Source organism: Molossus molossus, unplaced genomic scaffold, assembly GCF_014108415.1.
Source record: "Molossus molossus isolate mMolMol1 unplaced genomic scaffold, mMolMol1.p scaffold_m16_p_10, whole genome shotgun sequence".
Taxonomy (NCBI): Eukaryota; Metazoa; Chordata; class Mammalia; order Chiroptera; family Molossidae; genus Molossus; species Molossus molossus.
In genome coordinates, this window is record NW_023425345.1 from 76,372,307 (window position 1) to 76,433,254 (window position 60,948).

General features: G+C 48.7%; 2 protein-coding genes across 3 annotated transcripts; one reads left to right on the plus strand and one right to left on the minus strand.

Moving 5' to 3' along the window:
• Positions 1–18,808: 18,808 nt before the first annotated feature.
• Positions 18,809–28,799, plus strand: PPP1R1A (protein phosphatase 1 regulatory inhibitor subunit 1A). Its single transcript, XM_036252560.1, has 7 exons — positions 18,809–19,052; positions 22,666–22,726; positions 23,845–23,882; positions 24,204–24,267; positions 26,716–26,871; positions 27,772–27,878; positions 28,668–28,799. The coding sequence occupies exons 1-7, from the start codon at positions 18,969–18,971 to the stop codon at positions 28,671–28,673; spliced, it is 516 nt and encodes a 171-aa protein (XP_036108453.1). The 5' UTR covers positions 18,809–18,968; the 3' UTR covers positions 28,674–28,799.
• Positions 28,800–29,744: 945 nt separating this feature from the next.
• Positions 29,745–56,778, minus strand: PDE1B (phosphodiesterase 1B). 2 transcript variants are annotated; one of them, XM_036251186.1, is made up of 16 exons: positions 56,698–56,778; positions 56,488–56,612; positions 40,003–40,116; positions 38,905–39,087; positions 38,692–38,758; positions 38,257–38,373; positions 35,938–36,078; positions 35,463–35,563; positions 35,232–35,357; positions 35,006–35,107; positions 33,746–33,866; positions 33,344–33,425; positions 32,889–32,997; positions 32,275–32,405; positions 31,659–31,778; positions 29,747–31,128 (listed from the first exon to the last, which is right to left on the minus strand). In XM_036251186.1, exons 2-15 carry the CDS (start codon positions 56,595–56,597, stop codon positions 31,675–31,677), a joined length of 1,608 nt encoding a protein of 535 aa, XP_036107079.1. In that variant the 5' UTR covers positions 56,598–56,612; positions 56,698–56,778; the 3' UTR covers positions 29,747–31,128; positions 31,659–31,674. The 2 variants fall into 2 exon arrangements, with proteins under 2 accessions (XP_036107080.1, XP_036107079.1); XM_036251187.1 differs by lacking the exons at positions 56,488–56,612; positions 56,698–56,778 and adding an exon at positions 44,654–44,835 and having other exon boundaries at positions 29,745–31,128.
• Positions 56,779–60,948: the final 4,170 nt, after the last annotated feature.

Here is a 60,948-nt window from a genome sequence, read left to right on the forward strand (position 1 = left end):
TGGGGGGCATTCAACCTAGACCCTGTTTTAAATGAATGGGGAAATATATCTTCCTACTTACTCCCACCACCGCCACACATGGTCCATTTCTGAGAACACAGCCCAGGAAACAAAGGGAGACCTTCAGGAGCAGGCCTCCTCTGAGCGGTGATTGTAACAAACACTGAGTAAACAGGGCACTTCACACTCGCGTACACTGCCACCATTCTATGGGTTGAATTGTGTCTTCCCAAAAAGATCTGTTGAAGTCCTTATCCTGATAACAAAGAATGTGACCTTACTGAGAAACTGGGTTATTGCAGATATAATTAGTTCAGGCCATGCTAGAGTAGGGTGAGCCCCTAACCCAATATGACTACATTCCTTATAACAAGAGAAAAATTTAGCCCTGCCTGGTGCGGCTCAGTTGGGTGGCTGTTGTCCTGTGCACTGAAAGGCCCCACAAATAGGATGCCAGTTCGACTCCCCATCAGGGCACGTACCTGCGTTGTGGGTCCCATTCTTGGTCAGGGCATGTACAGAAGGCAACCAATTAATGTTATCTTTCTCTCTCTCTCTCCCCCCCCCCCCCCGCCCAAGCAATTAATGTTATCTTTCTCTCCCCCCCCCCCCCCGCCCAAGCATATCCTCGAGTGAGGATTAAAAAATAAAAATAAAAAAATATGTGCTCAGAAGATCAACAGTGACTGGCCTACTGGCAACGCAATCTGGAAGTGTGTTCAGAGCTGGAAACAGATAAAATAACTTCTTTGTTCCTTTGCTTCCTCCTGGTATAAAAAGTTGCCAACTGCCCACTTTCCTTAATTTACCCACCTTCTCCTCCAATACAAGTATACTCACTAACCTACTTGGAGAGTTCTTTTATGGGTCTTTCCCAAGCTATAGCTTGAAGCAAGGCAAAAATTCTTGTCACATGATGGGTGCAGATGGGTTGGAAGATTATGGAGTTGAGGAAGAAATTGTAGAGGAAGTTTCCTGAGATTAGATTAAGAAATTTTCAATTTTCATCCTTCTAACCCGCCAAAAAATGATTCATTCCAGACCAATACAATGTTATGAGACTAGTTACCCGGTAGAGATCAAAACAGAATATCCACCTAACCAGTGGCTGGTCAGATGTGCTATAAACCCAAAGGCAGGGCCTTCTACTCCTGCCCTGTTCCCCACTCCCACCATGCCTGATTCACAGACTCAACAAAAACAGGGCTGGAGAAGCCACAGTCAGGCTATTGCCTATAAGATTATCTACTCCTCCCCCAGAGTAGAGTAAGCAAGGAATGAAAAGGTAAGCTGAAAAGTATTCCCTTCAACCTCTTGTGGGGAAGGAACATGTAAGAGGAAGAGCCCCCAACACAGAGAAGTCTTCTCTTTGGTCAACCCTTTGGATTTAAAGAGCTGTCTTCTGGTCTGTGATGAACCACAGGTGCAGCTGGAGGGATGACTGAGAGGAGACCAGCAATGCATTAGAGATGTCTCCAACTGTCCAGATATTTGGTCATTTGTGAACTACAAAAGTGGCCATATCATATGGTCCATTGATTTTTATAGCTCCTACTATGTGGCAGGAGCAAATAAAAAAATATATTTCCAAATAGGAAATGTGGAAATAAGTTTCCAAATGCATTACACATATTTACTCATTTAATCCTTACAAAAGACAAAATAATTGTAATCCCTATTTTCAGGTATAGAAAATGACATAATAGGTCCTCACCACTATTCTTCATATATTCTCCTGGGATTTGTGGGGGGGGGGGGGTGCAATTTACTGCTGCTGCCCCCTCCAGGCCTCTGAACTGGGTACAAATAGGATGCAAATTAACCTCAAGGTTATACTGTGTCCTAAATGCTGTTACCTCTCTCTAATCAGCTCAGCTCAGCTCACGCAGGATACAAAATAAGAACCACCTGGCAGCATAAACTATCAGATAATTCAACACTAGCTACCAAAAAAAATCCCTAAATTTGAACATAAACCCCCTCCTAATTTCAAAAGTAACAAAGAGCAATATTTAAATATACTTTTTTTTTAATTAAAATGCAAGCAAGTAAAAATCCAAAATTCTTTCCTTCCCTGGAGATGTAAATTACAGCATAAGCACTGTGGTCAATAATACTGTAATAACTATGAATAGTATGAGATGGGCACCAGGCTTATTTGAATGATCACTTTGTAAGTTATATGAATGTCTAATCGCTATGTTATACACCTAAAACTAATACAATGTTGTATGTCAACTGTAATTGAAAAAATAAATTTTTTAATTCTTCCCTTCCCAATTTGTTATTCAACTCATTCTTAGCCAGGAGGTTTCACTCCCCAAAAAATCTAGGTATGTTCATTTGCCTGTACATACCTCTTCCTAAAGAATATCCATTCCCATAAGGTCAGTTTTCTATTTCCCTCAACTGGCTGCCAGGGCTCTACTGGGCCTCCCCACCTGAAAAAACAAAAACCAAACAAAACACAGTGACCCCCTTGGGATGTGCTGAGAGATCATTCTTTCTGTTGATCCAGCTGTTTGGTAGAATAAGGTCTGGACGGGAAGGGAAAGGGAAGGTACACACTCTATATACATAACTTCAGCTTCCCAAGTGTGGGTAGGGGTTAGGTACCTGCGTCTCCATCCTCTCCCTGGCCTGGGGGAGCACATCTCTAGACCTCTGAGGTGGGACAGTAGAGGAATTGTGGTGAGTCCTCAAAGCTCCTGAGGATGAAGAGGGTGGAGATCCAGTAAAACGTGGGGTGTGTTCCCTGGGGACAGGGGAAATGCCTGGAGGTAAGGGACTGGCTGTATCCTGTTCTTTCCCTTCTAAAAGGTGAGCAGTTCCACCAGCCCCTCCAAAGTCAACTTAACCCATACCTAAGTCCCTCATGGGTCCCTCTTTATCAAAGTCGGGGTAACCGGGACACACAGAATACTGTGGCCCCAGCTTCATACAAGCAAAACTTACAAACACAAACATATTCTCAACTGTGTGCCCAGAACCTGGTGCATGGTTTTTTGTAAGGGTCTGGGGACAGCGGGGCGGGGATGAAGGGGGCTACGAAATCTTGATAAGGATTTAAGGGGCAAGAGAAGGGCGTTGTGGAGGACCCGCACTCAGCCACAGCCACCCCCGGTGCGCCTGGTCCACGGAGGTTCTCAGAGATGAGCCCGTCTCCCCTGCGCTCCTTGTGAGCGGCCCTCGGGTCGGCAGCTAGGCAGCTCCGGGCAGTGCAGGGACTGAAATTTGGCTTGCTTAGCCAGGACAGACCGCCGCTGGAACGGAAGACAATGTCAAGGCCTCTCGATGTCAGTCTCCTGACACGCGGGGAGCTTGAGCTCAGCCAGACTCCAATTACTAACGCCAGAAACATGGCAAAAACTTAGCGTTATCTGAGAGAACAGAGAAAACCTTAACTGTCATTCTCCGGATCATTTTCTCAATCCGCTGAGATCTTGCTACCCTCAAGATTTGGGCTCATACAAGCTGATAAAATTTTTCTCTAGGGGTGGGCGTTCTTTTGGCGACATCTCCCACGGAGGGGTTAACTTGGGCATTATGTTTCCCATTAGATGTGGGGGACAGGATACATGCCTGTTGTCTCTTCTCCCAAAGTGAGGCACTGAAGACATTTCTGTCATCTTGTGATATTTAGACATTTAAGGTACTACTCCCAATAGTCCCGATTTAACTCAGATGTGACTAGATCTATTTCTTTCCTGCACGAATTCCCATTCGTGTGTGTTTCGTCTTCTCAGTAACTACATGGACGACAGATTCCCAACATGTCCCCTCAGGGCATAGACAATACCTCCTCTCAACCGCCAAATAATTGTTCGTTTTAAACTTACCTAAGAATACTTGCAGTGTTCACCACTAAACCTGGTCTTCCCTCCTGTTGAGCAAGCCCCTGTCTACACTAGTTTCCTGGCTCTGCACTCCCTCTAGCGGCCTCGCTCTGCTTTGCAGCATTATTAAATCTCTCTGGACCCCACTCATCCTGATCCAGAAATGAATAAATATTCTGCTTTTTTCTAGTTCCTTCCTTAAAAGCATTTAGTTTTAGAAACACTTCCCTTCTCTCTTAATATATCTCAAGCGTGGTCTCTAAAAACTTAACGTTTCTCCCAAGAAAATTGTCTCTTTTTCCCCAGCTCAATCAACAGAACTTCCTTTTTTTCTTTACCTCTCTTGCTAACATTTCTCTCTACAAAATTAAGACTTGTATGGACCCTGTGTCTCCTTGATTCCCTGTATATGTCTGATTTCTAGAGACACAGTGGGTGTTCCGGGTACAAGACAGATTCAAGTCTCTTTTATCCTTCAAGTTTGTAATCATGCCACTGAGTGCTTCTCCACATTGGCATTTCCTCCATATAAGGGGTTATGGTCCTTTGGACCAGTTGGAAATGCATCACACCTCTGTGGTTAATCCCACAGTGGGCATCTGAAATCCACAACCCCTGTCAGGGCTTAATAAATGTACCCGAGCCAGCTTGAGACTGTGTGGAAGGAAATAATTCTCAAAGACTGAGATCAGGCCATAAATAACTTCCTTCCGTCATTCCTTCTGTGGCCCTAAATGCAGTTTAAAACAAAGTAGACAGTTGGATCTGGGACAGCCAACCTAGCATCGCTTACGATAAATGAGCACAAATAATCTGAATCCCAATTTTAATATTCTTAAGTTTTATACCCTCGTGGAATTGAGGTAATTCATTCCAGCTTCAACTACACCTTCTTACAAGTCTTTGCCTGTTAAAATCCATGGTACTGGAGTCCCCCCAGGCCAGTCCTTGATTTTACCACCAAGGCTCCAGGGAGGCCCACCAGCATGCCATCCCTTTGTCCCTCTGAATCCAGCCAGTGGAGAACACACTCGGAGCAGAGGGCAAGAGGAAACCAAAGTATTCATTTTATTAATGGCCAGAGAAGTGCCAGACAACCCACAGCACTCTGACCTCTCTGGCAAGCTGAGCAGGAGAATGCAATCGAGGCACAAGTCCAGAAGGAGCCTCCTTTGCTTCCTCCCTGCAGGAGCCACTAAACAGAGGGAAACGGCAGACATTCCCCGGGGAGTGGGGGCAGGAAGCCCTGTCCAAGTGTGTGCACTTGTATCAGGAGAGGGCAGCAGAAAAAGAGACAGTGCTAGTCTGTTAAATGCATTAACTCTACTCCTGGTGAAACGTGTCCAGTAAATCTCTCTCGGCTGCCACAGCATCTCACCTTGCAGGAGAGAGCAGTCACTGGGAATAGGAAATCCTTTCATCTTGTATTAGTTTTCTAATTACAATTTCTAATTACAAAGTACCTCAAATGCACTAACTTAAAACAACACGAATATTTTATCTTATAATCCTGGAGGTCAGAAGTCCAAAATGGGTCTCACTAGGCTAAAATCAGCAGAGCCACAATCCTTTCTGGAGGCTCCATGGGAGGGACCATTTCGGTGCCCTCTCCAGCTTCTAGAAGCCACCCACATTCCTGGCCTCATATCCCCATCCTCCCATTTTCAAAGCCAGCAATATCCATCCAAATTCTTCTTCCTTCAATCTGGTTCTCTCTTCTGAAGCCCTCCTTTGGGATTACATTGGATCCACCTGGATAATCTAGGATAATTTCCCCATTTTAAAGCCAGCGGATTAGCAACTTTAATTCCATCTGCAACCTATTTCCCCTTTGCCAGGTAATCCAACATATTCACAGGTTCTGGAGATTAGGACATGGGCAACTTTAGGGGCCATTCTTCTGCTACCACACATCCCCTGCTCCCATGGGATCAGCCACCACTCACACCCCCTTAGTCCTTGGTACCACAGGAATGGGTTGCCAGAGGCCCCAAACTAGCCAGTAGGTTCTGAGGTCTACACCCTGTCTTGATTGCTCTTAGAGGAAGGTGAGCAACCAAGTCCCTCTTGTGTCTCCTGTTCTGTTTTCCTCAGTCATCGCCAGGGCCAAGCCAAAGCCTCCAGGACTCTGTTAGGCAGACTCATCTTCATGCAGCTCTGTCCACCCCTACCGCAGCCCAGACCTCTGCCCAGCCTCGTTCTCTCAAGCCCATTATTGTGCCTTCTAGAATTCCTGGTCTCTGTCTTGTCTTCTGTTGATTGCCAATTCTTAAATGACATTTTTAAATTTCCTAAGAATGCCACAGCCTCTACAAGGCTCTCAAGGGGAAGCTGCTTTCTCGCTTACCACCAATTACCTCAGAGCCAGAGACTGGAAAAGGAATCTTCCTTGTCCCCTATTCCTGCTTCTGCACCACTGCTCCTCCTTCCAACTTCCTAAGCTCCCCTCCTTTGAAGCTCGGAACAGCGTCTGTCCCTCCTTCCAGCCCCCCTCCCTCCTTCACTCATGACCTCAGCTGTTGGTCTTTCTCTCCCCACTTGCTCCTGTCATCACTCTTGATGATGTTCAACACCCACACAGGTGACCTTTCCCACACTCTGGCTTCTTGGTCCTTGATCTTTGTTCCTTAGTCTGTGTTATACACTTTGCTACAGTAACCTCCAAAATCTCCAGTTCAAGAATCTCATCCTCTGTCTACAACCTCCTCACCTTCCATCTCCTTTACCCTAGAAGTCCAGTTGACCTTATCTAGACCTCCAATCTACTGACTGACATTTTTTCCATATAGCTAATGATGACATTTCCCAGGCTTCCTTGCAGATAGATGTGGCCATGTGACTAGGTTGTGGCCAGTAGGACGTGAACAAATGGGATAAGGGCAAATTATGGGTGGTGTTCTTGACAGAAAAGGAGTATGTTCTCCCCCTCTCCTTTCTCTGCTTCCCACTGACTGGAATGAGATGAAGAGGTGGGAGCTGGAGCAGCCATCATAGGTCCCTAAATGGAACCATATATTGAAAAACAAAGTTACAAGATAAAAAGAGCCTCCGTCTTGAATATTGTGTGGCCACCATATCACCCCTGTTTAACCTCTGTTTATGTCATTATCACTTTATGACATAAAGGTCATGTATTATGACCTTATTACTGCACCAGAACTAGTGTCTTAATATACTTATCTGTCTCATCTTCTTATCTCATTAAATATAACTTCCACAAACTCAATTATTTAAGCCAAAAACCTAGGAGTAAATCTTGATTTCTGTCTTTCCTTCAATCCCCACATCAACAGAGCCCTAGACTCTAGCTCCAAATTATATCTTGACTTCATTTCCCTCCCCCATCTCCACTGCCACCAGCCTCGTTCCACCACCATACTTTATCACTTAGACTTCTGCAATGGTTTTCTGACTAATCTCTCTGCCTCCACTCTGATTCTTTCCAATTTATCCTCCATTCAACATTTAGACAAGTGATATTTTAAAAGTATATATTAAATTATGTTGGTCAGTCTGCTGCTGTTTAAAACCATTAGGTGTTTTCAAATTGCACTTTAAATAAAAGCCAAACTCTTTACTAGGGTTTATAGGCCCTGCGTGGTCTGGCTCCTACCTAGTCCCCCCTCCAACCTCATCTCATTCCACTCTCCTGCTCGATACATCATGGTCATGCTGGCATCCTGCATGGTGCTGGGACACACAGCACATTCCCCAGCTCGGGGCTCTCATCCTTGCTATTCTTCCTGCTTAGAACCCTGTTCTTCGTGCTCTTTGCATAGCTGACTCCTCTCATCCTTCGGACCTCAGCTCAAATGTCTCTTCTCAGAGCATCCTGGCCACCCCACCTGCCCTTCCACCAGTTACTTCTGTCACCTCACCTGTTTGTTCCCTCAGTGCACTTACCATGCTTTGGAATTACCTTATTTATACTCTTGTTTAATTGTTTATCTACTTTCTGCCTCACAAAAATGTAAGCTCCATGAAACCTGGCAACAACTGGTTGGTCATTATTCACCATTTTCTCTCTAATACCTTGAACAGTAATTATTAGGCAAACAGTTGGAGTTCAATGAATGAATCTGAATTGAGTTCATGAGTGAATTGAATGAATGAATGAAAATGAATGAATGAATGAATGAAATTAGCTAATCCTTTTTTTGGAAGGAGCAAATAAGGGGCAGAGAGAAACTGGAGGGGTTCACACGGACACTCACGCTCTGGTGAAGAAGGTAGCAGAGTCTTCTCCTCCAATAGAAAGGGGCCCAGAGAAGGGATGGCAGATAAGATCTCTTGCTCCCTCAAAGTGGTTGGGAAGAAAAGATTCTGGGAAGGACTGAGAAGTCTGCTCAAAGTTCCAGTTCTCCTTTCTCCAGCCTCTACAGAATCAAAGCGGAGGTGAGGAGAAGACCACATTCCCAGAGAACATGGTGCAGTATCAGAGGCCCCGACACTGCAGTGAGGAAGCCTGGAAGGGCTTCTCAATCCATGTACAGGTAGGAGGACCCCAGAATGGGGACTTTCTTTTATTGGGCATGAAGGAAGTGTCTTAAAGAAGAATATTCCTCACCAGTCCCAAAATTCTGACGTGGAATATGGAGTTATATCACATGGAGGAAGGAGGAGAGACAAGACAAACTCCACAGAGCTTTCTGCATGCCCGCCCTCACCTAAGGAGACTGGATAGCTAGGCCTCTGGCGATCTGGCCCTAGACCAGGAAAGACACTGATTCTTTCCACTGCCAGCTCCATCTTCCCTGTCCCAGGGGTCCTTCTTCTCCAAGGGGTATCACAGTACCTTCCATTTATAGACTCTAATGCACAGTTTCAGAACAATTCAAAAAACGGAATTAGAAATGGCCCTTAAAGGTCCAGCTTTGGGTTCAATGTAAGGACCCCCAGACAGCTTCTTGGGTACTTCCAGTGACAGAGGTCTTACACACCGTGCAGCCTCTTCCAAGTTGGATGGCTCTGATTGTAAGAGCATCCTTCCCCCCAGACAGCCTGAATCTGTTTCCCTTACACTTGCATCACGTGTTCTGCTGGAGCAGAACAGATAAGTTGGTGGTTTCCACGTGACAACCTTTGAAACACCTGGAGGCAATTATTATTCTAGTAATAAATGGTAGCATTTCATGAATACTTACCAGTCACTGTGCTAAGGATTTTATGTATATTGTCTCATTTAGTATTTGTAACATCCCTAGCATGTAGGAATTATTATTCCCATTCTGTAGATTAGGAAATAAGCACGAGAAGTAAAGCAATCAGCCCAGGCTCACTCGGGTATTGGAAGAATCAGAATTTGTTCCGAGACCAGTCTGACTCCAAGCCCTTCCCTGGCCTGTTATGCCAAGATCACCCCACTCTAACTGAGTCTTGTTTAATCCTGGCTAAACTACATCAAAACCTTCTAGCATTTCTTCCCTGAGAAACTCAAGGCTCCTACCTCTCCACTTTCTCTGAGAACTTCTAGATTCAATAAAATCTTTGCAGTCATCTAGCCTCAGACCCTCTTCCTGGAGACTGGGGAATTCAAAAGGAAGCTCTGCTTCTTCTAATAGCAGAAAATAGAGTCTTCCCAAAGTTCCCTGCTAGGCCCAGTCTCCCCTGACAACCCACCACTTTCTGCTTCCCTCCACCTTCCTTGTCGTCTGTCAACTCTCTTGTCCCCCAGGATTTGTCAATCTACCTCCCCCTTATTCTCACATCTCTTCTTCCCCAAAATCCTACTCATCCTTTTTTTTTGGTGGTATGTGCCCCTAGCAGGAACCGAACCCAGGACTCTCTGGTCCGCAGGCCGACGTTCGACCGCTGAGCCAAACTGGCCAGGGCCTACTCATCCTTTTTTTTAAAGATTAATACACTTTATTTTTTTTTCCTTTATTAATTTTGGAGAGAGAGGAAGTAGGAGAGAGATAGAAACATTGATGAGCGAGAACATCAATTGGCCACCTCCTGCATGCCCCCCATTGGGGATCGGGCCCACAAACTGGACATGTGTCCTAGCTGGGAATCGAACCAGCGACCTCTTGGTGCATAGGTCGACGCTCAACCACTGAGCCACACTGGCTGGACCCTACTCATCCTTTAAAAAACTAACTCCAAGTCTCCATTCCCCATGCAGCCTTCGCCAGCTCCTGCTTCTTCCTAAGTGCTCCCATAGCCTATATTTTTCTATTTTTTTTAGTTCTATTAAGATATAATTGGCATATAACATTGTGTAAGTTTAAGATGTGCAATACAATGATTAGATATATGTATATATTATAAAATAATTGCCACAGTTAATTTAGCACATACATCACCTCACCTAGTTACAAATTTGTGTGTGTGATGAGAATGTTTAAGATCAACTCTCTTAGAAACTTGCAAATGTACAATATAATGCTATTGACTATAGTCATCATGCTGCACGTTACATCCCCAGGACTTATTTAACTTATAACTGCAAGTCTGTACCTTTTCAACACCTTCACTCATTTTCCCCACCACCTGCACCTGGTAACCACCAGCATTCTCTGTTTCTAGTACAAAGGGTTCAGTACACAGCCCGCATTTCTGCCTCCACAACAGCTAATGCCATTTTGCATTCATTGTGTCTGTTCACAGGCCTCCCTCCCTGGCTGGGCTTGTCCAGGGCAGAAAGCGTAGCTTTAAATTCCAGGCCCATTACAATGTAGGTGTTTAGTAAATGGCTGTTACTGTCGAAGGCAGACTGACATTTTTAATACTGCAACTGGAAGAACGGTGGCTAGACTGCAGAAAGTCAGAAAGCAGGGCCAACTTTGGGAAGCCAGGAGATATATCAGGAGAGCTGAGGCCCTCCTAATCGCCTAGCACCTGGTCATCATCTGGTCTCTGGGAGTTGAGTGAAATAATCATCTAGTTCCAGTGAGTACAAGGAAGGGAACAGAGTTTAAAGCAGAATCTGCCGCCCTCTGGTGGCCATCCCACCTCAGAGCCGATTGTTTCGGCCTCTTCCCTGAGATAGAAAAGTCAACCACACAGATTTAGAACCTGATGCCCCTCTCTCCTGGCACAATCTTAATTGTCCCAGATGCTTATATAGCAGAATACTAAAATTAGAATTTCAACTAAGCTCCACGGTGCAATGGATAAAATTTCAAAGTAAAGTGCCAAACCATGCTATGAAGAATTTCAAAGAAAAATTTTAAGAACTAGTTTCTGACTCCCTCAGCCAGATTGAGAATATAAAACAGTGTCATTGTATGGAGAGAAGGGAAGATTTTGTGAGGAGGAAATGTATAGATAAAGCTGTACTGTGAGCCTCATCCCCTCTTTCTCAAGGATGGGAGAACGGGACTAACCCCTTATAGCAAACCTACTGGATGCTTGCATAGGTTACCCCAAGAGCTGACTATGTGGCCCTTAGAGATAGGGGAAGAGTGTTCTGATGCCTGGGTGCCACCCATTCGTTTAGAAGGAGGGAGAAGGACCAAGGAAGGGCCACGTGGACAGGCTGGCAGAGTCGGTGCTCTGGAGTGCTCTGGACTGGCAAAGTTTGCCTGGCAACAGAAGAACTGGCTATGTGTCCTGAGAGAAACAAGTGTGTCCCTGTGCATCTATCTTGGGTGTTGTCCAGTAGGACCACCTCAAAGGACAAAGGGAGCCCAGCAGCTGAGGAAGGAGGCTCAAGTTTCTGGGTAAAAGAAACGCAGGTGAATGGGGTTGACAGCAAAGCTCTAAGGGGCCAGAAAAGTGCCCATGAGAGAATAGACATCAGAGGATATCAGAGAGGAAGGGATGAGGCCATTACCAGCTGATGGAGGAGGAAGCTGTGCCAACTGACACAAACACTTGCCTATAGCTTCCTGTCTGCTCTGCACCACCAAACCTCCTCACCAACACACTTCACTCAGAAACAGCATCTAATGAGAGTGGGTGAAGGGCAGAACTGGGGGGAGGGGAAGGGAGAACGTGACAGACAGACTAGAAGCCAGCCACTCACCCTTTTCCAGGGCTCCAACTGCAGCAAAAACCCGCAGGCTGCAGAGGGTGACATTAAATAGGTTAAGGTTTTGATTCATACATTGGCCTGGTCGTTCTGATTTCTGAACTGAGCCCGTCTCTCACCTGAGCATGGGCAGAATATTTAAAGGCTTTCCTGGGTTTTCACCCAGAAGCAAGGGAAAAAGTTACCCGCCCACTGGCCCAATAAAGTATAAAGGATTGTCTCATGACACCAAACTCACCGTGTAATCCAAATGCAACTTTATTTTTTCATTATATGGAAAGTTGTGGTTGTCATATAATATATAATATACAGCCCTGGCCGGTTTGGCTCAGCGGTTAGAGCGTCGGCCTGCGGTCCAGAGAGACCTGGGTTCAGTTCCCGCTAAGGGCATGTACCTCAGTTGCAGTTTGTCCCCGGCCCTGGCTGGTTGTGAGGGTGGCAGCCACTCGATGTGTCCCTTTCACGTCGATGTTTCTCTCTGTCTTCCTCTCTCTCCCTCCCACTCTATCTAAACAAAAAAATGGAAAAATGTCCTCGGGTGAGGATAAAAAATATATATATATATGTATATATAATACAACATATAGCATATACAATAATATGTATAGTATATAACATAATGCAGGTTATACTTTTCTCTCTGACCGGACTAAATTACAAGGACCCAGGATTTTCCCTTCCAACTTCCCTTGGCCTTCTTTCCCTCCAGTCTAGAACACCCCTGTCCCATTCCTCCATCTCTTTACCATCAGTAACCTCTTTTTATAGACCTCCTGAGACCTGGTCCAACCCCACCCAGGAGTCCTGAGCAGTTCCTCCACTTCTTGAGGAAGAAGAGAGACACATGCTTTGCTGTCAGCCCCATTCACCTATGTCTCTTTGTCCCAGAAACTTGAGCCAGCTTCAGCATGGCTTCGGACGGTCCTCGCCGCCCCAGCCCTCTCAGGTTCTCTCACCATCTGCAGTGGGTTCAGTAGTGTCTCCAAAAAATTCATGTCCACCCAGAACCTCAAAATGTGACCTTAGTTGGAAAAAAAGGTTTTTGTCAATGTAATTAATTAAGGATCTTGAACTGAAATCATCTGGATTTAGGGTGTGTCCCAAATCCAATGACTGATGTCCTTGTAAGAAGAAAGGACACAGAGAGACACAGGGAAGCAGACCAGGTGAAGACAGAGGCAGAGATTGGAGTTATGCTGCCATAAAACCAAAGAAAACCTGGGGCCACCAGGGGCTGAGAGGCAAGGACGATTTCGTCCCTAGAGCCTTCAGAGGGAGCATGGCCCTGCTGACACCCTAATTTCAGGCTGCTAGCCTCCAGAACCGTGAGAGAATAAATTCCTGTTGTTTTAAGCCACCCAATTCATGACACTTGGTTACAGCAGCCCTAGGAAACTAACACACCATGTCAGCCCAGTCTTTCCAGCCCTAGCAACAATCAATGGCTGACCCCTGGCAAGAGGAATGCCGAGGCTTGGGCTGGGGCCCAGTGCCCTCTGCCAAGCCCAGGAGGACTAGGGGAGGAGGGTGAGCTGTAACTTTCAAATGACCGCCTCTCCACCCACACTCCCCTACTGAGCAGCCTTGGGAGAAAACCCAGCATCTGCTCCCCACAGCCTACCATCAACAACACCTCCAGAGCCCAGGGGCCCTTCCCTCCCACTCCTGGAAACCTACCCTTATCCTGTCCTATGGCTGGGGAATTTTCCATCCCACCCCCAAGTCAAAGTCATTAGATTTAATCATTAACAGGGCGGGTGTTAATTAGCAGGGCAGGGTGATCATCCATGCTGATGAGGACACAGCTGGACACTAAGAACAGCTGCTCAGAACAAGAATGGGGAGGAGCAGACTCTAGCTGAAGAGGCAGGAGTGTCTGCCCCCGACTCTGAAAGCTTTGAAATCCCTATTCTTTCAGCCCTGATTTTTCCAGAGTCAAAAGAAATATTTGCTAAGATGAATTCCTCCCTATTTATGTCCATTTCTCAAGTGTTTAATGCATACTAGGTACTGAGCTAGGGTCTTTATGGACACTACCTCACCTCACCCTTCACTATAATAATAGACCTGCCTATTATTCACAGGTGAGGAAACTGAGGCTCAGGTAGGTTAAGTGACTTGCCCAAGGTCACAGAGCTACTAAATGGCAGAGCTGGGATTTGAACCCAGGCAGACTGTTTCAGAGTATTTAATCACCATGCTGGAAGGAGCTGGGGTGGGGAGGCGGAGCGCACCCTTTCTCAGTGTGCCTCATTTTTGTACTTCCACTTTTTAAATAATTTATAATTACTTAGTCATCATTTATAAATACTTAGTCATCCTATTCCACCCTGACCCCTGCGGGGCTGTAAGGTGCTCGTGGACAGAGACCGCACCTGTGTTGTGCTCCACTGTCTCCTCAGTGCTTCATCACAATGCCTGACACATGTGGCAACCCAGTAAGTCCCGGCTGGAAGAATAAAGTCAGCCTCTTAGAGAATTGGAGGTGGAAGGGGCTAGCTAGAGTTAGCTAGGGATTGGGCCTTCTAGACTAGTGATGGTCATAGGGCTAAACACGCATCTCACGAGATCATCCGGTTCACGCCCTTGCTTCAGTTCAGCCATCGCCCTGCCACAGCCTCTGAATCTGGTGGGAAAGGGTTCGCATGGGTCTGGTCCGTGGGAGAGATGCTTTCTCTCTTTTGGCCTCAGTTTCCCCTCTTGAGATGGTTGTTTTGGCTGATATTTTTTTAATCCTCACCCAAGGATATTTTTCTATTTATCTTCAGATAAAGTCGGAGGAAGGGAGAGAGGGAGAAAGGGAGACAGAGAGAAACATTGACGTGAAAGGGACACATCGACTGGTTACCTCCCCAGACCAGGGCCAGGGACAAACTGCAACCAAGGTACGTGCCCTTGGCCGGAATCGAACCCGAGACTCATTGGTTCGCAGGCCGACACTCTACCGCTGAGCCAAACTGGCCAGGGCGGATTGGCTGGCTTTTAAGTATCTTCCACCTAGACCAGTTTGTGGTTCAAGAAGAGGCAAAGCACTTTGGAAACAAACATCTTCTCTGTTTGAATCACCAGCTCTGGGCCCATTCTGAAAGGGCCAGCTGCAGTGGGTGCACACCCAAGCCTGGCAGGATGGCCACGAGGGGCTTTTTCACAGGCTAACCAGGACTTACAGAGTCAGCAGAGGCAGGGACTTCCAAGCCAGCCCCTGAGGGGCCACACATCCACTCTAGAGCTGCTGCTGGGGCTCACAAGAATCTCTGGACAGTTCTCTTGCACAGAGGCCTTCTAGATGGGCTTCGGAGCCCCAGGGGACACAGAGCCTCACCACAGGGCACCCACATCTCTGTTCCAGATCAAGTTCCACCCCCCATCTGGCCTCCTTCCTTCTTCACATGGCATGGCCCTAAAGATTCTCACAAAGCCACCACAAAGGACAAAGGTTTGCTGCCCGGGGAGGATTCTTAGAGCATATGCCACAAGCTCTGAGACAATTTCAAAAGAGTTTCCAGAAATGTTGACAAAACTGCAGCAAATTGGTATGAGCATATGGTTTCCCAGGGAGACCACTTGGATGGGCACTGCTCCCTTGGGTGTATAAAACCAGACTCGCCGCCCCTTCCCGCGGCTCAGAGCTGTGTGTGGAAAAGTGCACGTGCACCTTGTATTCAGTGCAGTGGTGGACCCCATCTCCGCGGGCCAGGCAGGCAGAATTGCAAAGGTAGAGGTAAGGGCCCTGCCTCCTTGGGTTCTCACCCTGATTCTGAGACTTCCTGCCTATGTGACTGGGGCACCCCAATTCAGAATGACAAAATATTAGAACAGGAAGAAACCGTGCAGTCATCTGGTCCCCACTTTTGACAGATGAGGAAACTAGAGCAGTGTGTGCGCCTTGGGGATGGAAGGGAGTGACTGCCCCAGAGTGGCCCCGATAGTAGACAGGACAGTCGGGAGCAGAGGGAGACGTTAAACTCTGACCTCCCAAATCCCAATCCAGGCGGCCCGTCTAGCACCCCCTCTCTATAGGACTCTGCCCTTGTAAAGCAAAATAAAGATTATAACCTGCCCTCCTTCTTGGTGGGTTGTGAGGATTGGTGATAATGCATGAGAAGCTTCTGGGGGTGAGGAGGATAGATAAATAAAAGCAGAAAGTGCTGAGAGCAACAAAGAGCAGCCTATTAACCCAGAGCCCAGCTCTGAGAGTAAGGGCAGGCCGGAGCTAAGTGACTGCATCACTAAGTCACATCCTTGTAACTTTAAATATTTCATGGACCCAGAAGTGTACCACGAGGAACAGCTACTGCTCCTCCGGCAGGGGCTGTGACTGTGGCGGGGACATCATGCTTGCACGCATGAGCACAGACACAAGTAAGCTGGGGGAAGGGGCTGGGACAGGCAGGCTCCAACTCTTAGTCATTCTAGGAAGGGCTCCAAGAGCAGGCATGAGGTGCTCTGCAACTCCCCAGCCCTGTGGGTGAGCAAACCCACACCTTTTTCCACCCACAGGCCCAACAGGCACTCAGTCACTCACTCATCTCTGGGCCTAAAAAGACAAAACAACATACTCACACCTTCACAGACAGACCCACGTCAGCTCACGTGGAGACCCCAGCACCGAAGGCTGCAAGCCAGTCACGCACCACCTCGGCTACCCACAAACGCTTTGCCACCCACCACAGCCTCCTCCAGAAGTCAGTACCAGGAGCTGTCTCTCCTCAGTCTCCCTGCTCTCTCCTCCTCTGCTTCCACCCCAGCACCAGCTGCTCCAGGACCCATCTTTCCACGCAGCCCCCCACCAGCCACCTCTCCAAAGCCTGAGCTCTCTGGGCCCCTCTCCTGACCAACAGCTTTCGGGGCAGAGAGTCTGGGACTCCAGGCCTTGAGAAAGCAACATGAAGAGTGGTGTGAGACTTTGAGAGGAATTTCCATGACCAGACAGAATTTGAGAGGAAGAAGGGACCATGAAAGAGGCCTAGGCAAACTGGATGACTAGGGTGGGGATGAAAGGTCTTACGAAAGCCTGGAGAGTCTCCTAACTCTGCTCTCCTTCTAGGAGATAACAAGACAAGAGAAACAACAACTATCCACTCATTGAGGGCTCCATGTGCCAGATCCCTTACTCCATATGACACTCAACCCTATCAGGTAGGGACTCTTCTGCCCACTGTACAAATGAGAAAATCAAGGCTCAGTAAGGAGAGTCTGAGTCCCCAAAGATAGGGGTGTGGGATTCTGGCTTCAAGTTCCAGGGTCCTGATGAAAGGGGGTAGGGGATAGACAAAGTCATCTCTTTAAAGCATATCCGGACCCCACTCTGTGTACGGGTGCTCAGGAGGTGAGTGGAGAAGAAGTCAGAGCAAGCACCTGGGCCTTATTGGGCCCCTGTACTCCCCACTCCATCTTTCTCTTGGCTTCTTGCCCTCACACCCCTCCCTCTGCTGTCACTCCTAAGTAGCCGTTGACCTGAAGAGGGGCTAAGGACACCAATCAGCCATTTCCTAAGCTGGCCCTGCTACATCAGAGAGAGCGAGGGAACCCTGCAAATTCAGGCTGGGTGTGGGGGTCCTGGAACCCAAATGACAGCAAAATGGGCCACTTTATAGCAAATGGAGGTCTGGCTGGCCCACTAGGTCCCCATAACCCCAGCATTGCCCTGAGAAAACTGAGCTGGGCCTGGCATGTGTAAAGTGATATGGCTGGTGGGGAGGGCAGAGGAGGTTATTTTGGGAGGTAACAGGGGAAGGGGCCATGTGAAATCTAGGCCAAAGAAGGGCTTCCCGGGAGAGGAAGCAACTGAGGGTTGAAGCTGACCCTTTGTAAGAAAGGATGACCATAGGGTCCCCAGAGAAACAGGCATTGATCTGTATGGTACTTTCTAGTTGCTCCATTTAAAGCAAAAGAAACAGATCTCTGGCCCTGGTCCCTACCAGGCCCCTGCTCAGAACTCCCTGTCCCTTCTCCTCCCCACCCCCAGTCCTTCTCCCCTTAGAATGTCCAGCCCTGCCCCCTCCCCAGTGCCCTGGCACCTCTCCTCTATCTATTCAGTGGCCCCCAGCCCCTGGCATAGTGCCCAAAGCTCCTACGAATATTTTATCTCCTTTACTGTCTAGTATTGATTGACATCTTGGTCCTACACCAAACTAGTAGGTTCTTCACGTGGTCTAACCTCCATCCCTTCAGTTACAGCAGATTATTTCATACTCTGCCAGTAATGAAATTGGAAACCCGGGCCATCCCAACAAAGGAGTTTCCCTCCCCATTCCCCAGCATCCTCTTCTTGCAGGCCTTTCACCTGCTTTCCCATTCCCATAATTTAGCAAGCAGAAACAGAAATCTATTTCACAAACATTATTGGCTTGCCACCCCCATTACTCCTTCTGTTGAGTCCCAGATGGTCCTCTCTCCCTGAGCCCTCCACCCACTGCCATCAGCACTTCGAGAAGAGGCTCCGGCCTCTGGAGACCCTCTAAGGTCTTCCGTTATCCTCCCTGCCTCCCAGGGAACACAGGTCTGGTGCCCAGACCCCACACCTCTCCTACAAGTTTCCACCTCCGCCCTAGGGTCTTCTTTTCAAGGAAAAGTCCCTCTCCATGTCTAGCCTTAATCCTTCCTGCTGCATAACTAAATCCCCTCTCCTTCTTTTTTCTATAAGACAACCCTCTTTCTCCATGAAAGGAAATGAAATCTTTCTTTCTCGTTTGCCGCCTCCTCTCTCTAAGTGCCCATCCACCTTCCCGACCCCTAAAACCTGCCCGGGTTTGGAGAAGTTCTTGGTAGCTGCTCCCCTCCCCCCTCCCTGCCCAGAACTCCAAGGACACCTGCATACCCAACTGGGCTGTCCACCACGACTGGGACCGGCCACACCCCGCTCACCCGCCCTCCGGCCCGCGGGGTGGGGACCCCCGCAGCCAGCGGCGCAGCCACCACGGGGTTAAGGCTCCGGGCTGGGGGAGGGAGGGGGCCGTGAGGGGCGGGTGCAGAGCCAATAGGCGGCCCCAGAGTCCCCGGGGCCGCGAGCTGGGAGCGCGGAGCCGGGAGCTGAGCGCGCCGGGCTGGGGCCGGGGCCGGAGAGGAGCGGAGCGGAGAGGGAGCGCACCCGCCCCAGCCCCGAGTCGGCCGCCTTCCCGCCCGCCGCAGCGCTGGCCAGCGGCCGCCGCCCAGCCATGGAGCCGGACAACAGCCCCCGGAAGATCCAGTTCACGGTCCCGCTGCTGGAGCCGCACCTTGACCCCGAGGCAGCGGAGCAGGTGCGGAGCAGGGCAGGGCGGGGCGGCAGGGGACTCGCCCGGCCAAGGACTAGGGACCCCTGGACTGTAGGATCCAAGATCCCTGCTTGGTCCTGCCTTAGCAGTGCGCCTCAAAGGGCGGATGCGCTCAGTTTGGGGGGTCTTCTATCCCCTCCCCCACCGTCGAAGCCACGTGTCCCTATCCTTGCTTCTTCGAGACGGACAGAAGGACGAGGCCCTCCACTGGAAGCTTGTCCCCACGAGTCGCTCCTTGCTTCCCCAGCCCTGGGGGAGGGGGCTGCCTGAGGACACGGCCCCTCCCGCCTTCGCCAATCTTGCGTCCTCCACCCAGTCAACCCCGCCAGAGTTTCTGAGCTCCGTGGGGGCACCGAAGGGTACCCGCAGCAGCGCGGGAGGGGTGCGGGGAGAGGGTAGGTAATGGAGGGAGCCAGGTGCTGTAGGAGTGGAAAGAAGAGGAATGGCCCTCCCAGTCCTCTCCTAACTAGGAGCGACCCTGCGGGATCCCAGAGAGTGAGAACAAGAAGGGGCTGAGGGACACTGAGAGGGCTGGGGCCTTGGGGAGAGAGGAGGTCCCAGTCTGCAGGCTGAGGCTCCCCTTTCTGCAAGTCTGGACACGTGGGTCCTTTTTCCCAACTGCTGCCTCTAGGAGCGGGGAGTGGGGGTGGCACGGAGAGAATGGCACCGGGAAGCCACAGGCAGGGTCTTTCGAGGGACTGGGATTCAAGTTGAGCGATAGGCGGGGGAGAAGTACTGCTGGTCTTGGTATAAGGGGTGGGAGTCCAGGGCTGGGCCCAGCCTCCTGGCCTGGCCTATTTTTAGTTCAGAGCAGCCTGGCAGAGGCAGCAGCAGCCTATGAGAGTGTGTGAGCAAGTATGTCTCAAGGAGAGTGAGCGTGAGTGGAGAGGGTGACCACCCGTGGTCACTACTACAGCCTGTTTGCCAAATATTTGCTCATTTCTCCATCTCCTTTGTGTTCTCTGTCTATTTGCATGGACATCCCTCTTCCTAAAGAATATCCATTCCCACAAGGTCAGTTCTCTACTTCCCCCAAGTGGTCACCAGGGCTCTGCTGGACCTCCCCACCTGAAAAAACAGTGACCCCCTCAGGATGGGCTAAGAGAGTGTTCCTTCTGTTGATCCAGCTGTTTGGTAGAATAAAATCTGGATGGGAAGGGAAAGGGAAGGTACACACCTTATATACATAACTTCAACTTCCCAAGTGTGGGTAGGGGTTAGGTACCTGCATCTCCATCCTCTCCCTGGCCCGGGGGAGCCACACCTCCAGATATGTGAGGTGAGACCTCAAAGGTCCTGAGGATGAGGAGGATGGAGAGCCAGAAGCCTGGGGAGTGTTCCCTGGGGTCAGGAGAAAGACTGTTATGCCTGCAGGCAGGGGACTGGCAAAGATAACCTCAGACCCAAGAAAAAACAGGCCCAAGAGTGTGGAATGTGGGGCTTAGGGGTGAGGTTTCAAGCAGATATTCCTTCCATTGGCACAAACAGGTATTATTACACCCACATCTGTTCAGTGTTAGAGGAGGCAGGTGTAGGTGTGTGTTGGGGGCTGGGGGGGACCAGCTGGTTCAGGGGTCTCGGGGCAGGGGAGAGGAATAAGGGAGTGCTAAGGAGCCAGAGGGAAAAAGAGAGCTGGGACTTGGGCCCACTCTTCTCTGATCTTCAGAAATCTGTCTGTCACGCCTGAAATTGTACCTGCAGTCTAACCTCAATCCTCCTGCTGTGTTACCCAAGTGTGTAGGCAAAAAGCTCAGGTTTGGCAGAAGCTCCTAACCCACGCTGACAAGGAAGGGCAAAAAATGCTCAGAAGATCTGAATTAGGGAGCACAGAGTGGTAAGGGATGAGGGGTGCCCACAACTACCAGGTCCTTGGCATGACTAGTTTGGAAATAAATCAGAGAAATCAAGGCACCAGGTGTCCTTGAGAGCTAGGATTTGGGATAAGTGCAAGAGAAAAGAGCATCTACTTGTTTCATAGTAGTTCAGGTGTCTGGGAAGTGCTTTTGGAAGTGTGACTTTGTTCCTTCACAGTTCTCAAGGACACTGGGTGCTTAGAAATCTTGTCCAAGGCAAGGAAAGTGGCTAAGGGATCTGCGCAAGATCACAGAGCCCTGCTGCCCTTTCAAAGGTTCTTTCTGTCATACTTGGAGTCTCCTCAGGCCCCCAAATTCCACTAATCCACACCCCACCCTCTCTCCCTGTCACTTTCCCAGCCAGCCCCCTCCCCTAGGCCAGGAAAGAAATCGAGAGGAGTCCCCTCCTAGGAGAACGATGACCCCACCCACAGACATGAAGCACCCAGGCCTGCCTGCTGGCACCCAGCGCATTTGCACCAGGAATAGCTAGAGACGGACTCAGCTAATGTTTGTGCAGTGCATGCATGTATGTGCATGTGCACACACTGGACTGGTGGTGCCAGGGACCTTGAAATGTCACCAGAAACAGATGCTACTGGATTCTCCTGAGAAACAATGCCCTACCTCAACATACCCCCATTCTATGCATCCCATTTCTTCTCAGACTGACACTGCCCCTCTTGCTATGGCTGATACCTATTTGGGGGCATAGAGAAGGGCAGGCATCTTCCCACCCTCATCCCCAGTGGAGATGATATAAATAATGGACACAAAGATAGGAATTTGATCATTCATTGTCCTCACCTACTCCTCTTAGCCCTGAATAATTTTAGTCCCCTTCCCAATCCCATTAGCCTTCCCTGCTGCCCTGGAGGGAGCTACAGAGACTCCCACCCCACCTTGCCCCTCACTTCCAAGCCCCTAAATCCTCCAAAGAAAGGGGAAAAACTACATGTCCCAAGAGTCCTTGGACCATCTTCAACAACAATCAACTTTATTGGCAGCATGACAAAAGAACAGCAAGAGGAAAGGAGCTCGAAGCCCAGCAATCAGCTCTTCTGTGTTAATTTCTTAGAATGGGCCCCACAGCCCAGAATAAGATTTTTTGGCTAAACTTTAGGCCCTGACCAGGGTTCTGCCTGGGATTCCTCTTCATTTGTATTTACCCTGACAAGGATGTTCACAGGACATATCTCCTGACAAATCAGAAAGGCAATGTGTCCAAGGATACGGGGAACATTAGGGAGTGAGGGGTGCAGGGGGTGCACATTCAGACCTACCTTTTCTGTGCTGATCCCTTAGGCTGGGTAGGGATGGAGGGGTGCTCTCTGCAGGTGCTGGTCCACAAAAGGTTAACGTGTGTTTGGGGGGAGTGGGCTGGGAGACTGAAGGAAGAGCCTTGTGCCTCTCAGATTATTTCTGACCATTGATCCCGGATGGACGGAAGGACAGTGGGCCAGAGATCGATGCACTGGAGCAGATTTAACTGCTGAGGTGGAGAGCTAGGGCCAGGACTGGGGGATATGAAGAGACAAAGAAAGGGTAGGGGATGCAGAAAGTGGAGGTGGTCTTTTGGGTCCCCTGTGGAGAGAGATGGGCCCAAGAAAGTCCACCCTGGGACAACAGATTCAGTGTAACATGACATTTTTTGAGGTGTGCTAACTGGCTGACCTGGACTATGTTGCTGAGTGGTGTTGGGTGGGGCTTTGATGTTTCCACATGTACTCGATCTCTTCCTTCAGATTCGGAGGCGTCGCCCCACTCCTGCCACCCTCGTGCTGACCAGTGACCAGTCATCCCCAGGTAACCCCAGAAATGAGTCGCTGAAGGGAGTGGGGGCTGCTGCAGACATCTGGGTCCAGTGGGAGAAGGTGGGTGCTAGATAGAAGGGCAGAGCTGAGAAGTCAGAGATCTCCTCAACCCTGGTGGCAGAAAAGTGGTGGCTGGATTAGCAGGAGGATTTCCTTTGCTCTGGGAAGATAGAGCAATGCTAGGAAGGGGAGGAGACCACCTGGTTTCTAAGCCCCTCGGGAAATGGGGTGGTCAACTGAGTGCTGGTTGCTTCGCAACAGCCTTCCAGGTTTCTCCAGCAACTGAGATGCTGCTGCCGCACCACCCCCCCCCAACCACCACCACCCAGAGGCAGTGACAGCTGTGAGGGGGAGAGACCGCCTCCATCAGCTATCTTCACAGCCCCCAGAGGGGAAAGGGACGGTTAGAAAAAGCTCAGGGAGCAGCTGGCATTCTGGTCACCAGTGTCCCCATCAAGGTCTGGAGAGAGAACAAGGTCTCAGGGAATGTCATGGGGAGCTTGACAGGAGAGTGGAAGAGAGGTGGTCATGCTTATAAGCTAGATGGGAATTCAGGACATCTGAGTCTCCAGCTTTCTTCCAACTAGTGAAAATGATTGTACCTTCCCAGCCCCTGCACAGGATACATTTGCTATTCTTTTTCTAATGTTCCCTCCTATCCAGGGTTCAGTTCCAGACCTGGGGTAGTATTCTCTCCTTTGCAGGGGTCAGTTCCAGACCTGGGGTGGTATTTCCTTCTATGCAGGGCTTAGTTCCAATCCTGGGGTGGGGGAAATGGATGGAAGGAGAAAGATATGGACACTTCAGAGTGAGGAAAAGAGCAAAGGAACCACAAATCCTGGAACCTCCAGGTCTGAGGCAAGCATGTAGACACAGATAAACCTGTAGGGTAAAGACAGGATTAGTTGCAGCGGTAAAGCCAGCCAGCAGAGTGGGAGGAAGCTGAAGAGAGAGGCCTGAACAGCCACCAGGGTTAACTTCCTGGGGCAGGTGTCAGGAGCACATCAGGAAGGAGGTGACTGCAGAGGCTCCTCCAGTTGAAAGTCAGCTCTGTGGGGACCCCCTGGGTTTCCCATCCTCATCGCTTTCTCTTTTCTCTGTTCCCCTCAGAGATAGATGAAGACCGGATCCCCAACCCCCTTCTCAAGGTGAGCTGGCCCGTCTCACTCAGCCCAGACCAGGGAACCCACAGACTCATTAGACGATTATTCCTCAGAACCCTCCATCTGCAGAACCTTTAACTCCCTACTCCCTGAACCCCCAAATGTGCATGAGTGAACATACACACACATCCCCCCAACATGCCCCACACAGTCTTCGTGCTCAGGATTGTGGGGCCCTAGAGAAGCAGGAATTTTCTTCTCACACTTTTGGAAGTCCACACCTACCCCCATTTGCAATCCAAAAGCATAGAAAGGTAAGGAAGCAGGTGAGAGGGCTGGCACCCACCTGTGTTCTGTCCTTCGCAGTCCACTTTGGCCATGTCTCCACGGCAACGGAAGAAGGTGACGAGGACCACACCTACAATGAAAGGTTTGGAAGATCCTTCCCATCTCTTTTATTCCTTCTTGCAATTTTATTTTTTCCCTTTTATTTTATTTTATTATTTTTCCAACACCATTTATCCCCATATACCCTCTTCCACCTCCACCCACCCCACTAACCCCGCCCCCATCTCTTTCTTCCCCTCTGTGCCTGAGATAGTGCAGTTAACCTAATGATCCCTTTGGAAGGGATCCTTGAGAAATCATTGAGTCTGTCTTTATTATGGATTGTTGCCAGACAAACTGGAGGTGGATTCCAGCTGTTTCCCAACTAACTGAGTGGCCTTGGAGAAACTTCTTAACCTACTGAGCCCCAAATACTACCTCACTGTGGCAGTTAAGTTAAAGAAAATATGTGAACTCACCCAGCATAGTGTGCAACACATAGAAGTTACTCAAATTTTTTTCAATTACAGTTGACATTCAATATTATTTTATATTGGTTTTAGGTATATAACATAGTGGTTAAACATTTACATAATTTACAAAATTATCTCCCCTCCACAATAAGTCTAGTACCCACCTGGCACCATGCATAGTTATTACAATATTACTGACTATGTTTCCTATGCTGTATTTTACATCCCCATGGCTCTTCTGTAACTACCGATTTGCACTTCTTGAACCCTCCACCTTTTTCACCAGCCCCCAAACCCCCTCCCATCTGGCAACCATCAGTTTGTTCTCTGTATCTATGAGTCTGTTTCTGCTTTGTTTGTTCATTTATTTTGTTCTTTAGATTCCACATATAAGTGAAATCATATAGTGGTTGTCTTTATCTGTTTGACTTTTTTTACTTAGCATAATATCTTTTAGGTCCATTCATGTTGTCACAAATGGTAAGATTTCATTCTTTTTTATGGCCGAGTAATGTTCCATTGTATATTTGTACCACATCTTCTTTATCTAATCATCTGATGCTGGGCACTTAAATTGCTTCTATATCTTGGCTGTTGTAAATAATGCTGCAATGAACAAAGGAGTGCATATATCTTTTCAAATTCATGTTTTGGATTTCTTCAGATAAATACCTAGAAGTGAAATCGCTGGGTCATTAGGCAGTTTCATGTTTAATTTTTTGAGAACCCTCTATACTGTTTTGCATATGGCTGCTCCAATCTACATTCCCACCAACAGTGCAAGAGGGTTCTCTTTTCTCCACATCTTCGCCAACACTCATTGTTGGTTGATTTACTGATGATAGCCATTCTGACAGGTTTGGTTTTAATTTGCATTTTTCTGACGATTAGTGACATTGAGCATTTTTTCGTGTGTCTATTGGCCATCTGTATGTCCTTTTTGGAGAAATATCTATTCAGATCCTCTGCCCATTTTTTAATTGGATTGTTTTTCATGTTTAGTTGTATGAGTTCTTTATAGATTTTGGATAGTAACCCCTTATCAGATATATCATTGGCAAATATCTTCTCCCATTCAGTAGGTTGTCTTTTTGTTTTGTTTATGGTTTCCTCCACTGTGCAAAAACTTTAGTCTGATATAGTCACATTTGTTTATTTTTTCTTTTGTTTCCATTGCCAGAGGAGATATATCAGAAAAAAATATATATTACTAAGAGCAATGTCAGAGTTTTCTGCCTATGTTTTCTTCTAGTTTTATGGTTTTGGGTCTTACATTTAAGTCTTTAATCTGTTTTAAGTTTATTCTAATGTATGATATAAGAAGATGGTCTAGTTTTATTTTTTGCATATATCTGTCCAATTTTTTCAATATCATTTATTGAATAGATTGTCTTTACCCCCCTGTTTGTTCTTGCCTCCTTTTTCATATGTTAACTGACTGTATAGACATGGATTGATTTCTGTGCTCTCTATTCTATTCCACTCGTCTATGTCTGTTTTTATACCAGTACCATGCTGTTTTGATTTCAAATAATTCTTGGCTCTAATTTGAGTCTTTTCTCCTGCCCCCAGGGGAGATCAAATATCCCAGCAAGTTAGGAGGAGCTTTTGTTCTTAAAGGCTCTTCCCTAAACCTTTCTTACCTTTTTTAAAATATGTTTTTATTGATTTTAGAGAAAGAGGAATGGAGAGGGAGGGAGAAAAAAACACCAATGTGAGAGAAATATTGATTGGTTGCCTCCCATATGCACCCCAACCAGGGATTGAACCTGAAACCTGAGCATGTGCCTGAAATTGAACCAGTGACCTTTTGATGCACAGAACAACACCCAACCAACTTAGCTACACCAGCCAGGGCACCTTTCTTATCTTTGAAAGGAATACATTTTATTGTCTAGCTTTAGTCCCTCCTAATTGCCTAGTGAATGTCCCTCCTTGTTCAGATCTCAGGGGATGGGAAAGTGAACCACACCAGCAGTATGTGATGGCTGTTTAGTGGGGCTGTTGAAGTTGAAGGTCCACAGAGGAGGCTCTGGGCAGTCATGTCCAATGTTTTCTCCCTTTCTCTGTGCCCCCAGAGCTCCAGATGATGGTTGAACATCACCTGGGGCAACAGCAACAGGGAGAGGAACCTGAGGGAGCCGCTGAGAGCACAGGGACCCAGGAGACCTGCCCACTTGGGACCACAGACACAGAAGCGGAGTCAAGGCTGGGCACCTCTGGGAAACCACAAAGTATGTTCAGACTGGGGAGGGACCAGCTCAGGAGAAAGCAAGCCTTACTGTTATGGGAGGGGCGTAGTAGTAGCCAGAAACTGTCTTCAGAATAGTGATGTATCTGCACGTATTACATGTATTTACATCTCTTCACCTTTCCTTACAGAATGACCCCAGCCCCTCCCAACTGGCTTTCAGAGCTCCCTGTTGTGGCTGCATGGGTGGGAGCCCATCCTAAGGGGAATGGCACTCATAGGCTGGAATCCCAGCTTTGCCCCCTTTCCTGCCCAGAGGCCTTAAACAACTTACTTAACCTCAGTCGATAAAACAATAATGACAGTGCCTATTTCACAGGGTTGTTTGTAAAAATTAAATGAAACGGCCCAGTAGCATACAAAGCATGCAATGAAAGGAAACACTGGGGTGCTGTCAATACATGTCCATAGTCCCTAATCCCAATTATTCCAGAAGTCAGAATTTTCCAATTTTATGAAGATGATATAAGTATGTATGTTGTATGTTACATAATACCCCCAGCTAAGCACCCAGTAATCAAACACATTAATAATTCTACAGTTAAATGAACTGTCCCACTAAATGGGATAAACAGACTATAAATAGCTTCCGATCAGTTCAGGTCAGATTTAGCCACACATTGAGATTGTACCCAAATTTGAAAACATTTTTTGGAGAGATTTTTCAATTTCTGATTGCAAATTTAAAAAAACCTTTAACATGGTGATTCTATAGTAGGAATTGTAGTTAGAGGAAAACCCTGTTGGTCTTGCCCAATTGCCCCAGCTTGGTCTTGGCTCCTCTCGGGGGTCACTGGCATCTGGGATGGGGTGAGCAAAAGCACTGCTCTCTACAAACCCTCATGAATAACCTCTCCTCCTAACCCCCATTTTCCCTCATTAGAGCCTGCAGAATCCACCCCAAAACCTCAGGAGAGGGGCAGTGAGAAACCCAGCACAGAGGAACCCTCAACCCATATACCACCACTGGATCCCCAGGGAGCCAACTCGGTAAGCCCCAGGGCTGGGCTGGGCTGGGCTGAGAGAGCAGGAGAGCAGGCCGTGTGGTTAGAGGTGAGGGCTAAGATCCGGAGTCAGGGAAAGGGGAACAAAGCACCAGCTTTAGTCACTGAAGAGCTATTCTCTATGGCAAGAGGATGGACAGATGAGAAGCTGCAGCAGGAGAGACTGAGGTTAGACTCTAAGTCAGGACTTCTGGCTCCACAGATAGGTGATAGAAATAGACCATGGGCCCTGGCCGGTTTGGCACAGCGGTTAGAGCATCGGCCTGCGGTCCGGAGAGACCCGGGTTTGGTTCCCGCTAAGGGCATGTACCTTGGTTGCAGTTTGTCCCCGGCCCTGGTTGGGTCGTGTGGGTGGCAGCCACTCGATGTGTAGCTTTCACGTCGATGTTTCTCTCTCTCTCTCTCCCTCTCACTCTATCTGAGCAAAATATCGAAAAATGTCCTCGGGTGAGGATAAAAAAAAAAAGAAAGAAAAAAGAAATAGACCATGGGTTTCCTGATCAAGGGCATTTGGATCCAAAAGGGAGAGCCTCACCTGTCCAGGCTGGGTGAGCAGTGGTCCTGCCCAGAGGAGGCATCGATGAAATAATCTCGTGAGCTTTGATTTTACAGTTCCCCTTCCCTGTGGAGACTGGACAAAGGGCAGGAACTGGTGTCAGACATCAGAAGTTAGATGCTTGACAAACGGATGGTTGAGCAGACCAGCAGGGAGGCGGACAACAGGCCCTCTTGCCTCTCACACACCCTCTCTTTCTGCCCCCTTTTCCCACAACAGGTCTGAGAGTGGAGGAGACACCCTGGATACAAGACTGCAATTGGGAGTGTGTGCACACTGGATTTGTTTATTTCTTCATTTTGGGGGGGAAAATCTCTTGTTTTTAAAAAGTGATAAATTTGGTGTTAGGTCCTTGGCATTTTCCTTTTTTTCCCAACTTGGAGAATCTTTTCTCTCTCCCCCTCCTGTCCTGCCCAACTCTACAGCCTCCACCCTCTGCCCAGCTGCCCCTGGGCAGGAGACGAGAAAGTGGTTCTTCTCCAACCCTGCCTTTACTTGCTGTGGGAAGAGAAATGGGAGTCAGATCAATGGAAGGACTAACTTCCAGGGTACCTAGAAGAAAGAATGACCCTGGTTCTCTTTTCCTTTCAAGAAAAGTTATCACCACCTGGCAGGGCTGCCCTGCAGCTGACACTTGGAGCTCTAAGGATGGTCCAACTGGGACTTTGCTGTGAGCACCATCTGCTGGGAAAAAGGGAGAACTGCAGCCTGGCAGGGGCCTGTGGAAGAGTGGGTGCTGTGTTATGTGGATGCCTCCTTGCCTGCCCTTCAAGCTTCAGTGGTTCTCAAACTTCAGGATGTGTTCCCCTCCTCCACCTGTGAGAAGACCACCACCCCTATTCCAACCCATTAGCAGAGATGTTTTGAGAATACAGTGGCTACTAATTAAGAGGCCCTTGCTGGGAAGTTAGAAGGTCACCTCTCCCCCTTGTCTTACACACCAAGGGACCAGGGTCAAAGACCAAATCTGAGCATAGGTGAAGAGACTTCTTCAGACCCCACAGCCAGGCCTCTCCTGCCCACTGCTTTTGATTTTTCCAGGTAGTGGAGGGGAGAGGGAAGAAAGGAAGGCAAGATTTGCCCCCTCTTTACTTAAGAAGCAGTTTAATGGAGAGAAAAAGAACTCAGAAGTGTAAGGTCCCCCCAGGCAAGACCTCACATCTCTGGGCCTCAGCCTGCCCACTATACATATAGCAGGGAAAACACCAACTGCACCAGGATTTTATCAAGCTTAAAAGAGACAGTATACATGAAGACATGCGGTGGATTCCACCCAGTGAACACCAAACACAGCCATGCCTGGTCTTCCTTGTTTATTGATCTCTGACTATAGCAGGGTTCCAGGAGACCAAGGGCAGGGGTGAGTCACATGCGTCTCTGTCCCACTTGGGGTGGGGAGGGAGGGACAGGTGGCAAGGTGGCAGGTCTAAGAGACCATGGATACAGACTTCACACAAACAGGGCCCACTGTACAAATGCATGGTTGGTATTTACAACAAAGGAGGAGGGCAGTCACCTGGACTTGGGCCTTTCCTGGGACAAGGTGGGGCAAGAGGAGCCTGAGGAGAGGAAGGGTCAGGGGGCCTGGTGGGCTCTCTTCAGAGGACATGACAGCCCTGAGCCCCTCCCCATCTGCCTTCCACCCACCACTCCCCACTTGTCACAGAGGAGGGGCCTCTTGGTGCCTGCAGCTGGGCCAGTGCTGGAAGGGGTTGAGAGGGGAGGAATCCTCTGTTGGTAACACAGTATTACTGGATTACACCTCACCCCCACCATGCACCCTTGACCCTGACCCAGCTGGTCTCTCCTGCCTGTGCTCATAAGATGCATCCTGAAGGTGCTTTGCTGGGGAAACTCAAAGCACTTTACAGACATTGGTCGGATGGGAGCCTCCCAGCCCCAGGGGAGAGGAAGGAGGCAAAGGGCTCAGGCATCAGCCAGGGAAGATGACTGGCCTAGACCAGTCCCAAGCTCTTGAGGACCTCAAAAAAGACCTCCTCTCAGCCCTTGGTCCTCTTCTCCAGTTGCCATTACAGAATGGGAGAGAAGGAAGACTGCAAGGGGTCAAGCTGGGATGGGGCTGAAGCAGTGCAGGTCTGGGGTAAAGAGGCTGCCCCCCCCCATTCCCAAGCCCTAGAAAGATACCATGCCCTGAAGGAGCTCACTCCCCTCCCCACACAGGGCTCTGAAAACCCCCAGCTTTCTATCCCATTTCAGCCCCTCCCAGGGGAGGAAAAGGGGAACCCAGACCTTCCAGCTAAGATCTGGGTTGGGGGGCTGAGGGAACCCCCAAAATGTATTGCTTAGAAACTTGGAGGCAAAAAGGATGGGGGAGGGCCCAAGGGGCTGGCATCTCTGACCCTCCCCCAGGCCCTGGAAGCCTGTAGGAAGCTCCCCTTTCTCAGACAGCCACCTGGCCACGGCGGGAGTCCAGAGGCAGGGGGATGGGCACAGTGACCATTGGGAACCTGAAGTTCCCAATTTCTGCTGCCGAAAGATTAAAATGTGGCCCAACGGGTGTCGGGTGGGGAGGGGCCCTTCCCCAAACCCCACAATCTCTGGCATTTGCCCTTCGGTGGGTTGTCTGTTTCTCGACCTCCCTGCTCCCTTGGAGCAGATGGGGGAGCCAGTCCCGATGGATGGTGCTGATGATATTGAACACTTGGGACTCATTGAGGACCTGGGGAAAGAGGGAGAAGTCTCAGTGCTCAGATCTTTGCCTTTATCTCCAGCCTGACTTACCTTCTCCAAGTCCCGCCCAGATCCCCACTCAGTCCCACATATAGTTGTGCAAAAATACCCTGCAGAAGGGTGCCAAGCCAAGGTGTGAGCAGGAGCTGTAATCAAAGTCATGCCAACTGAACTCACAGAGCCTTGTGCCCTGGCTAATTCCTTCACCCGAACCCTCACGAAGGTGCTACCCAGGATGGCTATAGCCTTGCTCAGGCCCCATCCTGCTCTGAAGAGCTACCTGCTTTCCACCTGCAGGGACTGGAACAGAAGAGCTGGAAGGATTCCCCTGCTTCCCTCTCATGCCCTGACTCAGTGCTATGTGTTCACTTCCTCCACTGTCCTGCCTGGAAGGAAGGAGGGAGAACCTCACATCCACTGAACCCCAGAGATGATTTCAAATGCCATGTTGGACACCCAGCTCTCCCTTACTCCCCACCCAACATCAAGAGCCTCCCCACTCCATCATGACGGGCTCACCTGGGCCAGTCCCAGGCTAGTCCAGATTCCCATTCTGGTTGTGTTCATCTTCGGCAGGGGAGGGTGGGGCCTCCTCCTCACAGGGGGACAGCTCATCAATGGACATCTGGTTGGTAAGGCCTGTAGGGGGTCATGAAGGAAGCTGAGACCAGACCGAGAAGTTTTCCCCAGAAACCATGGAGTATGTGGAGAAAAGTAGGGGATTCTCATGCATCCTCCTGCCTTTAAGCTGAGCTACAGTCCACTCCTGCCCACTTGGGGAGAGCCTCTCAGCCTCACTAATCACAAACCTCAACTCCCACACAAAGAAAGAGATTTCCTAGCCAGGGCCACCAAGTGACCCAGATCTACAGGAGCACCATTCACAGACCACAGTGTGCATAGGGCCCATTGGGTTGTAGAATATGACTGTGCCTGTCCTCTCTCCAGTCCTCATTCTAGAACAGTTCAACCCATCAGCTGGCTAGTCTTTCCTGTGATCTAACTTTAGTCTGACCAGCTCCATTCCCAACTCTAAGAGTCAAGGGGCTGCTCCAGGTACTTAAGGGTAATGGACCTGTTACTACTCCATTATCCATCCTCCTCCCAAAGCTTCATCCTCCACAATGGTACCCACCACTTGCTGCCTGTTCCTTCCATTTCTGCTTGTTCTCCTGAATGTATTTGGTCCAGGTGGAACGGAAGCTGATCACATCAGGGTTGGGGTCTCCGACTTCCACATCCAGAGAAGGCTGGCGCCACTGGAAGCTAGAAGCAGGGCCCCCCACAACTTCAGAGATGAGACCCAGCCCACTCTAGAACCACCTTCACAGCCCTCAGAGTGGAGGAAATGGAAGACCAGGAGGAGGTTTAGAGAGACTCTTCTCTTTTTCCCTCTGCTAGGTACCCTCCAAGTCCCTCCTCCTGGATTTTACCCCTCCCTCTCCATGTCGCCCCTCTTACTAGAAGGAAAATAAAAATAAGATTAGCAGAAAGGCAATAAAGACAGAGCTAGTGGAAGAGACAAAAATATGGTGATGGGAAGCACAGGTGCAGGCACATGCTTCTGGGCCCATGTCCCATCCTTCCACCCTGCGTGTGACACACAGCAGAGGGGCTCCCTGTTTGGCATAGCCTGCTTCTCCACTGCCCCCACCATGGCTGTACCTCCTCCCTGTGAGTTGGCCTTCTCTGTGAATCCAGCTTCCCCTCCCCAGAACGAGGAGACCTGGCTACCCCAGTCATCCTCACCTGGGCTGGCTTTTAGACTTGGAGTCTTCATCCGCCAGGGGCTGGACGCTCTTCTCAGCCACATCAGTCAGCACAGAGAATGTGGGCTCCACAATGAAGTCGATGAAACCTGTAGTGAAGAGGGTAACACCATAAAGATGTCTCACCTGAGGGCTGGGTAGTGGATATGGCTGGTATGGCTGTGACCCTTCTCTGTGTGTAAAACAGAGTAACCTGTGGCTGAAAATTTCCCAATGTGGGGAGCAGCCTATGGAATGATGTCTTTGTGAATGATGTCCTCCTCATCATTGCAACCCCTGGCCTTCTACCCCAGGGCCTCCTGCTCTAACCCAGCAGGCTTGCCTTTACAGAAAGAATGGTTTTGAGGGCTGGGGCCTTGGAGCAGTCCTGGCCCAGGCCCGGACAGCATTCTCTCCCCTTCCAACCCTCTCCTCCCTTCGGGAAAGGATCCTCACCAATCTGGGACTGTGCCACAAGAGTGGAAGTGCGATCACACAGCGGAGAAAAGGGCAGACCCAGCTCTGCTTCCTTGTCACCCTGGGGAAGAAGACAGGTGGAAAAGCTGGAGAGGATATCTCACCACCAGATCCAGGGTGAAGCTGGGGTGGTAGGAGGTTGTTGTGGGAGAAAAGGAATTTCTGTGCCTATGACCTGGAAATGAGTGATATGCAAATGGGATGTACCTGTCATCAACCATTGTTCAGCTTTTAGGATGATGACATTTTATCCCACGGGTTTAGGGTCAGGTCAGAAGCTGCAGGTAGCTGAATGGAGATCTGGAGTAGGAGTATGGAAAACTTGGAAAACCAAGGGAAAGAAGGCCCATGGGCAGCAGGTGGGCGAAAATGTCATGCTACCTGGCGAAAGAATTCCTCCATGAGAGCCTTGGTCCAGCGGCTGTGAACTGACCACTGCTTGGTTGGGTGGCTGATGTCTGCAGCATGGAGCAGTAGAGACAGGGCCTTGGACTTGTCAATCCTGGTCGAGGCAGATGGCAAGAGAAGGGAGACTGATCTTTTAGGAAAAGGAAACCTGGACCATTCCTAACTTCCCATCACATGCCCTCGCTCAGATCCTCTCAGGTGACTTCAAACACCCTCTGAGAGCACAAACACACATACATACATATATACATGCGTGCACACATAACAGTCACATGTATATGCACATGTGCGCACACGTGTGTACAACTGCACGCATATATGTGTGTGTGCATATACACATGTGTGTAATGCACGCATGCACATACATGCAAATAAACACTCATGCACACACACACATATAGCAAGCAGCCCGGGTACTTAGTATCAAAGGTCTGGATTCAATCCCCACTATACCTATCACACACTAGCTATGTGACACAGAAAAAGTTACTTAAATTTGCCATTTCATTTTCCTCAATCCTAAGTGGGAACAATAGTAGAAGCTGCTATTATTGTTCTGAGAATTAAATGGCATACAACATAGAAGTATTTAGAAGAATGTCTGGCACATAGTAAGTGTTCAGTATACATTACCTATAATAATTATTATTATAATTATTATTATTTTCCAACAAGGATATGTTCTGACACTGCACACTCTCCCACACATAGACACATTAACACACACCTTCAGGACACACACATAGTTCATTCTTTCTTACATACATTTAGATACTCCCACTTTTAAGAAACATTAGATGTAATTATGGCCTTTGTTCTGTGTTTTTGTCTTTAACCTCACATGACTCTCTCAACAGCCTTCTAAGAGTAGGAACTGGTGGCAAGCTGTTGAGGAGGGAGGTATATCATTTTCACATTTCACAAATAAGGAAGTGAGTCCAGAGGGTTGAATGGTTTTCCCAACATTCCAGAGGAAGCCTGTCCTGAAACTGAGATGAGAAACCCCATCTCAGACTTCCAACCCAGAGTTGCCTGGGCTGTATATAAACCCAGGGCCATGTGCATACACGTGTCACACACACACACATACACAGAGATACGCTCAGCTCTCTGGAGCCAGGAGAGCTTCTGCACCCAGGTAATGACTTAGCACACCAATCACCCATGTGTATGCCCCCCAATTCACACACCGCTCATTCTAGCCTAGCCCATCCACACCCCACCAGATGCCACCTCTCCAACTGCTGCAAGGCTGTCTTCATAGACTTCACTTGCTGAAAATGGCAGGACATGTCTGTGGCCAATACCATCTCGATGACCAGGGCCCGCAGCTCTCTGAATGGAGAGAATCAAAAAATTGACCAGCCCACAGCACTGTTGGCAGGAGGTCCAGGAAGTAGAAAGAGAGGGTTGGGGTGAGGAGGTCTCTTAGGAATGCCCACTCCTGGCTTCTACTCACACAAATTCATCTTTGGTGAGGTTGATGAAAATGTTCATCTCGTCATCCTGCATCATTCGGAAAACAGAGCTGATGTGGTGATTCTCCAGCACTGAGCGATCATTGTACAGAATGGCACATTCTGACCTGCAAAGCCAAAGGTCATCATATTCAGCCCCCTATAAGTGGAAATTCTGGCAACCTCTTCACCTGCGTTTGGCCCCTCCTGCCCTTCCACATCCCACCCCTCACTTGGTCTGGATGTGGAAGCTGTTGGTAGTGCCTGTGTGCTCATAGTCGTGGATGGCTGCTGCAAAGATGATGGCCAAGACCTCGATCTCTGACAGGCAGTGCTGGGAGAAAGAGACAGAGGATGAGAGGGGAACCAACCCCTGCTGGTCACTGCCCAAAGACCTCCGCATACGAGCTAGGCCACTCATACCAGCCCTTCCATTCTTCAAGGCCAGCCCCTAGCTTGAAGCAGCCAGGTTTCTCAGCTCCTGAATGGCCAAAGACTCTCCTCCATCTCAACCTGCAACATTCCCACTACATCCCAACACACATCCTGTGAAATTATGGTCCACCCAGGTATTCCCTAGAGTAGGTCCAGTTTGACTCTGAAGATTGTGGGATGCCAAAGGAGAGGAACCAAAGAGAGAAGGAGGGAAATGGGAGTGTAGTCTAGTCATCCCTGAATCACAGACGAGTGATCTCCAAGGGCACCTACCACCATTCCTGTGCGAAGCAAGAAGCAATGGACTGTCTGGGTAACGTCAGCTGCATGGATCTGGTTGTGGTAAGGGTTCTTGTACTTCCCATAGCCTGTCTCCAAAGCATCCAGGAAAGTCATCAAAAACACAGTGGGAATCTGCAGTAGGAGGGAGGAAATAGAGATACGTGGAGGATCTGCAGGAATGGCAGGAGGCCCAGGCCTGAGCTCAGCAATGCTGTTGTTCTTTAGAAGGCAGCATGGCATAGGGAGAGGGCCCTGGCTCAGCAGTCAGGTGAACCTAGGCTCACATCCTGGCTCTACCGCTTGCTGGCTGGGCGACCTTGGGGAAGTCACGTGCCTCCCTGTGCCTCAGATACTTAACTGCAGAATGAAAATACAACCTCCTACCTTGAATTTAATGAGATAAGTACAAGGCACTTAGTAAGTGCTCTCTAAAGAGTAGCTATAATTATTATTATTTCCCTGGAGAGTTTTTAAAAAAGGAAAGAGTTTCCCTCCTACCTTTCAACCACCCCACCCCAACCCAATCCAATACCACGGAGAAGGGCTCCAAAGCAGGGAAAAGGCAAGATGATGTAGAGAAGACCCTTCCAGCCATATGTGGATCACTGCCTGCTCTGAAAAGCCTCCTCTCCCCACCCCCACACACAAGCTATGCAATTCTGTCTCTGCCCAGCTGATGCTCTCTGTCAAAGGCTCAGGGCTCCTAGGCAAGACTGGTGTTTGCACCTGTCCCTGGATCTCCTGAGGCTGGGAGGACAGCGAGGTTCGAGACCTGAGAAAGCTTCTGTACAGATGAGCAATAGTGACGAAACACAGAAGACGTGCCACACATCAGTCAGACCCCAACGCCCCCCACCCCCAGCCCTGGAGGGCTGTGCCCCCAATTCAGGGAATTTTAAAGGACTGTTTCCATGACAACTGCCCTTGCTTTTTGGTTGCCATGGCATCCTTGGAGGGAAGGGAAGGGAAGGGAAGTGGGGAGCAGGGAAGGGGAGGGAAGTGGGGAGCAGGGAAGGGGCTGTGTGCTGGGCAAGGGAGTGTGGAGTTTGAGAAGGATGGCGCCACCTGGGGGCTCTGCCATGAGTGAACACTAAGCAATAAGTGTCCCCCTCTCTCTGTCTTGGAACAAGACTGGGGCTGGGTCAATCCTAACCTGATGCAATTACTCTTAGGATCCTCCCAAAACCAGTCCTTCCAGGTAAGGAAGCAGAGTGTAAGAGAAGCTGGTGCCTGGAGTATGTCAGAACCAGTTTGGAGAAACATGAGCTGGGAAAAGTCTTAGGAAAAAGAGGACCCTGCTGTTCTCTGGGCAGGATCGAAGGAAAGAAAATAAAACTGCAGCAGGACAAGCCTCAGGAAGGCACTGAAAATCCCAACTGAGCATCTCAGGAAAGATCTGGAAACTCTCTTGGGAGCTGTTGTGAAAGGAGGAGCCAGGGAGGAGGAAAGGTCTGCATGTGCCTGTGGCCAGTTATGGTAAGATGGAGGCACAGGACAGTAGGGTGATCTTCCAAAGCCCTCTGGGAGACACCCCTCCAACTGGACTCCTTTGACCCACTGCCACCCTGCCCTGGACCCCTCAGGACATACAGCGTCCTCCACTCTAACATCTACTGCCCACCTCGCCTAAGTCCCCACTGTGACTCTTCAACCCCTCACCTTCTACTTCCAGCTGTGGTTTTTCCACGTGGAAATGTTTTGTTCCAACCTCTATTCCCAAAAGACATTCGCTCCTGGCACAGGATCTGGAAAGGACTTTAATTCTATATTCTTCTTCCTAGCCAGCCAAGTTGAAGAGCAAATGGAGTTCACATACCCTCCTACCCCTCGTACAGTCCTACTCAGCACTGCCAAGAGCTGATCTTCATAAAATTTTTTGGGCAGAGACTAGCACTAGGTGGAGGATTGGAGGTAATGGCCAATTTTATTCCCTCTCCTTCCCCAAGCACATGGAGAGACACTAGTCCCAAAGGGCTGACCCTAGGCCTCTGGTGTCCACAGGCAGGAGGCAGGACAGCTGAATGTCGAGACAGCCTGGAGGTCAAGTGAGGGGAAAGCAAAGGGGGAGAGAACAGAATCCTGGGCTAGACAGTTGGAAACCTAGAATCGTAGCCTAGAAAGCAAAATGAGATCAGAGGCTGGGACTGCAGCAAGTGAAAGAAAGACTAGACTGGGGTTGGCATGAGGAGACTCCCCTCACGGTGAGACTAAGTGAGGGAGCCTATGGAATCTGCTTGTTGGGAACCTTCTAGAACAGGAGTGATGGAGTGGAGTGTCATACCCAAAGGCAGGAATAGGATGGTACTCAACCTTAAAGCGGCTGATGAGGTTATGCCGAGTCAGCAACTCAAAAACAATGGTCCTCAGAGCGTGGTCATCTGCTGCCCGGTTCAGAGAAAAGACATCAAAGCACCAGAGGTCCAGGTTCTGTGAAGAAACAACAGACTAGGCAGGGAGACTCCCAAGGGAGCATCCCAGCAGCAGCAAGGGTTGCAGTTAGACTTCAAGGAAGACTTCCCAACAATTATAGAGTCCAAGAGTTTGCCTCTAGAGTGGGCAAAAGTTGTTTTGAGGAACATGAGAACAATGGTTAAAAGGGAAGGCAAAAATCATCCCATAAACAGAGTCTGAAAGTCTCAATGACTACTTCCACCTACCCCCCCTCATACTCCCGCCTTTAACAGCCCCCCCACCCCCACCCCCACCCCGCAAACTTTTCCTCTTTCTCGTAAACCCAGGGATCACCTTGAGACAGTTGAGGACTGCAGTGGAATAGGTGGGGCCCACAGAGGTGTACGTTCTCCGGAACATCCTAAGGGAAATCATGGAAAGAGGCCCGGGTATGAAGGTCTGCAGAGTGAGTCTGATCGGGCGGACATGTGGGGCCTGGAGGACCAGGGTGGCTGGGAAAGGGCCAGGACTAGAGGCGCAGGGAGGCCGAGCGAGCGCAAGCCTCACCGCTCCACGAAGATCCCCGCCTGCACAGCGTGCACAATGCTGCGGAACTTGGGCTTCTCCTCTGCTCTGCGGCCTTTGGCTCGGGTCTGCTGGGTGAAGGTGGAGGCCAGCCAGTCGCGCACCTCCGAAGGCACAGCATCTGACCGAAGCTCCTGAAGCTCATCCTCTGTGTCCAAGATTTGCCTGAGGCCCCCACAGGGGCATCACAAAGGAAAGACAGGAAGTGCTTTTCCATTACCTACAGATCCTGGGCCCCGCCACACCAGGCACCTCAGTAACTCTCAGGCCAGCTCGTGCCCTTCTCTGATCCGCCCTTGCCTTTCTTTTGCAGTCTTTTTATTTCTGTCTCTCTAGCTCATGTTCCCAATTATGAAACAGGTCACTATTGAGGTAGTGAGCATCCCAACTCTGGAAGTGTTCAAGCAGACACTGGAATACCACTTGTCAGCAATGCTATAGACCAGTAGCACTGTCCAGCAGAAAGAAAATGCAAGCCACATATAAAAAACTTAAAATTTTCCAGTAGCCACATTAAAAAGAATAGGTGAAATTCATTTTAATGGTACATTTTCTTTAACCTAATATACCCCAAAATGTTATCATTTCAATGTGGAATCAATATAAAATGTACATGAGATATTTTACATTCTTTTTTCTAAGTCTTGGAAATCCAGATGTATTTTACAAGTACATACACGTCTCAATTCACAGTTGTAACATTTCAAGGCCCGTTGGCCACATGAGACCAGTGGCTCCCACACTGGGCACTGCAGGTCCGGAGGGATTCCACACTGGGAAGAAGGTTGGAACTAGAGGAGCTTTAAGGTAACAGCCTTCTCTCCTTCTCGACAGACACCTGTGTTTGCTTCTGTCTACAACTCTGTCTATTCTTCTGCTTCATCTCTGCCAATACTTCTACCTATAGCTCTTCCTCTCTGCCCAGCTCACTCTTCCTTCCTACTCTGACCCCAGCACCTGTCTCTGTCCCTGGCTTTCTGTCCAACTCCCAGTCCCTGGGTCACTGTGTCTGTCTGGTATCCTCCTCTGTGGGTAGGTCTCTCCCTGCTGCCCAGCATCACCACTGTCGCCCACTCTCACCGAGTCTCGTCTATGTAGACGGCCTCCAGCAGGGAAGCTGTGTACTCCAGGTTTTTCTTCAGCTCCTCAATATGGACCTCCCCATTCTCCAACTGCTTCACCATGTAGCGTAGCCTGGAAGGTGAGAGGGACGCAGACATCCTGCTTAGGCACTGCTACCCTGTCATGCGGACAGGATACCTTTGGTCTTCCATAAATCATTAATCATTCTAACAGTGAGACTAATAGCAGCTAATATCTTTCATCTCAGTCTACTGCCACTGCCTTTATTAAATTGATCCATACTCCCCCCCGCCCCCATCCCAGGTTTCATCCCAGCCTTTTCCTGACTCCACTGTCCCCATCTATCTCTGGCTTCTTAATACTCCCCTTTAGTCAGTGTTTCTTGAACATTCTTGTTCAGACTGCCTGGGGCTCAGCAGAATTAGGCAGGTACAAGCCCCTGGGGTGATGTTTTGGGGATGGTCTGTTTCATAGTCTGAATAGGCAGGAGATGAAACTGCTTATTTCCCCCATGAGAGAGCGCTCTGGAACCAGCAGCAACCAAAAGAGTACCCAAGATTCTTTCATTATGTCTCTAGGTCATGGTGGGGAGGGAGGTACATGTCCACAGCCCCTCTGTCCCTGGCAGGATGGCAAAGACACAGAACAAAGAGCAATCTGAATGCTTTCGCCTGGCCTCACTCCATCCAGGCAGAGCTAATGGATTATGATTCCAGAATCCATCAACCAGGACAAAGCAGGATTAACCCCTGCCTGCCCAGTACCAGAGAGAACCTCTGGCAAAGGGTGACCCATCTCCCACCTCAGCCCTGCAGCCAGCTTCCCCAGAGCAAGAGTGCTGGGGATGGGGCCAGGGGTCTCACTTACAGAATGTGTTGCCTGAAGGGACAATCCCTTGCACTCATGAATTCTGGGGGTCAATGATTAACTGGGAGGCTTCTTAGAAGTCTGGTGAGTCCAGACCATGCAGTCACAAAGCAAACAATGCTTTCTGACTTTAGATGGTGATTTTAAAGAAAGCAATTTAACATTCCCTTCTCACTCCTTCCCCCAGCCCTGCCCCACCCCACCAAGATGGGGGTGAAATGGTAGCCATCACATTCCCCACTAGAGGGGCTTTGGAAACCCAAGGTCACCCTCAGAGTCCAGGAGCAGAAGAGAATGAGTCAGGGACAAGAGGCTGAAATTAGCATCAGTTCCCAGGGATGCTGGGGGAGGAAGAACAATGGCATTCCTCAACAGAAGCAGCTCTAGAATCCCAGGGTCTCAGCAGCTTCGGAATAGGGGTGCCCAAAATAGCCAGTCTTGGGAAGCATCACAGGCCAACTCTCACCTCAGTCCTGGCTGAAGACATGTCTGAAAGCACATGGGGCAGAAGGGAAAGGGGGAAATGGGAGGACGACACTGAAGCCTCCTTAGCAGACTGTCTTTAAATCCCACTTCCAGCCTTTCTGCTGCACCGTCTCTGTGCAAACAGTGGGTTTAAAGAGGCTGACTTCAGTAAAGCTCAGACCCAGCTGGGGCTCCAGTGGATGGAAGGAATAGAGGCTAGACAACAGAAAAGGTTTTCCAGCCAATGAGCTAGAAAAAGGGGCCTGAGCCAGCATCTCCCAGAATCCACCCCAGCCACTGCAGAACAAAGAAGTACTCTGCCTTGGGGGACCAGGCTCAAGCCAGGCTTCCCTCTCCTGGTCAGTCCCTGTGGTCAGGGGCCCTTGAATCTTGGGATACACAACCTAGGAAGAAAGGCCTCTTGTCCCATCTCCCCTCAGATTCCCATCCTAGCCTTAATCTTCCACTTTGGCCAGCCCTTTTTACAACCAAAAACTCTGCCCTCGGGGTGAATGCCCTCCGTCAAAGTTTTTTTCCTTGACCTACCTCTCAAAACACACATCGTGGAGCATAGGCTCCAAAGTGAACAGTAAACCCATGGGTGCTCATTTGCATGTATTTGCATAATCACTCACAATGCTGCCAGCTTTACATCTTCAAAAGTGCTTTCTCCTACGTGATCTCATTTTATCCTCACAATGAGCCGGGAGGGAGGGAGGGAGGGAGGGAGGGAGGGAGGGAGGGATTGCTATCCCTATTTCCAAAGCAGAAACCAAGTCTCCAGGTCTGCAATTTCAATTCTAGATTCAAACCTATCAGTTCCTGGCTCTGAGCCCTTGGGCAAGTCACTAGTTCTTAATCAGTATCTATCAAAACATAGCCTATAGACCATTGGCATCAGAACCAGTGAAAATTTTAGATTCTAGGTCTTACTACACTCCTACTGAACCAGAATATCTGAGGGTATGATCTCAGGATCTACAATTGACAAGCATTCCAGGTGATTCTCATGCACACTAAAGTTTCAGAACTTTTATTTTAGAGCCTCAATTTCCTCATCTGTAAAACAGTGAGGATGAAAATAAACCACCTGTGACGGGAGGATTAAATAAAATAATGTATGCAAAAGGCCTGGTACATACAATGGGTCTTTATAAATGTGATTTGAGTCAGAATTAACTGGCCAGCATCATGCTGGCCCTACCCAACTCATGGCTCACTCCCTTCAAATCCAACAGTGCCTGCATTCTCCATCCCAGGTCCAAAAGAGTGAGTCTAGTTTGGATGGAAACTGGTAATTAGGAAGTCCCCTAACAGAGAAAATGAGAGAACGAAAATGGTCATGATCTCTCCTTTACTATTACAAACCTCATTTGAGCCTCACAATTTACCTGATGAGAGAGATTGAGTGACTTGTTCAAGGTCATACAACTTGTCAATCTCCGTCAGGTCGGCAAGCCCACAACTCACACTACTGGAGTTTTAACTATGCCCCAAACACCAAAAGTGTTAGACAGAGGGAGCTCAGTCACGTAATTAGCTTGGGGAGAGGCTGGAATGGATTCCATCACAGCTTCTTCAATCTCAGTCATCCAAACTGCATGAAGTGCTGGCATCTGTTGACCCATAGAAGACTGTGAGTGCCTTGATGGCACTGACTGTGACGTGTTTATCCCGGCTGCTGTGTGCAGAGCAGGCAATACATGCTCAGTAAATGTTCATTAAGTAAATAAATGAGAAAGAAGGCTGATTAATTAAGTGAGGAGCTATCTGCCAGAGCTCACAATTGAGATCCCTGAGCCAGGTTTTCTCTCTAATGGAGAGTCTGGGGAGAAGACTGAGATCATGGGCTGCCTTTCAACACACCCTTCCCTCCAAGTTCCTCCTGCCTCTACCGCTAGATCTTGTCCAGGAGCTCTTTAAAAGCTCCTGTTGAAATATGAACCCAACACAATCCAGACACCACCAAGGAGAGAGGGAAAGAAAGATCTAAAAATATATTTGACAAATGGGAAGTCCAAGAAGGGGAACCTGGACTCAGGCAGCTGGAAGGATCCAGATGCTGAACTTCACCTTCCTAAACTTATGTAACTCCCACAAGGCACTTTCTGGCCAGGCAGGGGCCTCTCTGATTCTAAAATCCTTCAGAGTTAAGATGTCCCCTGACCCACCCAAAGTCCTCACCTCACCATTCTTCTGCAGGAAATCCTACTCCCCACCCCTACATCAGCTTTAATCCAACCCCTCTGATTCAGCCCTCAGAGAATCAGGCAGAGAATGAATTGTCCCTTTCCCGGAGAAACAGGATGCTCAACCCTGTCCAGTCCTCATCCAAACCTAAGAAAACTGGAAGTTTCCCCAACATTCCTCCCACCTCCACACATAGCCCTGTTTCATCACCACCACTTCTTTCTCCTTTACCTTTAGTCCCTGCACCATGGGAAAAGCCTCAGATTCTGACCCTTGGAAGGCCCCAGTGTCTTCCAGCTCTGGGCAGCCAGCTGGAAAAGAAGGTTCTGGGCAGTAATCATCCCAAAACCCCAGAAGAGCTTAGCTTCCTCAGCCCCCACCAGTTCATTTCTTTGGATTACCATATGGATGATGATTTGGGGATTTCCAAATACCCCTGCACTACTTCCAGAATCCACATTTCCAGAAAGATCATTGTAAGTAGGGGGCTCAGCACAGGGCAGCCTTAAATCAAGCAGCTGAGAATTATAAGAATCCTATTTTTCTGCCCTGCTGGTGTGGCTCAGTGGTTGAGCATCAACCCATGCACCAAGACGTCACCAGTTCAATTCTTGGTCAGGCACATGCCTAGGTTGTGGGCCAAATGCCCAGTGGGGGACATGCAGGAGGCAGCCAATCAATATTTTCTCTCATCAATGTTTCTATGTCTCTCTCCCTCTCCCTTCCTCTCTCTCTAAAATCAATAAAGAAAAGAAAAAAAATTTTTTAAGGATCCTATTTTCCTTTTGGTTTTTTAAGACCAGATGAAGAGATTTCAGAGGAATGTGAGGTCCTAAGAATGCTGGGGGTCAGGAAGGACAGAAATGGGGGGGGCTCTGCTAAATCACCTACTGTAGTCAAGAAGAAGTGGTAAAAAGGAAGGGGAGATGGATAAAGAAAAAAACGAGGTGAAGGGAAAGATGGCCGGGTTAAAAGGTGGAGGGGTACACACACACACACACACACACACACACAACATATTAGGAATGTCAAATCTTGATCTCTCCCCTCCACCAAATTACAACTGGTGGGCCCACAGGAATCTGTCATCCTCCTCCCCTCTCCCTTCCTCATCCCTGGTGCCTACCGGAGGATAGGGCCCTGGAGGTGGCTCCTCTGCACAGGAACAGGATTTGCCATGGGAATCAAAGTCTCCTACTTCAGAGCATCAGTATGATGCCCCCACGGCCTCCCCCCCCCCCAAGGGAATGACTCTCTTTTGAGCCCTTGACTTCCTCCTTCAGGTCTCAGAAGAATTGAGAGACCAACCAGAGAGAAAGTTGGGGAGGGAAACAGGAGGAGCCTGGCTGGAGAAGAAGGGAGTGATGAGGCAGAGACCCAGCCCTCAGCAACTGGGTGAGAGGCCGTGGCAAAAGTTTCACATCTGAATCAGACTGAAAACAAGAATCTGTTCTCAGAAAAATCCCAGAAAGGGCAGAAATAGCACAGGCCAGCCCCCTGCTCTGAGGAGGTGGGGCTCCTCTTTGAGGAGAAGGGGTTAGTAGGAGGCTTAAGGGTGCAGGGACAGGGAACCATCCTGATCTGTCCCAAGAGAAAGTCTGTAGGGAGAGGGAAGAGACTGTGCAAGAGCCCACCAGAGGGGTCGAGATTCAGCTCCCTCCCAGGGGCTTTTTCCGTGGCCATTCTTCAAAATGAGCTTTAACCCATCTGAAAGAATGGAAGCAAGGCAGGAAGAGAATTAGAAACCTCAAGGGAGGGGCTTGCTGAAGCTAGGGATCAGGGAATCCTAAACCAGGAGGGAAGCCCCTGTCCACCTCCCACCCCATCCCCACGCAGTGAATGAAAATCAGAAGGACTTGCTCACAGAAACTAAAAGGTTGGGCGAGTTACATTAACACTCCCAGCCCCAGTTTTCCCATCTGTAAAACGGGGATTGGGAGATAACTGTGAATTAACTGGAGAGGGAGAAGAGAAGTGACGGGATGGCCAAGGAGAGGCCTGGAGACTGGGACCCGTTTTTTATCCTCCAGGCTTTGCTCTCGCTCAGGCTCGGGGAGAGAACCTGGCCTCTGCAGCGCGCCAAGTGGACGTGCGCACACAGCCCCAGCCGCCTCCGGATTGGCTGAGAGATGACATCACCAACACAAGCGCATGGGGGCTGCGATTGGTCAGCTGAGGGGCTGGGCGGGACTAAGGACGAGAGCCGGGGTGAAGCCCAACAACACATCCAGGGAAGAGTTCTGTGTTACTACAATCTCCTTATCTAGGGTCTAGGGCTGGGTAATGTGGAAATGAGGACAGGGGACTAGTAGGATGCGTATGACAGGGAAAAGAGAAGGAACAAGCCAAGAGCCAGGATTTTATGACAGGAAGTCTTCTCCCTGACCTCTCCTCCCCCCAACCCCCCAAAAAAGCAGGGAGAAATTAAAATACCTTGTCACTGGGCCAAAGCCTTGAAGGATTATAAACAAATGAAGTTTGGGAACCTGCTGTTTCTCAGCTCCACTGAGTAATGGGACAAGTAAAAGTGGGCTTCAACAGCAAGAGGAGGAATAGAGGTTAAATATCTACAAGTTGTTTTCCAGTGGACTGGTGGCCATGAGGCAGGACTGCTTCCAAGTTTGGAAAAATGGAAACCCACATTCTCTGCCGCCATCTCATTCTCTCTGTGCCCCACAACACACACACACACACACACACACACACACACACACACAAGCTGGTTAGTGTTTTTAGAAAGAAAGTAGTAGATCCAGAGTCAGAGACCCAGACCTGCCACACAGGAGATGAGGGACAAGTCATTTGGCCTGTTCTGTGGACCTGCTTACTTGGGGGCATAGGGATGGAGGTGGGAGTGGCGGCAGCTGCACACAGCCTGGTACAGCAACAAAAACCACTCCAGGCCAGATTCCCTCCCTCCCCTAACTCCAGGCCCTGCTACCCTAGCCAAGTAGGCACTAATCTCAACCCTCCTACTGAAAGAAGGGATTTCTTAGACTAGAAAAGCTTTGGAGAAGGTATCCATCCCTCCACTCCCTTGCCCAGAAGAACCAAAGCTGGTTGGTCAAATGACTGTTTACCACCTCACCCCCATATATGTACATACTGCATCACTCATCCCAGCCTATTATTATTATTACTATTATTATTATTATCAATGTCCTAATAAGGAAGGATATCAGTAAACCACCATCCCTTCCCAGGGAAAAAAAAATCTTCACACATATCCACTCAACCACATATATACACACATGCTACACTACCTCTGTCCAAGCTAAGAAAACTGTCCCCTGGGTGGTAGGCAGAGCATAGATGTGATAACTCCAGCAAAGAGTCCAGCATGGATTTTCCTTTAGCCCTTAAATTTAATTATAGCAAGGAGCCTAATGATAATGGCTCTCTCCTGGCCCATCCCCAGCTTTCCACACCTGCACTGAAGGATAGGAGTTGGGATAGGATGAACAACGGAAAGGAGACTTGCCTCTGGTCAGAGAAGAGAGGTGAAAGGGAGGGGTGGGGGAGAAGGAGAGAAATGGGGATAGGATGGGATTGGGGGTTATTAGGGAAGGGATTATCTGGCTGATCTCACAGCTCCAAAATCTCAGAAATTGAAAGAAGCAAGGAAATTATCTAAATCCAATAGAAAGAGGACATGAATTAAAATCAGGAGCATTTGCCTAGACTTTATCACTTTGTGTGACCTTGGGAAGACAGTCTGAGCTCCAGTTTCCTTGTCTGTAAAATGGGTAAATAATACATGCTTCGCAGGATTCTCACAAGGATCAAATGAGCTCATATAAGAACACCTGGGAACTATAAAGTGATGCATGAATGCAAAAGATTATTTAGTCCAATCCTTTATTTTGTTGGTTCAGCAAATGTTTATTAAGTCTTCCATAAATAAAATCCCCTAGGCCCACTCTTGTACCCAGGACTCTGATGTGGGAAAGCCCTGCTACCACTGCTCCAAATGTCTGGGACTTCTCCCTGGCTCCTTATTCCACAGTGGCCAGGAGGCAGTGCAAGCAGAAGCCGGGGAATATGCAGAGCATGGAACTCCAGAAACCAAGAACAACCAGATCTCTACCTTATCCAAGCACTGGTGCCCTCACACCCCTGCCTTCCCATTGCTATAGAAGCAGCCTGGTTCTTGCAGCTGGCTAGGCACCGTGGCGGGGGTGGCTCCAGAGATAAAAATAGCCCCCCTAGTGGCAGAGCTGGGGTGCCATCCTGGGAGGTGGCAGGCTTCAGGTTGACATGGCAGCAGTCTCTAAGCACTGGTCAGAGGAGCTGGGTGGAGGAAGGGTGGGAGGAGAATGGGACAAAGCATGTGGAAGATTAGGGGTTAGTGGAGGACAAAACCAGATGAGTAGAGGGAGATGAGGGAGAGGGGCAGGAGGTATTAAGCAGGTAGCAAGGGAAGGAAGGGGGATTTGAAAGGTGCTGTAGAAGAGGGTCTGAGAAATACTAAAGAAGAGGGAAAGGGGTCTGCTCACCCCCTGCCTGTGTCTGAAGACAAGGCTCCCTCTGCCTCCTGACCAGAAGCCCTTTCAAACAGGTGTTCCTAGCAACAGCCCAGCACAGCTCAGGTCAGATGAGGAAGGGGGCAATCTAAGCAGCTTGAGTCTTGGTCCAGACTAAAAAGGATCCAATATCCCAACTCGAAACCCAGCACACAAATGAGTTTCTTCTCCCTCAGGCTTCAGCCCTTGAAAGGGGGAAGAATTTGGAGGGGTGGGCAAGAAAGTCAGAGAAAGGCAAATCAGAGAGGAGGCTCCCAGGACCCAGTCCAGTAGAACTCTTTCTCTGGTTCAGTTGTCCACCCCTCTTCTTCCTCCCTGCACTATTTAATCCTACTCATTAACCACCTCCACATGGACCACCCCACCAGCCCTGTAAACCACATCCCAACAGATGTTGCCAGCAGATGCCCAGCTTCCAGGGGGCCTAACAGATGTTAAAGGAAGCTTGGGGTGGGAAAGTGAGTTGGAAACTTGGCAAGGAACTGACTGCAGGTGAGATAGAAAAAGTACTAAATTGTGGATCAGTGGAATTTGGGTCTGGTCCCAGCGCTGCCCTCACCTTACCAACTATCTCTGAGCATCAGTTTCCTCCTCTGTAACACTTTATGGTTCTCAGAGGCAGTGCCTGGGTTGGAGACACTAGGAAAATAGGATGCCTAGGTCTCAATTCATCCTGAGTTCAAGTTCATCAATGCTTCCCCCAACTCATGTCTAACCTGATTCTTAAAGGAGGACAGTAGCTTTCTTCTTTATCATAGAAAGGTCACATTCTAACCTCCATGAACTTTCCAGGAAGTTCTCCTGCATATCTATCTTTAATTCATCTTACTGCAATCAAAACAACAGCAAATTTTCTTGGCATTTCAAAGGAAAACAGAAAGGAAGAGAACAGGCAGGACAGAGAAGTCTTTGGGGGTGTATCTGGTATGATTTGATTTATTTTATTTCTTTCAGATTGGAATTTCTAAAGCTTCTGCTCGGTACAGAGACAGTCTGGGCTTGGGGAGCTTAGCAACACTGTTGGCATGTGTGCTCACTCAGTCCAGGCCCTAAGAAGTTTCCAAACAAGGTGGGCAGAGACAAGGAAACTAAAGAGATGGTGCCAAGTTAGATACGCAAGAGCTGATCAACAGGGGAGCAAGGAAGCCAGGGAATAGGAATGAAAGGAGAAGCTTCTCTAGCTCCCAGAGAATCCCTAAGCCCCCTGGAGCCAAGCTCCCTTCCCAACCTAAATGGTGCCATCACCAGCTGGCAGCCTAATCATCCACTGCAGCCACCATAACTATTTTCAAATCTGACTTTCATTGCAGCTGTGGAGTCAACTGACCTGGGAGCCTGGCTGTACCCAACAGCACCACCTGTAGCAACCCTACCCCCCATCCTCCACCCCGCTTTCTAGCTCTTCTCCCAGCCCATTACAGCAGGCCTCCCCTGTGTATGCCCTGGCCCCTTTCCCACCAAGCCTGCTTCTCCACCAAAACCCCATTCCCACTCCCTCAGTGGACTTCTGCCAGGTCTGGGATGCTGAAGTAAAAGGCTAACCTCATGTTTTCCTCCCAGACAGGGATACGATAAGCTCCACAGATGCAGCAGGAGCTGAGAGGAGAGGAGCAGCTGCAGGAGTAGGGGTAAGGCTGCTCTTAGGCAGAGGGGCAAAAGCACTGGCATTAGGGACCTCCCCGCATTGAATGGTTAACATCTCAGTCTACTTTTCCCTTCTCAACCCTCAGTTCCCATCTCTGCTCCACTCAGCATTCCCAAGATTCTCTCCCATTTCTCCCAGACCACTGTCTTCCTCCCTTAGGGGACACTCTCATGATCTAGCAACTTCCAATCTCCCAGTTGTCTCACCTGCACCCCACTTGCTGTCCTAGTTTTGTCCCTCTTTCTCTGCTGTCTTGAAGAGAGATGGAAAATAGCTCCTCAACTTCTGTACCTGAGAAAAATCAGCCTCCTGAGAGCCAAAGACAATCACTTAGCTTCCTCCCCATAGGTGCTGGGAGGATGAGGTTACTGAGAAGGCAAAGGAGAGGCCTTGCAGAATACAGGGATTGCAGCTGGACTCCTAAGGTGGCCCCAAAGGGTGCCTGCTGCAAACTTACCCTGCGCCATCACTACAACAACACCCGGATGAGGGGGAACCCCAGGGGTTTCTGACTCCCAGCCAAGGTGAGGGAGGAGTAGGAGCATGAAGGTGGGAGTGAGAGAGTGAGTCAAAGGGAATAGGAAGAGGAGAAATGGGACCAGAGAGAGCAAAATGGAGCCTGACAGAGAAAGAGGAACCAGAGAAAGATGTGAACAAAGGAGGGAAGGGACAGAGGAAAGGATGCAGGAAGAATCAAAGAAGAGGAAAACAGAGGAGCAGAGAAGTTGGAAACAAATCCTCAATGATCCCTAAAGAGAGGGAAGGTTTCCAGCTTCTTCTTAGAAGTCTGATGGGAGAGGCCCAAACCAGAGGGGAGGATGGAAGACAACCACTCACTTCATTGACTTCAGTAATTCCCTGGGTAGCAGGCAAGTGGAAAGGATCTAGAGACATCCAGGCTTTCCTCCTACTGACCCTCTCACCTGGCCTTCCAGTCCAATAGCATCCCCAGCCTACTTCACCCCCCTCCTAGCAAAGGTGATAAATGCCACCTCAAATGTGGGATCTCCCTTCTCAGTTTTCCCAACCAGCCTCCTGGGACTCCTGAGTGATATTTGGGTGCTAAGGGACGTTAAAGATTCTCTAAAATAGGATGTGGCCTACCTGGTAATATCATACCCATGTCAAGGGATTGAGGATAAATGCGAGAGAACGTTCACAGAATTCACCAGTGGCAGTCCCTGGGCTCCCCCGACCTACACCATGTCTTAGAACTGCAACAGCTCTATCCACTTCTAGTTTTTCCACTAGCAAAAGAGATAACAAGGAGTAAGGCCCTCTCTTTCTTTTAACCTCAGTGGTCCACACTCTTTCTAGGACAGCCCTTCTCTAGACCCACACAGTCTTCTATTCTCTAAGTCTTCCATTCACCTGCCTCACCTGCTCCAGACAACCATTCATCAACAAGACTCTTCCAAATCATGTCCCAGACACTGGGACTCATACCTTCTAAGTAATTCATATTCCTGCCTCTTTATTCTTTATTCTCTCCCCATCCAAGCCAATACTCAGCCATTTATTCTTATTCCCATGCCTCTTCACACAGCAAACTCTCCCGTGCCAAAAGAACTCTAGACTGTATTATTTAAAAGTCACTTTCAGCTCTAGCCAGTTTGGCTCAGCAGTTAGAGCACTGGCCCATGGACCAAAGGGTCATGGGTTCAATTCCCAGTCAAGGGCATTTACCTGGGTTGCAGGTTCAGTCCCAACCCTGGTCAGGGTCATGCAGGAGGCAACCAATCGATGTGTCTCTCTCATGTTGATATTTCTCCCTCTCCTTCCCTTCCCTCCACTCTATCTAAAAATCAATGGAAAAATATTTCTGGGTGGGAATTAAAAAATAAAATCAAAAAGTGACTTTCATATGGATGATAGCAAATGAAGAACCGAGATTCAGAGAGACCATGTGTCTTCAAGATCATGCAGAATGGAAACACAAACCCCAACTCAAGTCTCCCAATATTCCCAATGATCTTCTACAACCACCACCCTGCCTCCCTCATTCCCTCCACCCACCCATTCTGACCAGAAGTTTGTGGAGTTCTTCCTTTGGTCTGAATTTGATCCCCCCTGTCTTTGCACCTCCTCTCAGTTTACTGCAGAAATTCTCCACCCTCTACCATCCAGGATGTCTCATTCAAGACAAAGGCAAAGGGCAAATAGAGAGATGGAAGCCATCTGATGGGAGAAGGGGGTATAAACCCAAGGAGGAGAGAGTCCCTTTGCTATGATTGGAAATAAAAAAGGAAGGGCTGATCAGGGAGGAAGGAACTAAATATTATCCCGCCAAGGCCTGGGAGAAATGATGCTCCTTTTTCTCCAGAGGTCCAGGTAGCCAATTTACCCTGCAATCTTCACAACTGCTTCACAGCCATATGCAGAGAAAGGAGGACAGCAGCACAGTTTTCAAAACTGGTAAGAGCCACGGAAGATCACTCATGGGGCATACTCAAAATGAGAACAAAAGGTGGGATAAATCAGTGAGACACCCACTCCAGTCCCTCAGCTTCCTCCTCCATTTGATCTCCCCCAGATTGTCCAAAAATGTGTCACAAACACATACACAAGGTCACACATACATATTATACCATTTCCTACACACACACTCACATACACTCATACACCTCATTCAAACAGAACAATTTCAGGTATTCAGCATACCTTCCCCACATATTTATCATCACGTATGCCATCTACAAACATAAAAACAAAGAGACATCGTCATGAGCTCTAACTCCACAAACTGTCCCCAGCATGTACACCAACCTTTACCCAGACACATATATAAACATGTCAGGTATTCACAATCATTCTGATACATCGCATTCACACATCCAAATAACATCATTTATGTATCCTCTCTGTAACTCCTTCAATCCCAGACTCTGTTCTGAGGTACTCAAACCCCACACTTTTTAAACATCACCTTCTCAAATCAACAAAATCTCCCTTTCTTCTATCTCCATGTCCTACTCCCCCCTTTGCACACAGGAACACATGCACCACAGAAACAGTCATAACTGGGCTCTGCGGCATATGCACATATAATCATTCACTCATTTGTTTATTCTTTTATTTATTGAGTGCCTACTATGTTTCAGGTACCACACTAGACTCTGACAAAACAGAGATAGGCAAAAAATAATCCCCAACTAGGTCCTTCTTCCAGCTCAGTTTTAATGACCTTGAACTGCAGCTTACAACATTGAGCCCAGACCTTGAGAGTCCTGAGTTGTGTACCATGTGGAGAAATAAGAAAGAGATTGTGACTATACTATCCCAAAGGAAGAATAAAGTTCTGTCTGTAAAATTCCAGGATAAACTGGTTCAGGGAGAAGAGAGTGATGCTTATACTGTTCTAAGAGAGAGAGAACTATATATATATAATGCTTCTATGTGTAACCCCCAAAGGAAAAGATTAAGCAGAAAACAGAGTGGTAGAATTTTACTTCTGCCACTCTCCACTCCACTTAATGCAGTTGAACCAAATTATAAGCTCCATAGGAGCAGGGACTGTGTTCATTTTGTTCAGCACTATATCCCCAACATCCAGCACATCGCAGGGCCCACAGGAGACAATTAATAGTTACTGAATGAATAAATAAGCTAAGGATAGCAAACCAATATCTGCTCATAGTTTTTCTCTTTTTTTTTATCTATCCTCACCCAAGGATACTTTTCCATCCTTTATTCAGGTAGAATGGGAGGGAGAGAGAGAGAGAGAGAGAAACATCAACATGAAAGAGATACATTGAGTGGCTGCCACCCGCAGGACCAACCAGGGCCGGGGACAAACTGCAACCGAGGTATGCGCCCTTAGCGGGAACCAAACCTTAGTCTCTCTGGACCACAGGCCGATGCTCTAACCACTGAGTCAAACTGGCCAGGGCTCATAGTTTTTCTTGATTCCCAGAAGACACTGAAAACCCATGCTACTCCTACTGACCTGTCGCTCACTCCTGAAAGTCCTCTGGTCTCAGAGAAGTCAAATCCTTTATCTTAGGGTGAGAGAGGCTAAAATTCACCCTGGTCAACCCATCATCTCCAGACTGCCTGTCCCAGCCTCTCTCATATCTCAGCTTGAGTCTGCTTAGTTAGGAAAATTTTCCTGCTAGGTAGAGGTGAAACCCCACAATTAGAGATTCTCCAGCTCATATGCTCCAGATTCTGAATTTATCTTTGGCAGAGTGCTAGTGTGGGAAACAGAATTCCTGGACGTCCTTCCCAAAAAGAAATTGCCCTGCACAATTATATTATACAAAATTTTAACCAGAGGCAGGAACACCAGCCCTCATCTCCCTGAAGAGAGTCTAGATGTCCTAGATTAGACATTAAAAGAGCATTCGATGGGGGAAGCATGATGAATACAGGATATGTTGAGTAGGGAAATCAAGGCCCATATAGATACATAGATATATAGATATTCCATCTGCCTGAGATAATTATGTTCACTCCCCTCCATTTCCAGACTAAACAACCCCTTCCCACTCAAGCCCATTTGGGAACAAGTGGTGATTGGGATTGGGGGAAGAAGCATTCTATTTCTACTTAAAAGAGAGAATGCCTCTTTTGTTCACTTCTTCAGAAACCACTCAACCCTGAGAGTTGGGGAGTTTCTCTCTCTTCTACCCAGCAAAAGTCCTAACTCCTTTTATTTCCCTTCATCTGATTGGCAAAGCCTCCCCAGTATTCAAACAGCACCAAATCCAGTAAACCATCAACTTGGGTTCTTCCTTGACACCAAGATCTTTCTCTGCTTTGGAAAAGCGGGATTGGGAATCTATCTTGGTATTAATAATGAGGAGATGGAACTTTTCTGAGTAAGTTACTACACATAGCTAGCACTTTTAAGGTCCAGATTGCTAAAGTGAGTGAAGACTGGAATAATCTAATCAATATGACTAGTGATCCTTGTCCACCATCATCTTCTCTAAAGATATGTCAACTAACATACTTTATAGGGACAATGGACTCTGCTCCCTTCTTCCCCCAGGTTTCAATGCCCACTCTGGGTATCCTCTCCTTTCACCATTGAGAACTTCTCACATCAAAAGAAGAAATAGCAATTTTGGTAAGAAAAGTGTGGAAGATGGTAAAACCTGCTCTTTTGCAGGGCCTGTTACCTGGAATAGAAGCAGAGGAAGTATATAACGACCACTAGAATTATGGAGGAGGCATCCCAGGACACCCTGAATTCTCTCATTTATAGACTCTGAGACCTCTTCTTTGCCTTTCAACCACTTCCTTATCTGTCCCTCTTCCCAGCTTAGTTACCATTAACTGAGCATCAATTTTCTATCAAGAATCAATGAGTTCTCCTCCCAAAAAAAAATCAATTTAATCTGGTTTTCCATCTCTTCATTTCAGAACTCATTCCAAGGATGAGCTTCAGAGAGCCCACAAATTGCACTGGCTGGGGCAGCAAAGGAAATGAACTGAGAAGCACATTTGGATTCCCAGCCTTGTTGCCACTATGCCTCAGTTCTCCCTCAGGCCTCTCTAAGGCCCACCCATCCAGTAAAAAGGCATCATCTTACTGCCACAGTTGAAGTTTTTTTAAAAACAACCCAATCATAAGCATCTATCCATCTCCAATTCTCTCTCTCTCTCTCTCTCTCTCTCTGCCAGAGTCCAGAAATGGAAAGCTTCAGTGCTCACTATTGAGGCTATTGGGGAGGAACTGGGTTTACAGGCTATGTTCCTGTATTTCCTCATTAAACATCTACAGCCTTTTTCCTGGGTCCATGAGGAGTCATATTAGGGAGAGGAGCACCTTCCCTTGTTCTCTGCTTAAGAATCAACATACTGCGGAGGTTACCCTCTCATCGCTGCCTGGAAGATAAACATGGTGCATAGTTTGTATTTGACCAGATCCTCTCTTTCTCTGAGGAGCAGGAAGAAAAGTTCCTTTCCTTTCTTGGGACTGGAGTGTGGGATACCTGAGTCCTTCCTTTCCTCATTTATTCTTCCCCACATTCCCTCACCCTGCAACAATAAGAAAAGATACCTAAATGTGCTTGGAGATCCTGGGGAGACCCTATAGCAACAAAAAGGCTTTGACAGTTACCTTGCCCCTGTCAATCATTCTTCACCACCCAGCTCCCAAGTAGGGGCTCTATCCCCCATCCTCCAGATTCCAGGTATGAGTTTTACCACTTCTCCAGATCCCAGGAGGGTCTCCCCCATTATTAATATGCAGAGTGGGGTTCCAGGCCCCAAGAGAGATGAGCAGCTCAGGTATGGGGTACCCCCAGCCCCACACCAACTAGGATGCAGGAGACAGAAACCACCAGTCCCAGCAGAGGTATATATGACCCACAGGTTGGCACAAGTATCCCCATGCACTGCATCTGCAGCTGTATGCAGTCATTCTACAAACATCTCTGTGACCCAAAGACACTCATGCACACACATGTGATGTGTCTCACATCTGCACAACCCTGCACATAGATACGTGTGAGTCAGCCTGGCACCTCCCGAATGCTGCCCCTCTGCAGCCCTACCACACTGCACCGCACATCCTGTGCGCCTCTCCACGATATGTGTGTCTCCAAGGGTCCACAGGCACATCGTTAGCTTTGCAACTCCCAAACCTGCTCTAACCAGCCAGCTTGCTCTGCACATGCCTTGCACATGTGGCCTGGCCACTCGTGTCAGAGCAGCTTATTTCCTTGCACCTGCCAACATGTGTGCCGGAGAGAATCTACCAGCCTGACTCCAATTCCCTCCACCCCCCTGCTTTTTTCCAGGCTCCCAAAGATCCCTTCCCCCTACCCGGCCCTGGGGACTCACAGCGACCGAAGCTTAATCCACATCTTCTTGCTGGGGGCTGACTTCAGCTCCAGGGGTGACGGGCAATCCGACTCCAGCATCTCGGGAGGACTGCGAGGGGACAGCTCCATGCTCTGCCTCTGTCTCTGGAACAGAGGGAGGAGACAGCATCGTGGCTTAGCCTCAGCTCCTGACCGGAAGACCCTCACCCCCATCCCAGTCCCTTCCCACCTGAGGCTGGCGTGGACTAGCCAGGCCGGTGTCTCTAGGCTCAGGCCAAGCTGGCAGAGCTGCAGTTCCTGCGGCTTCTCCTCTCCCGCTGCTCAGCCGAGCTCTGGGCTCCCAGTCCCAGCTCTCCGTGCTGCCGCCGCCGTGCGCTGCCAGAGCCGCCTCCTCTGTTTCTCCTCCTCCCCCGGCCGCTCCCCTCTCCCCGCTCCCCCCGCCCCCCTTCTCCTCTGCCTGCCCGCTTGTCTCTCACTCCTCGCAGCCACTCCTCCCCCTCCCAGAGGAACGATTGGAAGCTGGGGGCACACACAGACAAAAGCATCCAAGGGCGACACACGCACCTAGGCGCCCGGGGTGAGTGGCTGTGCGTGCCCCGCGCGGGTGGATGTAAGTGCGTGTTTACAGAGTGCAGCGCAGGCGGCGCGGCAGGACTTCGGTGTGGGTGTTGCATGGGTTTCCTTGCTGTGTGTTTTGAGTTTCTGTGTACGTGCATGTGGTTTCGTGTATTCACGTGTGCCCAGCATCCCGTGTGAGACAGAGGGGTAGGGGACCTGAGTCCCCCTCTCTCTGCTTGGGGGCCTTGGCACTCTGGCTGGGTGAAGCCACCACCATGAGAACCCAGCCCCAGACCAGGCCCTCACACTTGCATTCCTGCCTTTGAAAAGTTGAGGTTCTGCTCTGAGTTGCGATGGTATCCCACTCCTTTTTTCGGTTAGCTTTTTTCCTTTAGCTTGGGGTTCCTGACATGTCCCCATAGCTGTGGCCTTCCCCCGGTATCTAACTTCCCTCCTAGCCATGGAAGTTTCTCCAAAGTTTAAAGCTTTCCAGAGAATCCACCACAGCAGGCAGCACCACATCTTCTTTTGACTATAACTCCATAAGGGCCAGGAAAGCATTCCCAATATCTCATCTCAGCCCCTCCTGTTGCCTTCCCAGATTATTTCCTCTTATTCTGTCTTCAGTAAAAGAAATATAGTGGCTGAGGGCCCAGCACAAAACAGCCTAGCTGCTTAAAACATTTGTAGAATGAATGACCTGGAATTTGAACTCAAGACTTTGTAACAGCAAAGCCTCTTCCATCAAAATGAGTCCTACTTTGGGGGGGGGGTCAATAAGGGGGGAAAAGAGAAACATCTGTAACAAAAAAAAAAATTAATAAAAATAATTTTTAAAAAATAAATAAAAAATGAGTCTTACTTTGTCCCTGACCAGTTTGGCTCAGCGATTAGAACATCAGCCTGTGCACCTGGTTTGATTCCCAGTCAAGAGCACCTTTCTGGGTTGAAGGTTTGATCCTCAGCCCAGGAGTCATGTGGAAGGCAACCAATCTATGTGTCCCTTTCACATCGATGTTCCTCTCTCTCTCCCTCCTTCTCTCTCTCTCTCTCTCTCTCTCTCTCTCTTTCCTCCCACCCTCCCTCCCTTCCACTCTATCTGGAAATCAATGGAAAGATATCTTCAGGTGAGGATTTAAAAAAAAAAAATGAGTCCTGCTTTGGACTCTGGCAGGAACCACCTCAGCATTCCTTAGAATGGTTCTGCTTAATGACAGCCTGCTTTGGCATCAGGGGAAATCCTATGTACCAGAAGGTAGAGATGTATTCACCAACTAGTCCAGGATCCCAGAGTGTGAGTTTTAATTTCAAGAACTCTGGAGGTTGGAAGGAAGGATGGATGACCAGGAAAAGGTATTTACTCCATTCTTTTTTATCCTCACTCGAGGACTTTTTTTTTTTTTTTCATTTATCTTCAGATAGAACGGGAGGGAGAGAGGGGGGAAGAGAGAGAGAGAAACATCCATGTGAGAGAGACACATCAAGTGGTTGCCACCCACACGACCCCAACTGGGGCCAGGGACAAACTGTAACCGAGGTACGTGCCCTTAGCGGGAACCGAATCCAGGACTCTCTGGCCTGCAGGCCGATGCTCTAACCACTGAGCCAAACCGGCCAGGGCAACTCCATTCTAAATATCAGGTGGAGGCTCTCTCCTTCCCAGGCAATGTAGTAGGAAAAAAACAGAAGTGAAGTGGCAGGGTGAAGACACGTAACATTAAAGAATTACCTTTTAGGCAGTTAGGTTAGGCCAGACCTTCGGAACTAGCAGGACAGAGAAGTAGCAGCAGAATCTGCTCCCAGAAGTACAGAGGTAAAAGGAGATGGCAGTGGTGAGGGAGAAAATTCGGAAAGAATACTAGGACTTACCCTTCTCTGTCCATCTAACTTCTGCACACATCCCCTTTCCCTCCTTGCCAGGAACAGTGCCAGCCAAGACAGTGTATCTGAGACCCCAGCCAGACTCCTATACAATCCAGTTCTCAAAATTTGAGAGAAATTGCCTTCCTTATCAATTGGAAATAAAAAAAAAAAATGTGCTGGAAACTACAAAAGAATGGTAAATTGGGATTAGAGCTAAAGAGCTCCAATTAGAAAATTTGGATTCGCGCTGAGGAGATTCCCAAGTTAGGCAGGTATTTCAACTAGAAGAAGTGGGAAAGAGGCCGGAGATGTACTTCCAGAGGGATCTCTTAACATTTTATGTCCGCACAGTGGTATATCCCACCTTTGCTCTCCCAGGCCCCCATCTCCTCACCCATTTTAAGAAAAGAAAATTTCAAACACACCAAAAGTTATTTGTAAAACAGATGTTAGGCTCCATCTAGCCTAACCTCCTTCATTTAACAAATGGGAACACTAAGCCCAGAAAAAATTATATGATCCCACAGAGGGTAAGCAACAAAGCCTGGGCCAAGTCTCCCAACCTTTCTCTAGTGCTTTTCCACTCCATGGCTCTCTTTCTGTTTCTCTAGTCACTGCGCCTGGTGTTTAACCTCAACCTCATTCCTCTTGTTGCAATCCAATTCCATTTCTGTCTTACTCTCCCTCTAGGCAGGTATATCTGTTCCCTTCATAGGCTCAAAAGACCTGCTATTCTTCCCTCCCTGTCTTTTCCTCTTGTCCCCTGCCCCCACTTTTCCCAGGCTCCTTCAGCCCAACCTCATTCCCCTCCTTTCCAGCTTCCGAACTGCCCCTGCCCCTTAGAGACCATGCCTCCTCACTCCCCTAACCCCATAATCCGTTCCAACAAGCTTTGAGTTTGATAGAGACCAAAAATGACATTTTGGCAGTGGTGACGGATGGATGTGATCTGCCTCCTACAGGAATGCTATTTAAAGGGGCGGCTTCACAATCCTCTCCTTCCAAAGTGACAAAAGAAAAGCCTGCTCCTCAATCTTTCCAGAGCTGCAAACTCAGCTCAAGTTAACTTCTGACTTCCTAAACCTTGCAATGTGGCCTGCTGCTCCAGCTTCCTATTCAGGTGGGAGGGAGAGTACTTGACAACTCATTGAGGTGTGGGGGCTGAGGGGGGATTCATCTTCATCTCCTTTGATGACAGGTACTTAGGAGGAGCAGGAGACCCCGTGGGGAGGAGGATTGGAAGAACACTCTTCCCCCCAAACCGTGTGAGTGCATTTCAACCACGTGCCAGCTTCTTCTCAAAGTGAAACTTTGTTAGAGAAGAACTGATATAGGCATGAGGGCCTGAGGTTAAGGAAGTCTTGTCCCTAGCTGGGATCTCCTTCTGGCTTAGAGCTCAAACCGAAGCTGTTCTCTATCTCCCGGGCAAAGTGCCAAAGGGTAAGACCTCCTCATCCAGGCCCCAGACCCACTGCATTTAGAATCCCTCATCATGTGCCCACTGGACTGAACACCATAGTGTTTTTACTGCCCAAAGAAATGAGAGCTCCTCTGCAAGCATCTCGCCGCAGGCCTGGTGGGAGGGATGATTCCATCTCATTGCTGCAAACAAGTTAATGGAGATTGTAATGAAAACACTGCACTAATGAAAATGCTGAGGCTAGAACCTACTCTGCCTGCAAGACAAAGCAATCAAGGTCAGAATTTCTCCCTGATACTCATTCCTCAGTTCCTTTTAGGCCTGAACACAGCAAGCTGGGGATCTGGGAGCAGAAAGCAGTTCACAGTTCATTGTGTCCAAGGCTGCAAGGGGTCAGAAGCCATCCTGGTCAAGGAAGTAAATTGCCTAAATTACCTCTAGACATACATCTTTTGTTTCACGTGGTGAAGGCCATCATGTCCTTACTTTCTCCTATTTTTGCTTGTTCTAGGTTCTTTGGATTCCAACAACTAAGCCTTCCCAGATGAAGAGGCAGTCTGGACAAAAGGTCTAGGACTGACCATCAGACTCAGCTCCCAGTTCTAGATGGACTGCTAAACATGTGTCTTCAGCCCCAGC

What these genes read in the sequence shown, in the direction of transcription:
- PPP1R1A (XM_036252560.1), top strand. Translation starts at nt 18,969, where the DNA reads ATGGAGCCGGACAACAGCCCCCGGAAGATCCAGTTCACGGTCCCGCTG. An exon ending in GACCACACCTACAATGAAAG is followed by an intron (nt 24,268 to 26,715) that starts GTTTGGAAGATC and finishes CTGTGCCCCCAG; the next exon opens with AGCTCCAGATGATGGTTGAA. An exon ending in CACCTCTGGGAAACCACAAA is followed by an intron (nt 26,872 to 27,771) that starts GTATGTTCAGAC and finishes TTCCCTCATTAG; the next exon opens with AGCCTGCAGAATCCACCCCA.
- PDE1B (XM_036251186.1), bottom strand. Translation starts at nt 56,597, where the DNA reads ATGGAGCTGTCCCCTCGCAGTCCTCCCGAGATGCTGGAGTCGGATTGC. An exon ending in GCGGGGATCTTCGTGGAGCG is followed by an intron (nt 38,759 to 38,904) that starts GTGAGGCTTGCG and finishes GATTTCCCTTAG; the next exon opens with GATGTTCCGGAGAACGTACA. An exon ending in GCCTTGCAGCAGTTGGAGAG is followed by an intron (nt 33,867 to 35,005) that starts GTGGCATCTGGT and finishes TGCCTCGACCAG; the next exon opens with GATTGACAAGTCCAAGGCCC.